At 40.0% G+C, this 72,089-nt stretch overlaps 1 protein-coding gene, 1 long non-coding RNA gene and 1 pseudogene across 4 annotated transcripts; 1 reads left to right on the top strand and 2 right to left on the bottom strand.

The window, feature by feature from the left end:
• Positions 1–11,785: 11,785 nt before the first annotated feature.
• On the bottom strand, positions 11,786–23,030 carry LOC146448392 (uncharacterized). The gene is made up of 4 exons (XR_014861090.1): positions 22,667–23,030; positions 13,437–13,638; positions 12,443–12,539; positions 11,786–12,337 (listed from the first exon to the last, which is right to left on the bottom strand). It is a non-coding gene; the product is annotated as an uncharacterized LOC146448392 (long non-coding RNA).
• A 1,855-nt stretch (positions 23,031–24,885) lies between these two features.
• Positions 24,886–53,749, top strand: LOC146448393 (proprotein convertase subtilisin/kexin type 6-like). 3 transcript variants are annotated; one of them, XM_085102619.1, is made up of 14 exons: positions 24,886–25,199; positions 30,205–30,309; positions 32,264–32,353; positions 36,028–36,165; positions 36,394–36,458; positions 38,197–38,285; positions 39,586–39,764; positions 40,415–40,630; positions 40,748–40,848; positions 41,251–41,490; positions 42,098–42,390; positions 51,400–51,525; positions 52,551–52,603; positions 52,978–53,118. In XM_085102619.1, the coding sequence occupies exons 1-13, from the start codon at positions 25,038–25,040 to the stop codon at positions 52,574–52,576; spliced, it is 1,830 nt and encodes a 609-aa protein (XP_084958745.1). In that variant the 5' UTR covers positions 24,886–25,037; the 3' UTR covers positions 52,577–52,603; positions 52,978–53,118. The 3 variants fall into 3 exon arrangements, with proteins under 3 accessions (XP_084958745.1, XP_084958744.1, XP_084958743.1); XM_085102617.1 differs by having other exon boundaries at positions 24,887–25,199; positions 52,469–52,603; positions 52,978–53,374; XM_085102618.1 differs by lacking the exon at positions 52,551–52,603 and having other exon boundaries at positions 52,978–53,749.
• A 13,052-nt stretch (positions 53,750–66,801) lies between these two features.
• LOC146448394 (uncharacterized) lies at positions 66,802–67,679 on the bottom strand (annotated as a pseudogene).
• Between the last annotated feature and the right edge of the window lie 4,410 nt (positions 67,680–72,089).

Genomic DNA, 72,089 nt, shown 5'->3' on the forward strand with positions numbered 1-72,089 from the left:
GTATTTCGCATAATTATGCCATTCCGCACGCCTTGCCACATACCATTCCGCAAACTCATTCCGCCTTTTACCCTCATTGCTGATAAAAAGATCAATTATTACAAGCAAGTACAAGAAAAGCAAAAGAAAATAAGTCCTAATTACAATGCTGATTACAAGTTTTACAAGGCAGACTAAATCTAAGGAAGCACGAAAAATACAGACAAAGAGAATAAGGCGCAAAAAATATTCACAATAGTGACATACAAAGAAGGCGCGGAAAATAAGCAAAAAACAGTCATGCAGGAAAAGGCACGAAAAATATGCAAAATACGAAACACACAAAATGCTAATGGCCAGGCAAAAGTCAATAACGAAATCAAATAGCAAAAACGAGAATTACTATATACAAAAAGTCGAAGATGGTAATTACTATTTACAAGCAGAGCAAATACACTATTGTTTACAAGCACGGTAAATTCAAAAACTACAACAACAAACTAATTACAATGCAAGCGAAAGAGGCGGCCCCGGGAGACAAGGCCACAGCCAAGCCTCTCCCGCCCCAAAAAAACAGATATGTGCACTATATACAATAATCAAGACCCAGTACAACCAATGAAGGCGACCAGGTCAAGAAAAAGGAAAAGAAATAAAACAGGAAGCGACCCAGTACAATCAATTAAGGCGACCGGGCCGAAAAAAAAAAAAAAATAGAAATAAAATTTAAACAGAAAAGAAGTCTTGTCTCCAGCACTAACTTGACAAAAAACACTATTAACAGACCAGAAATACTTATCATGATCAATAGGGTCACCGCGAATTCGAAGTTGAATGTCCTAAATAATTGTGTTAACAATAGCACGCGGAGGAAGGTAAGAATTCCCAAAAGTCGCCGAATTACGGGCATGCCAAACATGAAACAAGATGGTAGCAACGAGATAACGAAATAAAGATAAAGAAGAGAAGACTGTAAAGGAGAAAACGGAAAAAGACAAGGAAAAAGGGGACCCCAAAAGGCGGGAAAGAAAGGGCGCGAAAAAATCCCACACCTTGGCACCCTACCATTAAATTCACTAGCTCGCACTCTCACCCTACCATTAAATTTACTAGCTCGCACTCTTCTACTAACGTATCTTTCCTTGATGTTAATGTTTCTTTAACTAACGACGGGAACATCAGCACTGACCTGTACACTAAACCTACAGACAAACACCAACATCTACTGTATTCATCTTGCCATCCCCTACATACAAAAAATGCTATTCCTTTCAGTCTAGCACTCCGCTTACGACGTATTTGTTCTACTGACGAAACGTTTAATATACGCACTGCACAACTTACTACATACCCACTCAAACGAGGCTACAAACAAACTTTGTCACTAAACAAATACAACGTGCCGCCAACATCCCACGCAGACTCGCTTTACAAACTAAAAACATGAACAAACCTATGCGTGTACCTTTTATTACGACTTTTAACCCATCGCTTCCTCACATCTCCAACATCATTAAAAACCTTTATCATTTACTGCGCTCGTCTGACCGCTGCAAAAAGGTTTTTCCAAATTTGCCTGTTGTGGCCTTCAGATGATCTCCTAACCTACGCGACTTACTGGTTTCGGCTAAACTTTCTTCTAACTCGACTAATCCCCACCCACAACTCCCTTCCGGCTCCTATCGTTGCGGTAAAAATTGTGCCACTTGCCCATACATTTCCGATGGTCTCACTAACTACACCTTCTTTTCCACTGGTGAAACGTGCCCTATCAAATCTAACCTGACCTGTGAAACTAAAATATAATCTACATGATCCAATGTAACCGTTGTAATTTACAATACATAGGAGAGAGTAAACGACGCTTAAAAGACCGCTTTAATGAACACCGCCGCACCATAGATAACCCTAACACTAAATCTAAACCCACCACAGCCGCAGATCACTTCCTCTCCGCTCCTAACCACACCGCTAACGACATGCAATTAATCCCCATAGAAAAAGGCTACTCTAACCGAGACTCAATACGTAAGGCCAGGGAAGCCTTTTTAATCTCAAAAGGCAGAACACTCTCTCCACATGGCCTTAATATTCACGAAGAAATGTACTAGCTTTTTTCCTTTCTTTGTTATTATTATTTCATTTGCTTCATATTTTATACTGTCAATCAATTTAGTTTAACGTAGTTCCGCTATTGCGCAAATATTTGTCAGCTATATAAGCGTATGTCCCAATGTAAATTTTCATTATACCTGAAGAAGGCTTGTTACGCCGCAAAATGTAACAACTAACGCAAAATGTAACATTAACACGAATTGTAACAACTTTTGACGCAAGATGTAACATTAACCCGAAAGGTAACAACTTCTGACGCAAAATGTAACAATTTCTTTAACACGAATTGTAACAACTTTCTAACGCAAAATGTAACAACTTCTTTAACGCGAAATGTAACAACGCAAAATGTAACAACTCTGGTCTTGATAAATAAAGAAGGAGATTTAGCCTTCTTGTCAAGTTAAACAGCTCCTGACAGGCAAATTATACCAACCTACAGCTCACATGATCAGTTCAAGATTTTCTTTTGTTGAAATGAAAGGTTCCGTTGTTTTTGAAAAAATTGTTCCTGTTTGTAATGCCAAGTCCATGTCTGTCCGTTCGTGCTCAAGGACGGACGGCAACTCGACTTACTTAAAATCCTTCAGTCTGGTTTTCAAGTACGACGCAAGCATAAGTATAAGCACAAGCATAAGCACATGAAACCTACGTGTAAATCGGTGCGACGTAAGCATAAGCGCCTTGTGCTTGCGCTTGTGTTTATGCCTGCGTCGTTCCAATTTACACGTACGACGCAAACATAAGCACAAGCACAGGAGAATGGAACGATTCCCATTCTCTTTTGCTTGTGCTTGTGCTTGCGTCGTACGTGTAAACCGGGACGACACAAATATAAGCACAAGCACAAGGAAGAGAAACTGAAAAACAGTGACAAGTTGTCAGCGTACATTCTAGTTACTCATGCGTTGCCATTTCCCCCGTGTTGGAATCAAATCTTGCGCCAAAAAGGCAGCCCGGCCGCGCGATTGCGCCAAATTTTTATGCTTCTGCGCTAGCGTATGTCACCTTATGCTTATGCTTATCGTACTTGTAAACATCCTTGTACTTATGCTTGTGCTTATGCTTATGCTTGCGTTGTACGTGTAAACCAGGCTTTAATATCTTTGGGGAGGCGGCGTGGCCTAGTGGTTAGAGCGGAGGCCCCGGGTTCAAGTCCCGCTCTGACCACTTGGATTTGTTTTACGGTAGCCCCGTTCTCAAATCTATTTGGCCATGCTCTGTAAATACCCAACTTGTTTGCCTCCCACCAGTTGGGATTTTTAACATACGGTTATGCTCAGTTTATGTATTTATTTCACTGATTTTAGCTTCCCCAATTAGCGGTACAGTGCTAAATACTTCGACACTTAAATAAAGTTTTTTACTTTAATTTTTTTATCAACAAACAAAAACAAAATTCGCACAGCATGTCCGAAGGCACGAACAATTACCAACACCTGTCAGCCACTGTTGAAGATGTTAGTCAGAAGTAACATGGCTTTGGAAAATTGCTTATATTTCCGTTATCATACACCGTAGAATTGCTTTACTGGTAATAATCCACCAAAAAGGTTGTTACATTTTGCGTTGTTACATTTCGCGTTAAAGAAGTTGTTACATTTTGCGTTAGAAAGTTGTTACAATTCGTGTTAAAGAAATTATTACATTTTGCGTCCGAAGTTGTTACCTTTCGGGTTAATGTTACATTTTGCGTCAAAAGTTGTTACATTTCGCGTTAATGTTACATTTTGCGTTAGTTATTACATTTTGCGGCGTAAAAAGGCTGGTTTGGCCAGCCGAAATATAGTAACCTTTAAACCGTAATTCTACGTTGTATCGGTCTCTGCTTCTTTTATCATTTGTATTTGTTAAGCCGATCAGATCAACAATTGATCCAACGTATACCAGCAGGATTATCGTCCACGGTTGTTGCTTGGACTTAGCAAAACAATGTTGCATTGTGTCAACGCGAGAAAAACGGGGCACACCTGTCGGAGTCGATATAACCCCAAGACTTGAGGTTATATCGAACCCAAACGGCACAGTGAAATAACAACCAAATCAAATCATTCTTTTTATTCTCGATAATCTTTGGACGAGATTTACGCCACACCGAAGCCCACCGGTTGATGGTGCGACCGACAACGGATCCCAAAGAACCAGCGGACTTAGGCGCGGCACCGGGAAAAACAATTAAAAGTAAATAAAGATTCTTACACGAAAATACGTCAGGCAACGCATCATGTTTATCAAAGATTTGCTGGAAAAGAGAAACACAAGACCGATAAAAGTGAGAAGGCGTAGAAGAAACAGGAACAAGGTTAGAAAGAAAACTAAATCGCGTGTCAAGTTTCTGCAGATGATTTCTGAGACAATAACGAGCAAGAAAATGCCACTGTTTTGACTGCCAAAATCATCACGTAAACTACAAAAATTGCACAAACGAAGAGCAACACATATGGCGCGAAAGTCGGCAACGTTGAGGCCGCCGTAACGAAGCGGCGCGCAACTACGATGACGACTAACATTTTCCATCCTTCCCTTCCAAACGAAAGACCAGACAATTTTCGAATCAACAACCCACTGTGGGGAAATAATAACCTTGACAGTGTGCCAAAAGCGGCTAGCGCCCAAGACATTGATGATCATGGAACGACCCAAAAATGAATGCTCCCTCTGTTTCCACATTCTGTGATTTATCAAGCTTAGATTCCAAGTTGTCAGACTCGACAGAAACAAGACCATTCGAAAAATAAACCCCCAAGATTTTCATTTCAAACACCCAAGTAAGACCGAAAGGCACATAGCCACATAGCCTCGGACTTGGTAATGTTGAGCTTGGCACCTGACAGAGAGAACGCTCATTTTTCAGAAAATTCGTGCCATCATCTGCGTACTGGGAAGCTTTTAATTAAAGGCTCCCGCCCCAGGAAGCTGGAATCTGAGTTGACAAAACTTCCGAAACCAAGGGGGGACAGGAGACAACCCTGCCGAACATCCCTCTCGAGAAGAACAGGAGGGGTATCGAATGGTCTCATTCAATTTAAAAGTGCTCGCAAAATCTGGCCTCTGCTCGAATTGCTCGCAAAAATTACACGGGTGCTCGTTTGCTCGTGCTCGCAAAATTTTTGCAACTGCTCGCATGCTCGCATTTTCGTTAACATGTGCTCAATTACTCGAAATTTAATCCTCCTTTGTAGTTATTTTTTATACATATATAGACGATAAATCAGTTATGATATGGTTGAAACAAAAAGGTTGAAACATCCTTACCTTTGGCTTCAGTCTTTCTTCAACTGAGTTCAGCCTGTAACTGTTGTTCTGTCTTGGAAGTGTCAGCCAGATTATTAGCTATTACTTGGCGCAAAACAACGTATCCTATTTAAAAATAAAAGAGAGATTTCGGCTAGCGGAAAATTTACGAAGTACTCGAGGTGTTCGCTGCTCGCCATCTGTATTTTCTAAAGTGCTCGCTGCTCGCAAGAAAAAAATGTCAACTGCTCGTGCTCCCAAAAATAAACACACTGCTCGCATGCTCGCAAATGCTCGCAAAGACCATTCGATATCCCTAACAGGCATAGAAAGATTTCCATTACAAATTATGCAAGAAAATACATCATTGTAGAAAAGAGCAACCCAATTACAAAAAGAAGGACGGAAGCCGGATTTAGCTAGAGTTCCTATTAAAAATTAATGATCGACGAGATCAAAAGCTTTTTCTTGATCGAGAGTTACAAGAATACCAGGTTTTGTCAATCATGTCCAAAGTATTGCCAATCGATTGCAGATTCAAAGATATACTACGACTGCCTACGCCGCACGTCTGATCCCGGTGAACGATGGAACTCATTACCGGCTTCAGACGTTCAGTAACAGCTTTTAAAGCCAGTTTGAAATCCGTATTCAAAAGCGATATGGGGCGCTAATTTTTCTAAAAAATTAAGTGTATGAAAATTTTACCCCCCCCCCCCACCAAAAAAAATATCAAACAAAAGTTGTACCCCCCCCCCCCGCCCACTGCAATAACAGTTTGAACATTTTACCCCTCCACCCCTCATGGTTGGCCTGGTGGTTGCATTGTTGAGAAGGTGCTGGGCACAACGCTTGGTTACGTTGTATTCAATATGACGGCTACCAAAATATATGCGGAAGTCGCTGGCATTCTAAATCTGAACTGGCAAGAGAAACGATCAGAAGTGAGGCAGGGAACGTACCTTAGATCATCTCTTCAATGTCTTGATAATAACGATGTTTTGTTATTGCTAGAGTCTATTCTTCAGTCGTTAAAAGAAGGTAAGCTTACTCAGAAGGTCAACACTGCTCGGGATTTGAGAGCAGTACAGGAGCATTTGATGTATGGATGTGGATCTATAGATTTTGAAGAAGCCTACTGTAGTGTATTGATTACTATAGTAACAAGGACATGTGTTACTGTTACCTTATGTGAAACTACTGCATGCTACAGCATGATGTGAAAGTACTGTTACTGAGTTGAAGTAGAATAATGATTGTACTCCAATATAGGTAATTGCTTAGTGAATAAAGGTTATTACATAGAAAGCAATGGAAGAGTGTGTGTCTCCTCACTTAAGTAGTAAATGACGACACAACATATTGGCGACGAGGATGGACTCGTAACTGCAGAACCAGCAGACAATCCAGGACAGCCCGAACCGGTAGACAATTCCGGACAGCCAAATTCGGTACCTGACCAGCCAGAACCGGCAGAAAATCCACACGAAATGGAACGGTCTTTGCCCGCACCCAAGGCGTTCAACATTGACGCAGCCGACCTGTACAGTGAATGGAAACACTGGTTGAGTGCATTTGACATTTATGCCATTGCCTCAGACCTGAAAAAGAAGGACGATGCGGTTCAGAGAGCTACGATGCTGCACTGCCTTGGCCCCGCAGTACAACGCATCTTCAATACGCTCCCTGGAGATCACAAGACCTTTGAAGAGGTGAAAACTGCCCTGAGTGGACACTTTGCACCAAAACGAAACGTGGTGGCAGAACGCTACAAGTTCAGATCGCGAGCACAAAAGACAGACGAGTCGATCGACACGTATCTGACGAGCCTCAGAGAGCTAGTCAAATCCTGCGACTTCGGCACACTCGAGGAGGAGATGATACGGGACCAAATTGTGGAGAAATGTTCCTCTCGTACCTTGAAGCAGAAACTTCTCCAGCAGGATGACCTGGACCTCGCAAAGACCATCAAAATTGCGCGAAGTGCAGAGACGGCGGTACAAGAAACACTATTGCTGTCACAAGGAACCAAGGAAAACCCAATCCAGATTGATCACGTGCACGCCTCTCGCAGATTTCCAGCGAAGCAGTTCAGCTGTTACAGATGTGGTGGAACGGACGGACACAGTCCTGATGAATGCGGCGCCATTAAAGCCACGTGCAATTCCTGTAAAAAAGTTGGACACTTGCAAAAGGTCTGTCGCTCGAAACCTAAAGCTACGCATCCAACAAACCGGCACAAGCAGAGGTCAGCGAAAAAAGAAAAGAAAGCTCCAGCCATGAAGGTCCGCAGCTTGAGATCCAAATCTACTAACTGGCTTGAAGACAGCTCGAGTGACGAGAGCGAACCTGTACTCTCTATGAACAATGTTGACAGTTCCATTACAGTACAAATTAATGGACAAAGGACCAAAATGATCGTCGACACCGGTTGTAAGTACAACATAATATCTTCACAATTGTATAAATCACAATTTAAGAACTATGAGCTGAGTCGAACTCAAAAACGCTTTACTGCGTATGGACAGAAAGAACCGCTTAAATGTAATGGTTATTTTAACGCTACCATTAGGACAGGCGACAAAACTATTAGTACAAAGGTTTATGTAATAGAGGGTAACGCAGAAGCATTACTAGGACGAGACTCTAGTTTCAAGTTAGAAATACTTACCCAAGTAAATTCAATTGATCAAACCAGTGCTCAAGGCGAGCTAGATGCTCTACTCAAGGAGTACGATGATATTTTTCAAGGTTTAGGAAAAGTTACTCATTTTGAACATAAAATCATTATTGACCCAGAGGTCAAACCTGTCAGTCAACACCTAAGGCGAATACCCGTCAGTCAAATTGAACCAGTGAATAATGAACTTGACAGGATGTTAGAACAGGATATTATCGAAGAAGTCAATGAAGCAAGTCCCTGGGTTTCAAATTTAGTAATTGTTCCCAAGAAATCAGGCGATCTTAGGGTATGTTGTGACCTTAGAGAGGTAAATAAGGCTGTTATAAGAGAGCGTTACGTTTTACCTAAGGTTGAGGATACCTTGCATGCGATGCATGGCTCTAAGTACTTTGCAAAGATCGATGCTAAGAGCGGATTCTTTCAGCTTACGCTAGCTGAAGAGTCGCGGCACGTTACCACGTTCATTACGCCACGTGGTTGTTATCGGTTTAAGCGAACTCCCTTCGGTCTCAGTGATGCAAGCGAAGCCTTTCAAAAAATGATGGAAAAGATCTTGTTTGGCATCGAAGGTGTCCGCATTTCGGTCGATGACGTTATTATCTACGCCGAAACTATGGCTGAACTTGTCAAGCGCGTCCGCAACGTTTTCAACCGATGTCGTGAGTACAACCTTAAGCTCAATCGCAGCAAATGTGAATTTGGAGTTAAACAAATTTCAATTCTAGGCCATGTCGTATCTGAAAAAGGCATCGAGCCCGATCCAGCGAAAACGGAAGCCATTAGAGCAACGCCTCCGCCGGACAACGTGTCCGATCTTCGATCTTTTCTCGGAACGTGTGGCTATGTTGCTAAATTCATTCCAAATTATGCGAACATTGCCGAACCGCTACGAAAGCTCACTCGGAAAGAGCAGAAATGGTCATGGGGACCAGAACAAGCGAAGGCATTCAAAGCCTTAAAAGAAGCGCTGTCAGGCGCACCGGTCTTGGCTTGTTTTCGTGTAGAAGCTCCAACCTATGTGGTTACTGACGCCAGTCCAGTAGGTCTAGGCGCCATTTTATTGCAAGATCAAGGCACCGGTGAGCGCAAACCGATTGCGTACATCAGCCGATCACTTACTTCAACGGAACGGAGGTATTCACAAATTGAGCGCGAAGCGCTAGGTTGTGTTTGGGCAGTCGAACGCTTACACAATTATCTATTTGGTATAAAGTTTACTTTATTGACCGACAACAAGCCTCTTTCTAGTATGTTTGAGCCACATTCAAGCAAAGTTTTACCTCCGCGTATTCAGCGTTTAGCTTGGAGATTGCATCAATACAATTTCTGTATCCAGCATATTGCAGGGAACGCAAATACAGCAGATTCGCTGTCGCGCTTGCCATCCATGCAAGATGATCTTTCGGACACTGGTTTCGTTTGCGAAAATTATGTGCGGTTTGTTTACGCATCAAACATGTTAGACCTTCAAGCTGTCACTTTTTCTGACATAAGATCCGAGACCAGCAAAGATGTCACGCTGTCCAAATTACTTATTCAAATTCAAAGCGGAAAATGGTCGCATGACCTCAAGCCATACGATAGGGTCAAGGAAGAGTTATCTGTTTTTGAAGGAGTCATTCTTAGAGGGAACCGAATTGTTGTTCCACAGTCGTTGCAAAAGCAAATTCTGAAATTAGCGCATGAAACTCATCAAGGAATTGTTAAGACAAAACAATTTCTCAGAACGCGTTTTTTCTGGCCCGGCATGGACGAAGCAGCAGAAACAATGATCAAAAATTGTCAAGCTTGCGTGGTGAATCAGCCTTTGAATAAGTATACTCCGCTTCAGCCGATACCTTTACCTCGTGGTCCTTGGGTGAAAGGTGCAGTGGATCTCGTTGGTCCGATGGATGGCAAATTCATATTGACCTATATCGATTACTATTCGTCCTATCCGGAAGCGTATATTTTGAAAGAAATCACTTCACGCGAGGTCATCAAAGCATTGAGTGATATATTTGCTAGATTTGGGTTTCCAGAAGAAATCGTTTCTGACAACGGAAAACAGTTTGTAAGCGAAGAATTCGAAGTGTTTCTTAAATCGTGCGGGATCAAGCACATTCGTGTGTCACCGTACTATGCGCGAAGCAACGGAAAGTTAGAGAGATTTCATCGATATCTTAAGAAAAATTTCCGAGCGGCGATCTCCGAAGGTAAGTCCTGGCAAGAGGAGTTACCTAAAATTCTCATGCTCTACCGAGCAACTCCGCATCCAGTTAGCGGAAAGTCGCCTTCCATGCTGTTGTTAAATCACGAAATTCGTACGAAGGTACCGCACATTGAGTCTCTCTCAAATACAGCAGCATCGGCAATAGATCACGAGCATCGGTCCAAATGCAATTTGTATCAAGCTCGTTTGAAGGAATATCACGACGCCAAGCAACATGCAGCTCCGCACAATTTCAAGGTTGGTGACATCGTGCATTGTGCGAACATGAAGCCGAACAAATTAGACTCGAAATTCTCGTTGGCTAAGCACGTAATCATTGAGACCAAAGCGAGAGATACGTTCAGTCTAGTCAACGTAGACACGGGTACTACGCTAGTTCGTAATGCAAAGTACTTAAAGCATGCGCCTAGTGAGTATGTTACTGATCTTGTTGAACAAGAAGTTGGTACTGAAACTAAAGAGTCCAACGACTCTACTGAGTCCGGTGCGACAGCTTCTGACGCTTGTGACAACACTAAGCCTTCTGGTCATGTTGACAAGCACGAGGACGTCGTTACCACTAAGTCAGGACGAGTAGTTAAGTCAACCAAAGATCATGATAATTTCGTATATTATTGATTCCGTGATTTTGTAATTTTCTAGTTGTATTCTTTGCTCATTCCTTGAACATTGCCCGGGAAGGATGTAGTGTATTGATTACTATAGTAACAAGGACATGTGTTACTGTTACCTTATGTGAAACTACTGCATGCTACAGCATGATGTGAAAGTACTGTTACTGAGTTGAAGTAGAATAATGATTGTACTCCAATATAGGTAATTGCTTAGTGAATAAAGGTTATTACATAGAAAGCAATGGAAGAGTGTGTGTCTCCTCACTTAAGTAGTAAATGACGACACAACACCTACCATCTCTATTCGTCTTTTAGTAATAATTAGTTGTTTTTTTTCGATTGCCATTATTTCAATAATTGCTAAATTCATTTAGTTGGTACCTTTTTTTAAAATTTTGCCCCCCTCACTTTTCGTACAAGGTAAAAAATTACCCACCCTAAAAGAGCTCGTGTAAAAAATTCTCCCCCCCCACCCCCCCCAAAAAAAAATACCCAGGCGACATCTCTCATTCACAAATAGAACGAGAATATCACCCATGAGAAAAGACTGCTGCTCAGTATCCAACCGCGAGGACTGCGCCTCCTTTTGTTACCACGCATACGTTCTGCATATGTAGAGATACTTGAGTTTCCTTTGCCAATACAGGAATGTTTTTTTTTTTTATGGTTTAAAACTATGCGGAGACACCAGAACTAAGCAAGTGCTCCTAGGGGGTAGCCACGCATTTTCAGAGATAATAAAGCTTCAATTTGATAAAAAAATCAGCACTTTTATTATTATTGTATCTGTAAAAATTAGTGGTTGCCCACAGTTTTCTTTTTGGATTCCTATAGCCTTTGCTAAGAACTGTTTTTCCTGCATAGTAATAAGCTGCATAAAAAACCTCTGTATTAGTAGGCGCCGTCCTTAATGGCTACAAATTTATGAAAAGCCAGCAGCATCATCAACAACAATAAAAGTTTATTGCCATCTCACAATATTTGTTGACGAAGAGGTAAGACAGCTGCACAAGTGTTTATTTATTTAATGTATTTATTTGTCTGAATATCAAATAATGCGCAAATTAATTTAAATTTTACTGGGTAAAAGACCTTAGACAAAAATGGCTGATAATCACTTCTTTTATCTGTATTTAAATTAAACCCCAGTCAAACAGACGCAACATTACACGCAACACCATGCTACATTGTTGGAATCAGCTTAGTTTTCGCTGCCCTTTGAAATACTTGGATTAAAGCTTCATACATGTTTATATTCCAAGGCCTCTAAAATTTTAATGTTCTGTATGTTGCAAGTTCTATTGTTCTTAGGGTTCCAATTCTTGTTAGCCATCAGTATACCATCTATTGCTTGTCTTTAACATTGTGCTACTGAACCATAACTGACAACATAATATGGATTTTCCTTCTAATTAGATTTCACTGACAGGTTCCTTATTTGAACACTTCGCACAGTGCCATTCATCTGGAGTATGTCTTGCAATTACCTTTGCACATGTTCTATTTAAAGTAAATCACAGCATTAATTGTGTTACAACTGGACATTTCAAAATTCATCTTTTAGTACAACAATTACTCAAAAATGTTGTGCAGTATTGATCTCACCAATGATGCCAGCAGTAGCAGCCCTCACACATAATCATGTTTTGATAAGAGGAAGTTTGACATGTTTGACATCTCCAGGCACTGTTAAGGCTTTCCACTGCAGATATACATGTAAAATGATCCGTGTTAATAATAAAAACTCAAGGTTCTGTTATGAATAAATAAAACTTGAAAACTTAAAACTTAAAAACAAGTCTACACTGTACTTTATTTCTACTGGAGTGTTATAATTTGAGATTACTGACACTCAAGACATCATCCCGGCGGGGGGTGTGGGGGTGCTCCCAAAAAATTTTGGATAGGGGTGTGCTGCCCGCTCTCCAAAACCCTTACCCTATTTATGACCAAAATATGCGATTTTCCTTACCCTATTTATGACCTGACTAAAAATTTGATGCCCTATTTATGACCTGATAGTGTCTGGTCAACTTCAATTCAAAAACCCCTGGAGCCCAGCGCGTGACCGGAGTGCGTGATAAACCGTTGCGGCACGTACATAGTTGCCATAAACAACATGATGAAAAAGTAGCTTCTTCAAAAAAGAAAAAAAAAAAATCAAGACTAGAGTGAAAAAAATAGCTACCCTATTTATTACCAAAATGGAGGTAAAATGGCTAAAACCGATACCCTATTTATGACCAAGCTGGCTGAAAAAATACCCTTTGGCGCCGCACATACCTATATAGCCCATATAAGGGAGTACTCAAAACCAAATGAAGCCAGGAAGAAGAAGAAGTCTGTATAACAGTTATTGTTAGCAGTTATTTGAAAATTACAGGTTGAAGTATTTAAGGTGAGGAGAGCATAATAAAGGATGCATACAGTCAATATCTCAACATAATTGAATGGATTTACAAACATCACAACTTTAGTTCTTTTGGCTCAGCTGAAATATCATTACATTTTTGTTATGGGATACAAAAATTACAGATTAAAGTCCAAAATTCTCTGCACTGGTAATATTTAAAAGGTATTTATGTGATAAAACACTTACTTGACTTATTTAACATGAACCATGCATCATGAGTAAAAGGATGTTTTATTTTACTCAGGTCAGAGTCTAACGCCTCTCCTGGAGGATGGTCGTCATCAAAAGTAATGTCTTCTCCAGAGAACGCTGTGCCAATTATATGTACTCAATCTTTTCTTTGCAGTTTCATTAACTCCAAACCACTGAAGCATGCAGTCAAGGTCACCTGCATTTTAATGGTAAGAGTTTAGCTTCTTCATTACATTTATTGAATTTAAGGTCAATATTACGTTTCTGCACATTCATGATTTCAAGGTGAAGAAGATTCATTTCTTGGGCAATGAAATATCCTTTTCTGCCTAATATACTGGACCAAGATATACAGTCATAATTTGTTTGTTAGATCTGTGGTTCGATTGTTGATATTTCTTTTTGGGATTGTAAAGAATGGCAGATCTGTAATGACTAAGAAGGTGCACATGCTGAAAATTGGGGTCATTCCTGTTGTTTATGCTCAAGGGTATGCTCAATTTCAATGAAAAAATAGGCGAGCGATATTACAAAAATGTCTGTTATGTGGCTGGGGATGTGGAAGTGCAAGAAAACTTTATGTGGTGTTACCAGTAAGTACTGTAGTTGAGAGGTCATCTGCCCTTTCCAAATTCTCAAATAGCACTTCCACTTCTTCTTTTGTTGGTTTAGTGAAACGTATGTTGCTGTTGCGTTTCCTCTTTTTCTTTGCGGAATAGAATCGGGGCTGTGTCTCAATTTTCTTGTTTGCTGTAGCTTTTGAGGTGACTTTTAACTCTTTGAGAGGCTTTCTCTTTTGGAGAGATGTAAATATATTCTAGCAAAAACCACAGAACACTTTTCAAATTTGAAGACATGTTTCGACAGAAACTTATGTCATCTTCAGTTTAAATTACAAAGCACAGAGTTGAATATATCGTGTAAACCAAAATGCTAATTAACTATAAGCACAAAGGAAACATGACAATGTAAGATATTACAGAGAACGTTTTAAATCAACATGATAAAGTTGATGATTAAGTGTAGGTTTTTCCCATTGAATATGAATGGCTTCTTTTATCTTAAGTTGAAAGGTGGTAGGAGCGTGACCTAGGATTTTTTTTTTGTAATTTGTTTATTTTTATTTTACCACACGTTACAATACTTAAAGAACTTAAATTGACTAATTACAGTTTACAGCTTATCTACAACTTACCAAGAGGAAATAAAGAAAAAGTTACAATTTACAAAACACTGCTCGGAATAAGTTACTAAAAAACACGAAACAGTAGTTACAAATAACTACTTACAAGAACCTATTTACAATACACTGCTTTCAAACCTACGATTAGCAATTAGTGGGTAACACACGAAGAAGGAAAGAAGAAAAAAGACATAGATCTAAAGGTCGAAGTTGTTAAAGTTGTTAAAAAGGTTCGCAAGATTCACACCTTTAGTGCGACCTCGAGGGCTCCGGACTATTGTTTGAGAGAAAATGGAAACTATGGCGTGTAAATTGATGCATTTTAGCTTGGTGAAGTAGTTTTGTGTAAATTTTAGCGAAGTCTACACAGGCAAATACAAAGCTGACCGGAGGAACAAAAATATCTTAGTATATATTTAGTTCTTATTAACCGAGCGGGAGGTCTGTATGGGAGAATCTTGACCGAGGTCGTCCCATACAGACCGACCTAGCTCGGTTAATAAGATGTTTATTATATGGCCAAACAGGAAATCAAAAGGAAAAAAGTATATTTGTTCCCCTGCGCGGGCTCAAGCATTTAGCTGGCTTACTTCTGTCACTAGTCTCCAGTCAAAACGGGACAAAAATAACTGTTCAAAGTACAGCTTTGTACAAACTTCGTCAATGAATGAAGACAAAATAACCGTTGTTTTCCTACAGGCTCAATGAAAATTTTCTAAAATGCGACCACAAGTGCAACAAATTTTAATGCCTGTCTGTGCCGCGATCGCTCAGCGATCAGTTCTCATTCAGCCTTGCGATCTTTGACTGATCGCCACAGAAAACGTAAATGTTGAATGTGCAGCCTTCAAACTTGTCAATATGTGCTCCGGCAAAAATTTCCTGAGTTTGGATTTGTTAGACTGTGAAGACATTTTGCTGAGTTGTAGTGGAGGCACTGACTTGGTTTTCTTTGAACTGAGCGGATGTATCTGGTCCACGATTCAGGATAGTAGACATTTCTCGCTGTTGCTTGAGAGAGGCTGAATGGTAGCTGTCGAGGCTTTTCAAATTTGTATGACAGCTTAGCTGTGCAACGAAATTTGGCTGAACGTCTGCTTCGAGGAGTCATCCAACACTGGTCTCCTAACGGAGTGATTAGAAACCTTCTTCTTGTTTGTTTTCTGAAGCAAAGGCGTCTTTGAGGAACTTGCCAATTTCATTCTTTTCGAGAGGCCTATCCAGATACCATATTTTGTCACTTGGTTTTCGTTGGTGGTTTACGGCGAGATAAAAGGAGCATCTGGATCTAACATGGCTTCGGAACGATGGCTCCGAAACGCTTTGTAAAATTCAGCTGGGCATCTTGACTTGTTCTTGCTTGCGTACGCTTTCGGTTCAGAGGCTCTTTGATGGCCACCATCTTGTCCGGTGCGTGTTTTGCTACCTCTTTCTGACTTCCACACAAAGTATTCAGAATCGGTTTCTGGATCATTGGCCAAGCCTACATCGCCCCAACACAGCTTACGGCTCTCATCTCGAGCCCTCCAGCCGAAATGGAGGGAAAGAAACCACCACAAAGCCCTTTGTAATGATTTAGGATCCTGAACACCGAACTGGCCATTTTCAAAAAGTGCATCTTCTTCAGCTTCAGTTAGCTCTCTTGTGGCATTTGGACGGTTTCCTTTTCCTTGGCGAACCAGGTTCTTTCGTTTGGCAGCAAGAACCTCTTTGGACTTGGAGAACTCTTGATTAGACTTCCTTCTTCATGCAAGTGGCATTGAAAACTTCGCTGGAAGCCGCTCAATGTACACGGTTCGTACTCGGTGCCACCTTGTTTACGAACGGAGATAAAAAATTTAGGCAAAAGAAGGTCAAGCTCATTGGCAGGTATGTTTTAAATTGCTCTAGACTCTTTAATTAACTCACAAAATTTCTTCCGTACGTTTAAGTCGCTCTTAGTCTTGTATTGAGTGTTTTTTGGATTTTTGCGCTTGCAAAAACTTCTCAATTTTGCTCGTAGCTTTCTCGGCTGGACTCAAATTTGCCAACGCTCATTTTCTTTACCTGCTTCCACGTTCAGGACTACTGGTTCTTCAATTAAGTACTTTATTAACAGCAACAAGCCATTTTTTTCTTTTTTTTTTGTAACGTTTTTAGTACAAATGTTACAATAAGATCGGTCTAGATGCCGGTCTAGATGGGAAAATGTAGACCGCCGTCAACATCGATTTTAGCTAATCAAGTTCTTGAATTTGATCGTTTCCAGTCCTTTTGAGACACGACCATATAATAAATGTACATATAGATAATGATCCTTCCGCAAATAAAGAATTCAACTGACTAGCAAACTTTAAATTATTGAAAAGAAAAACCATAAGCTAATAAGCTAATAATGCTAAGACTAATAAGTTTTAGGTAAGCATGGATGTTAGCTAATCACTGACATGTTGTCTTTGCAAAAGATAGTCCGATAGGTTCCCTACTGAGTGGACAGTACTATTTTTGTAAGTTTCGTGATGTCCTCATGAAAGCCCAACCAAGTGTTGTTGATCTTATAGGCCCTGTCCACAAGCGTACGAATGAGACCCAGTTTGTAGGAATGCGATGTAAAACTCAAGTAATTGGTTAAAAGGCCCGTGAAGGTTTTCTTACGGTAAACACTAGTGAAAGGAGAATGAGTGTCATTGTTGATCAAGACATCCAAGAAAGGTGTCCTGTGATCTATTTCCTTTTTCAAAGTGAAACTGATGTTGGGGTGCCTAGAGTTAATATAGTTGAAAAATAGTAACGCTTGATTCTCCGAATGAAATAAGCAAAAGGTATCATCAACATAACGTCGGTAAAACAATATCTCGGAGTCCTGGAAATTTTCCAGCCATAATTTTTCACGATGAGCCACAAATAAATTAGAAAGAACAGGGGCGAGTGGGGAGCCCATAGCTACACCATCTATCTGGAAGTAAAAGGAACCCTTAAATAAAAAAAGTGGGTCTGAGCGGTGGCTACGGAAAAAAGGCTATTAAGTTCGGTGTTGCTTAACTCAAGATCAGGATTGCCGTCCGAAATGTATTTGACCACTAGGTCAAATACATTTCGAACAGTATTTAAACGTATCTGACAAGGTATCTTTCACCGCCAGTTCTAAAAAAAAAACATGACTATGGCCGGCGTGGAATGTTGTGGAGATCGTGGGGAAAGTTTTCATTTTTATCGTTTGTCTCGTCGGTTTGGAGCCGGATAGTTCTCAAACGTGAACAGAAAGAAGCAGTTTCTCGCCTATTAGAGAGTAAAGATGTGTTTGCAGTTCTTCCAACCGGGTTTGGAAAGAGTTTAATTTATAAAAGCTTTGCCGGTCCTCGCTAAATCTATGGAGTTTGAGAGCCGCGCAGCTTCGAGCTCGAACAGGCCTTGTCGTTTGGTGATTGTGGCGCTTCGCAGTATAATGGAGGAACAAATCAAGTCAAATGACTTCGAACTTAATGTATTTGGCTTTTCGAAGTCCAAAGATGTCTTAGATGACATAAGGAAAAACAAGTTCCAGTTGATCTACGCTTCAGCGGAGCAAGCATTGTCCAGTGAGTTCCTGAAAGTTCTTCGCGAGCCTGATGTTGCAGAATCGCTTTCTTTGATTGCAGTAGATGAAAGTCAGACAGTTGAAACATGGTAAGTCTTCAACAGAATTTCAGTCATTATCACTGATCGCTCATAAGTAAGTCTTATATGGATCTTTTCGTAAGCGGTACCTTAATACAAAAGCTAAGTACCTTGATGACTTCCTTGTTACTTTCACATTGTTTTCAGTACGCCTACTAAAATAAGGAAATATTAATTGACAGGGGAAAAGGTTCGAACAAAGGGAAAAAGGTATCTGAGCCGTTTCGGAAAGATTTCGGGGCTTTGTCAACGCTTCGCTCTTTTTGTAGTGGTAAGTTGTGATATCAAATCTTTCACAATTGATCATGATCCCTATTGATCCCTATTTTTCCTGCCGCCTCCGAATTCCACTCCCCTCCCCTTGGTAGTTTAGATACTCTCCCAAGATATATCGATCGCGCTCGCTTTTACAAACCAAGACGGCGGCAGCAAAATCGGAGCGTACCAGTCTGGAGAATCCGACAGAAAAATAGGGGGACTGTAAACAGTCTAGTGTTCTGCGGCATTTTCTAATAAGGACGCATTTTGTGATAAAAGGTGCAGCATTTTGTATTAAATCCAGCCTACGCATTTTGTAATAAGAGCTGCACTATTTTGTAATGTTTGTAAGTGTAAGAAAATTGTAATAACGTCTGATGCAAATTATTGAGGTGTTTTAAAAGACTGTTTTATGAGAGTTAATTTACGTGACATCTCATCCTCACTCCTCCTCCTCCTCCTCCTCCTCCTTCTCCTCCTCCTCCTCCTCCTCCTCCTCCTCATCATCATCATCATCAAAAATTCAATCTACAAGGTTTTCCGAAACTTTTAAATTTTCCCTAGCTAAAGAAGTAATTCGACAGGAAGTTGAAACTGGTTCAAAATAGCCATTTGGCAAGTATACGCGCTACACCTCCTCCTCCTCCTTCTCCTCACTCCTCCTCCTCCTCCTCCTCATCCTCCTCCTCCTCCTCTCATCATCATCATCATCATCATCATCATCATCATCATCATCATCATCATCATCATCATCAGCATCTTCATCATCATCATCATCAAAAATTCAGTCTACAAGGTTTTCCGAAACTTTTAAATTTTCCCTAGCTAAAGAAGCAATTCGACGGGAAGCTGAAACTGAATCAAAAAAGCCATTTGGCAAGTATACGCGTTTGTCATTTTCATCATGACGGACAAAAACAAAGTGTCTTCTGATAAGAATAGGAGTTCGAAAACTGTTGATGAGGTCCCTGCAGAGACGCCCTGCTATGACACCTGTACACCTGAGTTGTTTTCGCCGTTACCTCAGGAATGGGGGGATTGTGTTGTGCCTGAAGTTGCGTCTTAAGACGTTCTGGAAAACCTCCAATTGTACCGAAAGTTCTGTGCGATTTATTTAATAGTAGTACGAGATATGAATCGGCTCCGAGGTTTACGTGGAACATGAAGGATACTGACCGCCTTGTGCGGCTTCGCAAGGAATTATCTGTTGTTTTTTTCAATCGATACTCAAGTGAGCAGCTAAGAGATTACCATGGGATTTGATGCAGCTGGTATCGACGTAGATAAAATTTTGTCTATCCAACGACGGGTGTCAAACAACTCGTGGGTTGTAAGCTTTCGCTCTCCCGATGCGAAAAACGTTGCCCTTGGCCCTTGCCCTTGCATGGTGTCCCGTCAGTAACGATTGCCGGCTGCACTGTCTTGGGTCTGTCTTCTCAGGTGACTGCGAAAATCGTGTGATGATTGTTAAGATCTATGAAGCGCCTACCGAATTGCCGGACACTGTTTTAATCGGTCGCCTTTCGCATTACGGCAAGGTTTTTTTCTTTCCGTCGGGACAGAGTCGCTGACAATATCTACAATAGTGTGTGAACTGCCAAGATGCGTTTGAATTTACCCATCCCTCCGACTATTTTTGTTGCGGGAGAATTACTGCGAATCTGGTATCCATCTTAGCCTAAATTGTGCCGTCGTTGCGGGGATGTTAGCCACGTGGCCACAAAATGTACATCGTTTCGGTGCTTCAATTGTGAGGCGCTGGGGCATAGAATTGAAGATTGTCAGTCACCGCCCCTTTTTTCAACCTGTCTTAAGGTGGAAGACCATGATGTTTCTGTCTGTCCTTTTTTGGTATACAGTGCCAATGTGGTAAACCAGTCCCGTCTCCCCAATGTAGACTGCTTTAGGGCATTTCCGGCAAGAGATACAGTATATGATGTTTTCTGAAACGACGTGAAATGCCCTGTGATCTTTATGTGTCCACCTAGTGCTGGAATTGAGGTGGACTCAGTGATGTGACAAACAAACAAGCATAATTGGGACCGACCTTACTTCCCATTGCGACACCGCCGGAGCAAGCGGAGGCCATTAAAGCTGCTGAGGCGGCGAGGTCGGTCTCCAAGCTGCCATCTTCGAAGTCATCCAAGTACTCGAAGCAGCATTCTGCAAAACAACAGCCAAAGAAGCCAGCGAAGCCGAAAGCAGCTAGTGAGCCACCGCCTTCAAGTGTCGAGAAAACATCTACGGACCGTAAACATGCAACAAAGGGAAAGGCGGAGCGTGAACGCGAGCACTCACGGGAGCGCGGCTCGAGGCACGATCGGGACCGGGACCGCGATCGCGAGCGAACATTTGTGTGCGATCGGAACCTGGACCGTGATCGCCACCGTGACTGTGAGGGCGAGCGCCGGATCGCTCTAGCCGTCGACATCATCATCAAGATCATAAAGCAACTAAGGAAGACTCTGATGATGATTTTGTAAAGGTTAGGGCTAGGCGTCACTCTAGACGCTAATAGCACCGATGTCTTTGAAAATTTTATCTTTAAACGTTATGGGTCTAGGCACCCCTGCTAAGCGATTCACTGTTTTGTGCGAGCTTGAGCGTTTGAAATATGATTTATTTTTATTCCAAGAAACCCACGTGTCGACTAAGAAGCTCGCGGATGAATTTGCTCATTATTGGCCTGGTTAATGCTTTTGGTCCTTTGGGCAAGGTAAATCTGCTAGTGTACTCTTTATTTGTCTCGCCTAGATTTTCGGGCCATATTTCTCGTTTTTTATTTGATTCTGACAGGCGCGTTTTAAGTGCATTGGTGCTTCTTAATAGTTAGTAATGCTTAACACTGTCGCGGAGCGTAAAACCTTTTTTGAGCGTTTACATGATTATTTTATTCCTAATGGTTCTCATGCTGTTGCTGGTGACTTTAATTTAACTTTAGATCGTTTGCGTTCAGCTTATACTTTTCTACTGACTTTTTGTCTGATTTTGTTTAGTCGATGTTAAGTGAATCCGCGCGCTGTTTCTTTTACTTGGTCTAATTCTGATTACTTGCAGGCTTCTTGTATTGATAGTTTTTTTATTTATCGTTCTTTGTTTAAATTTTTTCGTTCAAACAAGGTTTTACCGTGTGTTTTTTCCGATCATGATTTTGTTGCTCTCGATTTTTCTTTTGATGGTTTTTCAAATAAGCGAGATGGTGTTTGGAGATTAAATACCACTCTTTTGGTTGATCCTGAGTTAAAGTGTGAAATTTCTTCTGTTGTTGATCGCCGAAAGAGTGTTATTGCCGATTTTGAGCCTCTGGGGGCTTGGTGGGATGATCTGAAACTTGAAATTCGTCCTACTTGCATTAATTATCGCACGCGTAAGCGTCAGTCTGTAAATCGTGAGCGCAACTTATTGACTAAGCGTTTAATTCGTGCTAAAAGTGCTTTCCACGCTGGTGATAATTCTGTCGTTTCCGAATTACGAAATGTTGAAAGCGCTCTTTCGTCTCTTATTACTCGTGGGGCGGAGGGCGCTAAAATTCCAAGTGGATAGAGGAGGGAGGAAAGCCCACGCGGTATTTCTTTCGCCTCGAGCAACAGCGTGGGGAGAAAAACTCGTCTGTTTCTGTTGTTGATACTGACGGTAGTGAAGAAACTTCACAGGCTGATATTGAGTGCGCTTTTGCGAATTTTTATCGAGATCTGTATGCTAAGGAGATCCAAACCAATTTGATCGATATCTTAGAATTTTCTTTAAATGATCATTGAGCGTGCTAGCTGTGAGGGCTTATTTACTAAAGACGAGCTTTTCTCCGCTTTGAAGGGCCATCAGACCGGCAAATCGCCTGGCTCTGACGGCCTGCCCAGGTGCAATTCCTCGATTTAATTAAGTGTCGACTGCTCTGCTAAAGAAAGGAAACGCACCGAGTCATACGAGTCCTCAGCGATATTTCTCTTTTTACAAAATATTGACGGCAGACTGATCCCAACGGCGGTGGTGACGAGCCAGATAAAACACAGGGCGCCCACACAAACTATGTGACCGTTTGTATTTTGAATTTATAGAGGCAATGTATGGGAATATCGAAAATCCTCGTATTATCGTACTAGATTGCGATGGATATTCTCATTTAACATCAAAATAAACGTAGTTTTACCTTAAATGTTGTGTGTTGTCGTTCCTGAGGTTGAAGACGGCGATTTTAGCCATTTGAAGGGTTCGGCGTTGAACGTTCACTCGAGCGTAATAGAAGAGTGACAAGGGAGGAAAACTTGTTTTGAAAGGGTTCCAGCGCCGGAGCAATTTTTCCCCCAAAAAACGCATCGCTCCGATTTCAAACTTCCCAGCATAAAGGTCAAAAGATTTTCGATTCTTCTCGTACCTTCCAATCGAAAATCCATCCAAACGGCCCGGAGCTAGTCCTCGAAGAAAATCAAAATCCCACAGTATTCGAGCGACTGGAATGCGTAGCAAAATTCATAAGTGCCATTGTCTAACGTCGTCCAATCAGAAAGGGGCAATCAGCGGAACGGTCTGTTGGCTGGCACGTATGAATTTTGCTACAAACGGTCACATAGTTTGTGTGGGCGCCCTGTGGATAAAATAAACAACAAAGCGACTAAATATGTTTTGGACTTCGTTGTGAAGCTAATGATATTTCCTCGCCAGCTGAAAAGGAAACTAAAACGAGTTCAAGGTCAGCAATAACATGACAGAAATGCCGGTTTGCCTTGTGAAGAATCGTGATCGAGGCTTACATAGCCTTGTGTAACTGAATGCAAAGCTTCAAGAAAAAACGAGCAATAACTCTGTCAATTAACTCCCCTAGATTGGCAGCTGTTGGACAGGCTTTCAACTTTTAGTTAACAACCTTGATTGACAGTTTGTTCCGCTTTGCTCTGTGTACAGTCACTGACATCAAAAGTATTTTCTCCAAATCTATAAGCGCCAATTAGAGATAAAAAAAATGATGATCAAAGTTGAAGCAATTAAGCGGGGAAGAGGAAATCCATGGTCATGACTAATTTGAAAATTTAAACGTGTCGTTGAAATACTCGTTGTCTTTTATCAATAAAATTATAAGAACGAATAAAAATGCAGTGTGTGAAGAAATAAATACTTGTTCCTCGCCAGCTGAAAAGGAAACTAAAACGAGTTCAAGGTCAGCAATAACATGACACAGAAATCTTGAACGGGAAAAGAGCAACCTAGAAACTGATTATAAGAAACTAACGGATGTCTTTTAAAATTATCATTCAACAATGCCAGCTATCTTATAAAAGCTTGCAAAGAGACGAACAAATATACTGAAAGAGAAGGCGCCGCGAGAGAAGTACAGTTCTGTTTTCGAGTCATCTTTCGACATATACCAGACTTGACAATCAACTCCTGTTTCGCTCACGGAAGATGTTCGGCACCGGAAAACTGAAGCTACTAATTAATTTCCTTATAAGTCATAAATTGTTTTGTTGAAAAAATAATCGTTGTTATAAAGTGACATTCAGCAGGCTAATTCCTTCCTTGCTGAAACTGAGCTATTAATACAAGTTGCTGTAATCTGTGAACACCGCTGAGATTGAGGTATTTCCTTCATTCATGAATGTACTTCCGATCTGTATCGGTAACACAAAGCCGCTGTTATTACCCTGAGCAGTGTAATAGCAAAAGCCACACCAGGCCAGCTCAATCATAAAAGACAATTGCAGTAATGTAAACACTGAATAAAAAGAACTCAGACATGAACAGGAATCCCGAAAATTATTGGAAATAGCGTGAAAAACCTTGAAAACAGGAAGTCTGATTTAGGATGAGGTGACTGTCTGGCGCCGTCTTAACTCCGCCGGTGGTTTAATTGAAATGGGATGTTTAACGGAATGCTAGCTGGTCTTACATCGTACTTTAAAAGACATATTTGCGGTACCAAAAAGAAAGGGAGTAAGTGTTCCATTGCTCAAAAATTAAACCAAAGAAAATTAGTTTAAGACTAAAATTTGCGGTCTTTGAAACAGCTATTCAGCCGAAAAAGTCCGTTGGTGCTCCATGTATAATACAAAGCCGTGTTTGAAAGTTAAAAAGTGGTAACGATTCAGTCTTGATTTAATATTAAAATATAACTCTAATTTTTACATCGGCCTACAATATTTAATTTTGAACAAATGCTGTGTCACTAGCAGGTCGTGCGCTGTCCATATGAAATGTAAATAAACGTTTTGAAAATGACAGATCCTTGTTGACAAGACTCTGGAGTAGATTAATTCAAATCACGTCTCTCGGATCGCTATTTTTAAAAGCAGACAAAACGTTGTACTCAGTTTCACCAAGGCCATTTTTCATTTTATTTTATCGCCATTTATTTGCAAATCCTTGACTGAGAACTAAAGAATATTCCGAGGTGATACGAATCGATATTAGGGAAATAAATAGTTTCCTCGTTACCAGGGCCTTAGCGACTTAAAAACCAGGTCACTCAGCGGCAGGCAGAAAAACAAGCAACAAACAGGAAGTCGTATAGTGAGACAGAAGTGGCCATGGCTGCGTTTGTGTGTTCTATGCTGTTTCTTATGTTCTTCTGTGGAACGGACAGTTATGCCAAGGAGAGTTACACTAACGTTTGGGCTGTGAAGGTTCTTGGTAGTCAGAGAGAAGCAGAGGAGTTAGCCATTAAATATGGTTTCTCATACGACAGACATGTGAGTCAAATCTCTTTTGCCTTGTTATAATTTGCTGTTGTTGTTGTGTTTTTTGAAAGCGTTACAGCCTCTAACAATATGCGATGTGAAGGTGGTTGAGCACTCAAGAAGAAGGGAGAAACACTCGACTACGTGTCGTGTTCCCCCCTACACTTCTTTCGTGCTCTAGCCGCTTCCTGCGTGCTTTACAACAGACCAGAGCACAGTCGAGGCTTCTTTATTTGTCAATTATACCATGATAGATAGAGTCCTGAGCTCACACTTTGAATTATCCAGTCAAATGAGGTTCCAAGAAACGTTAAAATATCAATTTAGCATGAAAATAAAGACCGTAAAGAGTGTAAGGATCCCGTGTAACTGAGTATTCGAAATTCGATCAGTGGCAGTTTTCGTTCATCTGTGAATGCGTGACGGAACAATATGCTTGCATCAAAATTCTAACCATCGTGTTTACTAAACAAGGCTCATTTACTTTCACACGTGAAACATTTGGAGTCTTTCGAGTTTGCATGACTGCAAAAGCGAGATCTAGTACGCGACAGACTTCTGAAATCCAGTTCGCGTGCTTTAGATAATCACTTGCTTACACCAGACATGTCGCTGGCCTAGTGACACGAGACAGGAAGAAACGAGTGTTCTGTGGATGTAATGTGAAGTACTGTAGTTTGAAAATTGAAGGTCGCACATGTGTACTCAAATCTGAAGCAGTCCAGTATCGCAATTTATAACTGGTAACTAGTATATGGTAGAGGGATACTCTAGACCCCAACAGCTTTCGCTTAAAAGGTAGTATTTGGGCCATAATAAAGGGTAAACGGCACAAAAAGTACAAAAGAAAAAAGGAAAAGGCCGAAAATTGCCGTATAAAAGCGAAATTTTCCCCGTTTTGAAGACCGGAAGTAAAAATCGCATTTAGTAGTGCACGTGATCGATGACGTAGAAAGAAGAACCGAAGACAATATGGATTCTGGGGATTAGCCCAGTTCTTTTGCTTGTTTTTCTTCTGAACAAAATAGTACAATCGAAACCGTCAACGGAGCTACGTTAGCAGGGCTATGAGGGTGCTCTGTCGTTTGTGTTTAGCCGTGCAACAGCGAAGTGAACTCGGTTATGGAGTCTACAAATGGAGTGCGAAGAGGTGTTTGAGAGCGGATTGGTAAGCAAACAGTTATGCATTCTATCGCAAATTTGGTGCATTTCACATCCGCAATGTGATTTCATTAGCGATGGAATAAGATTTGAGCAGCATTAAAGTTTCCTTTTTATGGTACCGTGTTGTTATTTGAAATCTACTTTAGTTACCTTTTTAAAAAAAATCCACGTGAATTATTCTTGGGAAATGGCCTGTTTGTTAGAGACACAGCGTACAAAGCTTGGAGATGTGAGCAACTTTCATAATAGCGATGAACACTTAACAGGAGCGGTACCTGTACAAAGAGCAATACTACCACGAACACTACCCACATAAGTAAATTCGGAAGTCATTGTGTTGTGATGGGCCTTTTGGAATGTAACACGAGTTACCTTTCATGCCATATTATTGCGTTGTTAATGTGACTGGCAATATTTCATTTTTTTCCATTTTAAAGCAAAATAAGGCATTTAACCTTTGATGTAACGCTGATTTAGAAAACGGTATTGTTGGTCACTTTGCCCCGTCGCGTATACAGATGACAGTCGCGTTCTGAACTGAACAAGGTTAATGAAATAACTGCGATACTACGCGTGTTTGAAAGGTAAGCAGTATCATTATCGGCTAATGCTAGTTTTCTTCAGGCTGCACTGCAATAACAATTTTTTTTAATTATTATTTTTCAAACATACAGTAAACCTTAGTTCTGATGAAGGAGCTTGTTTTGTGATCTATCTGGCACGAGCGGCTTCATTAATTAGACGTGCTGTCCTTCATCGGGTCTATGCTCTTATTTTCTGATAGTCCTTCATTAAAACAAGGTTGAAATGGCGTTTTTTGATCTTTCTGCAGACACAGCTATGAGAATTTCTGATTGAGAACAGTCTTCAGAATAGTGAGCAGAAGTCGCACGATTAGCAAACAAATCGAATCGCGTGTGTCCCGTACAAAACCCGAAAGAAATGCCAATTATGTAGACCTTCACCGTTGTTACTAGAATTAAGCATCAAGCGACCATAAATCGATACGTTATTATTGAATTTTCCACAAAACACGGACTATACATTTTCGTTTTGGAATTTTAAAATCAAGCCATTTACAGAATCTTGCTGAAGAAATCCAGGAGAATCTAACCGGAAAAGGTTTGGTGAGTTCTTCTTTCTACGTCATTTCCGGTTTTCGGCCTAAGTGCGGATTCGAATCCCATGCATGACGAGAAACTTATCGTTTTCCGAGGCAAAATAGCGGACACCGAATTTTGGTAAATATCTTTAAGTTGGGTCATATGCTTTCTGAATTTGGAAAGTTGTTTTGGGGTTTAAGACCAAAGGGCCTTGGTTTTATTACCCTGTTAGTTGTGTATTTTTACTGCAAATAGGGTTGTTTATACTACCACTTTGCACTTTGCTGAATGTCTGGAGAAGCTCCGGTCAATGGTTGGTCATCAAAGGGATAAAAATAACAGATGCCAAAAATTTTATTCTCGATTGTGTAAGGATAAGGACGGGTCTGAACTGTGGTACAAATTGGTTTGAAAAAGAATGTTGAACTTAGGTGATATTTGGATCAGAATTTGACCTAATTTACCACTTTCTCAAATCTTTCGTGACATGGCACCTGTCACTCTAAATGACTTGAAAGTGGTACTGTAAGGTAACACAGGTCCAGTCTTTATTCGCATGCAACAACAGTAAAATTCATTATATTTTGTAAACAGGAGCCACATTTATTTTTGAAAATAAACTAATTTAAGGGGAAGTTTTTGGGATTTGAACAAAAAAAAGTGGGGTAAGGGGGTGGTGTATTTCCCAAGGGAAAAGTTGCAAAGGCAGCCTATTCAATGAATTAGAGTTCTTGGGTGGGTACGTTCATCTGGCCAAGTTTCATCCAAATCGGAGACGTGGCATGTATCCCCCTCCTAGTCCAGTCTCCCTGACTCAGTCTTAATCATTGTTTCTATAAAAACAGCAAAACAACTTCCAGACACCCCTATAATACGCAAATGAGCTCTGAACATCCTTAAATGTTTCTCCATCGTATTTTCTCCTTCTATTTTGCGTGTAATCTCTGTCAACTTTGACCACAATCTTGACCTATTCGAGGCTTTCAACAAGGCTTTCTGGTCACTAAAATAAAAAATGTGCAAAGTCTATACAACGATTTTTTTTACACGCTATATATCGAACAGTAAACCTCTGTGTCGCAGATTTCATGCCAAATTTTGTCTGCATTCCTAGAAGCTCAGATATCAAATAGGTTCTCTGCAAAAATATAGTTTTCTTGGCTTAGCATTGAGGCGGTAGATATTCAAGTTAGTGGTTGTGCATATACAACTAAAATATAACTCTTGCCTCTGAAGTTCATAGCTATAACACCAGATTTGTATCAAACCTTAATTTTCATCGGCCGAGGATAATGAATAACTACGGAGCTGCCACTTTAGCATTTGCTGGGTCAAAAATTTGGGAAAAAATTCCGACTAAATTAAAAAAGCTCTCATATAATAGCTTCTACAAGCAGTACAAATTGTACTTTTTAAATGCCCAATGAATATTTGGTATTTAAAAGGTATTGCCCTCACTATTAATTATCATTCCTATTGTTTTTTATGTAAAAATTGTAGTATGTTTCTATTATTGCACTTTTATTATTCTTTAATTTTTTTGCTGTTTAGTTGCACGTTATAAGCCAGTTAATTGCACGTGGCAGTGACCAACTCGAAAGCCTAAGCTCCTTTGGTCACTGCGCACCTTTTACTTTCACATTTATGCAATTTAATGCTATCTTTATATTACTTTTCTTATATATTGTAATTTCCTTTTGTTGTGAGCCATCGAAATAGTGCACAATAATAAAAACCTTAAAACCTTAATCTTATAACGTTTGAAACGTAATGCAGAAGCATTCAAAGTCAATGTCGACAATTTTGCGTTGATTTTCACTCGTCTGAATTTTAATAACTGTGAAACTGCTGTTAAAACGTGCTTACATGTTCGCTTGAGTTCTGTTACGGCAGTAATCAAATAAAAAGAACTTGTCACAAACAATTTTAACCTTCACTTATTTCTCCACTCATATATACACTAGTTGGTTGTTTTCCCTGCTGCCGGCACACCCATCCCCCTCACCCCACACCCGCGACATAGCGGATGAATTAACAAATAAAGAGTAGTAATTTCAATGAATTCCCCCACCCTGTAGGGCTAACTGGTGAATCAAGACTCCACTTCCCAGGGGTGTCCTTCTTTTGTGACATTCTCAGCTGGTAGACTGGAGACAGTAAAGTTAACATTGATTTATTCTCGAGGTTATAGGAAACATTAAATCGTTTGCAGAAAGGGCAAAGCCATTCCTTTGCTCTCTAACAAACAAGATCATTAGTTCAAAGTCAGCATAAAAATAACTTTACATTAATAACAAGACGGTAAGCATGACTACTGTACAAATAATTTTAAATGCTGCAATTAAATAATTAGTAGTTATTAGGTCAGCACATGTAGGTCGATGCAAATGCTTTTATATCATTAATTAAAAGTAAACGACCAAAAGAGTGCTTTAAAAGCACCTAGTTGCTAAATTGATTACTGAACACAGAATGCATAATTAATGTATTAACAGCATAAATAACATTTTATTAGCTGTACCACTATAATGTTGGATGATTGAAGTCTCCAACAGTTTTTCTGGCTTATGGAAAACAGTCAGCCAACGCTAAATTTAACCCTAACCTGAAACTGTTGGTCATTTGTCAGTTGACTGTGGGGTGTTTGTCCACCTTCAGTGTTGGTGACAGCTAATTTTATCGACAGTCTACCAAGAAACTCTCAACTGATATGTTACCATTGAAAAACTAAATTTAAAATGAATTCTCAGCTCTTCCAGGACTATCATGTCTTTAAAAGACCTGAAATGAAGAAAAGTTCAGAAAAGACTCAAGTATCGTCTGAAATTGACAGAAGGCTGAATTTGGAGCCAAAGGTGAGACTAGTTACATCACATATATATAATTCTTGTAAGTGAAAGTCAGTAAATTGTTAACTAAAATGCAATTACTGATTCTAAACAGGGCTTCTTTAAACTTACAGTAGCTAACTTGCCACAGACTGGTAAAAATTCAGTTTTAGCTATTCTCACAGGTTTTTGTGCTTGCACTAGCCATATTTGATGGACAAAAGATAAATTGAAGGGCTTTGGGCAAGAACGTCCTCCTGGATTTTTGGTCATTTTTTTGGTTTGCTCAAAAGCAACTAAAATTTGGCATGTAAACTTTATTTTTAGTCAAGAAACATTGCTCTGTATTTTATTTCGCTGGTTACCGCTTCGTTTTTAAGAAATAACATGCGCAAAAACCCAAGTTAAACTCTTTTCTCGAGACAATAAAACCAGCAAACCGAAGCATTAGCCACTGGTTATTTGTTCTGATAGAGTGGTTTGCTGATTAGATCACGTTTTCTGCATTTATTAGAGTTAAGGAATATTTACGCGGTTTATAGTATTTTTTTGCTGAAAAGAGCTGATCATTTCAATGGGGTGCCGTAAGAAATGAGTTCTTAGAACTTATGGCTGGTCTTTCGTAATGCAAAGCCATCAAAATTACGAAACAACAGAACGAAATCAGGCGAGCACAAGGCGGTGGACGGTAATATCATAATCTAATCACAAATAAAGCAAATCAAGAGAGGCTCTCGTTTTCAACTTTCGTTGCTCGTTTCCAGGCTACCACAATGGAAAAATTACATCTATTCTAGCCATGAAGGAGTCCGAATGGGAGGAAATCGTCGATGCCAATAGCAAGGGTAGACATCCAAACCTCACATATGAGTTTGCTTTTATTCTTATAATGCTTTGAACAGGAGACATTCAACGGATTTGTATGAGCAGATCTCCTGTTAATTTTTTAAGGAAAAAATAATTATAGTATTTGGCAGGAAGTCTGCTAATGTGCGTTCGATACCAGTGCTTGTTTTGTCTGATTTTCGATGATTTAGTACGATAACATGGCTCTTCTTTATCGAAGGTGGATAGTTTGAAATCATAACCTCGCAGCAACGGCTTGTTGAACGCGAAATCCAAACATCTATAAATCCCGGGGAACTGAAATTCACAGAAACAGCTTGCCAAACACGAAAAGACAAACGTGACTCTTTGAAACTCACAACAGAACAAGGTGACTCTTTGCACGAGCGAATAGGAAGCCGTTAGAAGTCCATATGTAGTTTCTCGGCTGAGACCGGGGTTAGAACCGAGCGATGTCCCTGAAAAAGTTTAGCGGGGATGACATTTTGGTGTCCTTACAGGAATTTCTGGAATGTCAAATCGTCCTGGCCATTAGGAATTGCGTTCTCCTACGTCGAAAGCAATTATATATTACTTACATTTATTAATATGTCTTTTAGAACCCACTTTGAATATTGGGTAAACATGACACTAGATAAATTTTACTTGTAATATAACTACATCCCCTTTGATGAAGGTAAAAACCACTGACGTAAGTTAAATTATGGACTTTCTACATGTAGGTGCCAAATGCTTCTAGGTATCAATAATTAAGAAACTGCACGGTATGATTGATGATGGATTGATTGATTGATTGATTGATTGATTGATTGATTGATTGATTGACTGGTTGATTGACCGATCGATCCGGGTGGTTGGTTGGTTGATTGGGTGACTGACGGACAGACCGTCAGACAGACGACTAGACAGATAAACGGTTGATTTATTGATTGAAAAGCACCAAAGACAGGGTCTTGCCCAAGGATACAAGATAGTGAATCTAAAACAAGCACTAAACTTGGACCACTCAGCCATAAGAAGTCCATTGCGCTCTAACTTAATTTCTAGGCCACCATATGCCACCCAAACCGTCCTCGTATTCTTGAGTCTTATGTGAATTTATTCTTAAATTTTTATTTTTTATGTTTGCTTTCAGATTAAATGGTTCATGCATCAGAAGGAGAGAAAGTATAAACTCCTGTCCACCCATTTTGAAGACCCTATGCTTAAAGACCAGTGGTACATTGTAAGTCATTCTCCGTAACATCCTTTTCTAAATATCTTTACCCCTTTTTCCGTGTTATGTCAATGTTAATCGCTGTCTGCATATATGTTATCCAATAAGAGGATTTTTTAAAGACATGTCATTTTAATTAGGAAAGACTGACTCATCATCATTAATTAAGCAGCCTAAATTGTAACACTCGGATATCGCTTATTGTCTAACAAATTAAACAAATTGCCAAAATATACCTCTAATAAATTGAGTTTGAGTTCCATGCTATAAGATATCTTGGACTGAGAATTTTTATGTTCGACTTCTGACCAAAATGAGAATACAAGTGCATGAACTAATTAGCCATGAATGGAAGACAGAAAAACCAAAGTATATGGTACATAAATCGTAGAACAGAACAGAACGCAATAGACCTCTGAAGAGGGCAAAGGTAACACAACTCGCTTGGAGATACATGGAACTTGTATCTCAAGTTTCTAGCTGCAATTATAACCCCAGTGATCTCTCTCAAATTGATACAACGATGGTCTGAATTCTGTGAAGTTTTTGAGCAGAACAAGGCAGTCGTGTGATAATCTGGAACAATCATTGACATTCGAATGAACAAGTACATTAGCCATTGTTCTATAAATTAAGCTACTGTGTGTTTGGAATTCAAATTCTTACCCACAGTTATATTTAAACGTACAAATAAATGGAAATGCAAATGTGAACAAGAAGCTGTTACCAGCTTAAACTCGGGCCATATTTGACCGCGTGGTGCGTAAGCCTACGATCTTTTAGCAGTGATAACCTCAAGCATCGCTAACTCCCCAAAATCGATAGATACAGAGATATAGTGAGGCAATAAGTAACCACCAGATAGTATTGCATTATTTGCACATTTGTTAAGTAGAATACCTTGTGCTTCATACGGATGATTAAATTCCCGGGCTTTAATCCTTACCTTTTCACCTTTGATTTGGAGACAGAAACCATTTGTACATTGAATATTTTTCATTAGTGTATACCACACAAGTGAATAGTACTTTTCGCGCGCGCTGATTGGCTAGCTCGGAGGCGACTGGTCAAGTACTATTCAACTCCGAGCAGCCGAAGAGAAACAAGATGACTTCCCATTTCGCCACGGTTACTTCAAGTTAAGTCAAGTTAAGAGGAAACTATTTCGATAAACGAGGCGGCTGTTAAAAAAAATACATAAATGGCAGCAAAGTTTGGTTTGACGGCATTAAATGGTAAGTTATTTAATCTTTCCAACCTCATATTCTAAGGCGAACAATAAAAATACAATCCCTTGTTTACGAAAACTGCCGAGCACTAAAATTACAATGAAAACAATGAAACGTCTTCTATTTTTCAGCATGGTTTCAAAAACAAGGCGAATTTCCAGAAAAATCGAAGAAATGACACTGTAGGAAGTAAAGAATAATATTGTCTCCAAAAGTTTTATTTGTTTGCGAGAAAGCAAGACGGGACTTTCTACAATAAGAAATCGCCTACCGCGTGGCGCGCAACGTTTCAAAATTCCATACCATTTGTGGGTACATTGTCAGAAATAAAATAATTGTTTGGTCCACTAGTTATTCAGCTTGTGTGGTATATACTAAAACAATTATTCCCCTCAGTGTCGGTGAAAGCGATGGATATCTATATCGGTTCCTGTCTCTAGATCAAAGGTGATAATGTAAGGATTATAAAACTATCTCCGTGTGAAGCATGAGGTATTCTTCTTCAGTAACAAATGTATTCCCTATATTTATAAATACAAGAAAGCCATAAAGGCTTAATAAGCGGCCTATTTTGCTCCATAGTACGCATCGCAGATTTTCTAAACATTTTTCCCGGCGCGATTAAGGAAATTGAATAGTTTTAGTCCGAAAGATAACGTGATTAATTGTTCTACAGCACTTCTATTACGTTACTCGACGTCATTCCGTTATCATAACATTAACGTGATGAACGAGCCACACAGATACAGACTTGGTTCACGTTTTCTATGAATCATTCCTTTATAGTGTCAAACCATCCAGTGTCCATGGCGCAATGATATTTGCAGCCAAACGACTTTGCACGTCAAAAACAACATACACATACACCCTCAGACGTTTCTCCATCGTATCTTCTACTTCTATTTGGCCAGAAATCCCTGCTAACTAATGAACCACAATTTCGTCCTATTCGATCTTTTCAACACCGTCGGCTTAATCTCACCAAAACCAAAACGTACGAGGTCTAAACATCGATTTCATGTTCGATAGAATAGAGAAATTTTATCTCGGTCGTGGCCGGGACTCGAATAATTAAGCTTATTATCGATGACCTTTCGGGTTCGCAATCTGTCCCACAAAGCGTAATTTCTTCTCCGTGAACTCTACAATTTCCACCGTTTAAACTGTCGAATACTTCTTAGCCGAGATATTCGATCTACCGCTTCAGAAATTTGAAAACGACGTGGCTGCAATTTTAAAAGATATTTTTGCGCATAGGACAAAAACTTTCCTTTCTAGGCCCCACTAACACGCATAAATATACCGGTGCACATAAAAGATTACTTTCATGTCTTGCCTTCGAAAAGTGTCAGCCTGGACTTAAATGCATGTTAAGTGCCTTTCGGAATTGTATTTTCTTCCATGATATCTTTCCTTTCCTCGGAAGCATCAAGAAACCGCGAAACGGCCATCTTACAAATTAATACTCTCACAATAATCAACTCGCGCGAGGTGATTATAGCAGGATATGACGCAATCCTCGACCAATGAGATCGATAGAATTGGGGGCTTCACACTAGAGCTTGTAAGTATAATCTAAGTGCACTTGAAACCTACTTTGAGTGTGAAGGGGTAAAACCTACCAACTTGAACTTTACTTAGTGACCATGGAAACGTTCGTAGTTCAAAGAAGCCGAAGTACGCCGCCAAGTATGGCCAACACCACACTTGAGAACGTACTTGACCAATAGGAAAAGGGAAACCAACTGAAAACCACGTGCTGCGGTGCCAGGACAGATAAACATTTTGCCGTGAACTAAAATCAATCCAAAAAAAATCAAAATGGATGGCTGGAGATACGCCTCGCAGTTTGAGGACTCCGCGCACCAAATCACACAAAGCGTTGGACGAGTCACGCGAAAATGCATTTTCCAAAGCGGATCCATGTCGCAGTTAGCTAAAAGCAGTCTAAACTAATTTTGTGGACGAAGCCATGCCGAAAACCACGTTGCTGAACCATTCTCGACAAATACAAAACATGTCGCTTGTTCTTTTGTGTTGTCGCCAAGTACTCGTAAACAATGAAGTACCTATGCATTTCCTGTAATGTTAAAACTCTCTGAGTTAAAATTAAAGACAAAATAAAGAGTAAACAACATAAAACGTTTTTCCGTTGCAAAGGCTCCATGATTTTCCGGCGAGCAATCGCATTTCTGATTTTACCGCGAAAGATGATTGACAGCTTGTGCTTCAAGTGTATACTTTGTCACCAGGTATGAAGCCAAGTTTTCTAAAGTGAGACATGAGATTTTCAAGTGCACTTGAATCAAGTGCTTGCTTGAAACTAACTTAGCTTGTAGTGTAAAGCCAACAAATATCTATAATCACCTGAGTAATTATACTAAACTATTATTAACATTAGTTTCACTATTACTTCATAAGGCATTTCTGAGTTTTAGTTTTGTTATTCCTTAGGAAAGACCTGTTGGATCTAGCAAACCAACATATAATGTAGCTTCTGTGTGGGAAGCTGGCTACACAGGGAAAGGAATTCTGGTGGCAGTAGTTGATGATGGAGTTGATGGCAGCCATCCTGAACTACGTGCAAACTATGTAATTGTCATCTTACATGTATATCTCTTTTACAGTACTAGTGTTAAAATTTCTAAGTGATTCAGTAATGCTTGAGGTGAACTGCGGGCTTGGTATTCACCTCCTAACATAAAAGAAAGCTGGTCAAAGACAAGCCCATTTCTTTTTGGAATGATAATTTTGTAGTATTGTTGACAAAAGCTAAGTATTTAGTCACATTTTTTTAATTTACTTGTACTTCTTTTTCAGAATTTTAGGGCTAGCTATGATTATGTGGATGGAACGAACGTTTCTTTTGGGAAACCAGTGCCAGGGTGAGTGGCCACGTAGTCTAAAGGCCCGTTTGAACGGTTTCAATATTGTTCCAACAACAAAAGTTGGAAGGATGTTGGGTAAATGTTGGATGAAAGAAGTGTTCAAACGATTTCAATGTCATTCAACATTTTCAAGAACAATAGAAATGTTGAAGCGATGTTGAATGAAAGTTTAAGCCAATTTAAATTTGATTCAACACACTTTCAACAAGCTTGTTGATGATTATGAATGATGGTGATCATGGTGATGATTGGTGTTGTTGTTGTTGTCATCATCATCATCATCATCATCATCATCATCATCATCATCATCATTGCTAGGACCAATTTTAGGAATGAGGCAGTAAATTTAGACATTACTGGACAGGCTCGGAGATTGGTTAAATGAGCATTAATTTAATTTTTAATTAACTTAGTGTGCACTTTGTTGTATTACGATCGTATACACTCGATTGAAATAACGGTGTTCCGTGCAAAGTGGAACAATGCGACCTGATGGAATTATGGGTTGATCTAATAAAAATGGCATATTTCGTGTTTTTAGCCCACCGCAAGAAGTATGTAAAGTTTAAGCCTTAAAATCCGTACGCGTTTCTTTGTTCTATCAGGGCAGCATATGTCAAACGTTTCCCAAACAGCTCTTTGCTCTTATATTTCATGGTTTACACCTTTTATCGGACAACCATTCTTCAATCGAGTGTATACTCAACAGAATATTCAGTTTCTGATTTGCTAGTACGAGTTTTAGACAAGAGGGCATTGAATATAAAAACAAAATGGCTGACTGTCAGTTTGCTTTCTCGGGCCAAAACAAAATATGTTGATCAACTCAAGCCAAGTCATCTATATTGTAGCAACGTGGTCCTTTCAGCACTTTGCTGGTGTCGACAGGGGCCCTGCAAATAAAAAAAGAGAAGAATTTCTGACAATAATGAGCGAATGAAAATAAACTGAAGTTAACTTCAACCCTAAGCTGGGGGGTCGACAAAGTCCCCAAGTCAGTATGAGATCTCTCAAGGCTGACTGTGAGAAACTTTTTATTGTCTAAATTACATGACCTGGAGAAAGGAAATATGTAATATATATTTAAATAAATCTTTATAATTTGTTTGTGTATAAACAAGTATTTAACATTCAAGTTTTTAACATTCCATGTCATGAATTGCAAATACGTCATTCCACATGGCCTCTATGTTAACGTGAATGGAAAGTTAAAGAGAAGGAAATGAACGGAAAATTGTATTCATTGCCATCTAATGGCTTAATCTTGGGGTACTGACAGTATTTCCCTAAAAAGAACAAAGAAAACCAACCAACTTATTAGCTATCAAGTTTAAGCTTAAATTTAAAAACTTTTCAAGTTTGGTTTGCCTGTGTAAGGATTGTAATTGATTGGTGAGAAAAGAATTGAAAGGGATTTGGGAGGGCTTGGCGTGAGAGTCACAGCAAATATATTTATATATATATTTTTTGCATTTTGTTGGCCCAGTTGTGATGCTTCGACAGTTCTCAAATTTCACAACCGTATGTGAGAACTTTCAAAACTTGTGCTCATAATATATAATCGCATTCCTACGATTTTCTATACACATGGTCTGTTTTTTTAATAGGTTTAGAGAGTTCTGAATTCTAGAAACGTTATTAGCATACTGTTCTGTTGAAACTTATTTGAATTGATACCTTTTTAAAGGTTTTAATAAGCATGGATGTTTCCTCAGTATTTTTTGTCTCTTTCCAGCCACGGCAATAGTTGTGCTGGTGTCATAGCTGGTGTTGCCAATAATAGTAGGTGCGGTGTGGGATTGGCATACAATGCGAAAATTGCAGGTAATTGTTTACTTGTTTTTATATCAATTTACAAACTTTGTATTATCAGGTAAAGGCCCACTTTCACCCATGAGGCATTGCGCACCGAGCTGAATTTCGGACAGTAGAAAATTCAGAAAATAACCAGCGAGCACTAAATAGCGAAAAAATCCACATTCATCGAGCTCATTTCCTGGAATATCACTATTTTTCGTGTCATTAGCTTTGCATGATATCATTTCGCTTTATTTATGTGGATATTTTCAAGAACAGTCTTCTTGTGGAAAGGAAAATCGGAAAATCGTCTGTCGCCTCAGTCAAAGTAACATCTCGTCGTTGACTCTTCGCATAGCTTTTATTGTGAAACAAAGAAGCGGGAGGATTTGTTTTCTCCATGCATGCATCTGTTGAAGGGATGTTTCTGATTTTTACGGATGTCTAACCTTAACACGTAAGTTTTTTTTAGCTTTATTTGATTTTATTCTCCCGATTCACGTAAACAACGTTGCGAAGAGACGTAATAAACTGTATAGTTTTCTAGGCGGCGTTCCTTCGTTTTTTACTATTAGCACAGGCAAATAAATTAAAATCTTCATTTGCTTAGTAAGCTGCAGATTCATTCGTAGCATCATTGCTATATCATCAAAGGTAGAAATAATTTCATGGTAATAATGTAGACTGGATCGGCGCAGCGCGCTATAATTTGAAAGCGATATTAACTAAGCTAACATTGAGTCCAGCACTGTAATTTCTTTCCATGTCAACTTCAATAATAATCGAAACGACCCTTTAAGATTACTGTTTATCTTATACAACATTAGAATAAAAATCTTCTGCCGACTGTAACTGTTCGACTTTTCCGCCGCGTCGCTCAAAGGAACGAATGCAGAAAAACGAACCAAACCCTTGACTTTCGTTCGCCCAGAATTTTACACAAAGGAGTACAAAGAACTCGAACGCTTTGGAGAGTAAATTTTTCTTATAGGTGCAAAGATTAAAATAAATCGGAGCGACTGAAACGAAATCATTCCGTCCGATTTGCCTGGTCCGATTTATTTTGAATACGCCAGGACTTTCATCCCAGTTGCAATACTCTTAGTCACTTTATTCCGCGGAAACCACAGTAAAGAGCTAGCTATGTAGGTTACCTGTGACCTAAGTGTGATACTTTGTCTCTACCTTTTCTTCTCGTCTAAATCTGTAGTTAAGGTTGCAACCTTGATGTTGAAAGCAGTTAATCCTAATAACTGTTTCCAGACCCCTGTTTAGTTTGGACAAATTTGCTTGTCATCTGGCTATTTTATATCTCCTCTTGCCCCAGGTATTCGCATTTTTGATGATGAGGGCATGTCTACTGATGTAACGGAGTCGAAGGCCTTAATCCATGAAATAGAAAGTGTTGACATCTATTCCAACAGCTGGGGGCCTGGGGACATGGGCTTGGAAATTGAGGGTCCTGGACGACTGACGAGTGAAGCTATAAGACATGGCATAGAAAAGGTTTGGTATGAAGTAGTGTTTACTGTATATGGGTGTACCTGTATTCAGTGTGTGAATTCTTAACTCAAAACGAGTCCAAATGTATTTGGAGGCTTTAAGACTAAATTGTTAAGTTCGAGTTCATACTAATCAGGAGGTTTACATTTATATCAGGTATACGTTGGATGTAAATATTTGATTGGAGTAGATCTGCAAAATATTTTTGGTCTTTACTTGTGGTACAGATATATGAAGGACTTAACATGCAATTGATAAAACGTGATGCTTGTCTTTAACAAGGTCTAACGTACGGTTCATAGTACGTGGCAAAGGCGTTTGTCTCTTGGGTTTTTTGAATTATTGTAGTGGCCAGTTAAATTCGTAGCGTTTTATTCCTTTTTCTTATTAACTTGAGGATATATTACCAAAAGGAAGATTCTTACCTGCCCGCCTAAACCACGTACCCTTTGTCCGTTATACGTTTCCCGCTTATTTTCTTGAGTAACGTGCTGATCCCTGAATAAACGCTGGGTTCAAGTAAAGCATGACGTGAAGAGGTCGAGTTCTAAAGAATTCACTCGACAAAATATGGACTGTAACTCTTGGAAAAGCCAAGAAATTTTTCCCTTTCGAGAGGCTATCTTGTTTTGCCTGTTGTTTTTATTTTACAGGGTCGCGGTGGCCTGGGTGCTATCTACACCTTTGCAGCTGGAAATGGTGGCTTCACAGGAGACAGTTGTTCGTATAACGGTTATGTTAGCAGTATTTACACTATTGCTATTAATGGTGTGAACTCTGATGGCTCCAAACCGAGCTACGCAGAGGAATGCCCTGGCATCTTGGCCACGGCGTACAGTAGGGATTCATTAAATCGGATTGGAAAAGTCGTAAGTATAAACAAAAGTGAAAACGCTTGTGCGCTTGCAGTTAATATTTAATTTTGTTGGCTTTTGTTTGTTTTTTGGGGGTGTCGTTTTTGGTAACGATTGTTCCTTGATATACAGGTAACTGCTGATAATAAGGCAGGATGTATCGATGATTTTGGAGCAACGTCAGCAGCTACTGCCATGGCATCAGGTCTAATTGCTTTGACCTTGCAAGCTAAGTACGGCTGCCTGTTTTGTTTACTTACTTGAATAGGCGAGGACGGCTGGCCGAACAGACCAATTACGCGTAATTTACTCCTCGCCCGTGAGAGTGTATTTATGACCCGCTGTTTGCTTCACAACAGAGAGTTTAGAATTCATTTTGCACCTTTCCATTTTTGCCAAGGCTAGAGACGGGGAATTGTTATCTTCTCACTATCTAAAAAAAATTTAGTTTAAGTCTGAAGGAGGCCAAGGACCTTAGTTTAGTCGTCCGTCTCTATTACCTAAATAGACAAGTAATTATTGTTGGTTTTTACAGAAGCGCAGGAGAATTACTATGTAACTTAGAGGCGGTCTAAACTGGAAAACTTTATCAGTTACCACATCACGTGCTCAGCAACGTACCTCTTCTTTTTCAGCCCCTACTTAACATGGCGTGACGTACAACATATCATAGTTTACAGCGCAAGACGAGCTCCAGGAATCGCAGGAATCCCACTTAAACGAGGACACTGGATGCAAAACGAAGCTGGTTTATACGTCAGCAAGTATTATGGCTTTGGGCTCATGGATGCTGGCAAGATGGTGCGTCTGGCACAGAACTGGACAAGAGTGCCTCCTCAGTTGAGATGCGAGATTAAAGGCGACGATATCAACAAGTAACTGCGTCACTGTGTTGTGTTGTTGTTAGTGCACTATTTGATCCAAGGATTATTTAAGCTTTTGAGAAAATCTAATAATTAAGCCGAGACGCCCCTTTTCTATTAATGCCCATTATTTTTTTTTTAATTTTGCTTTTCTAATTTTCGTGTCGGTTACATACCTCACACCTGAGTGTCTCGCTCTTTCTTTAATACCTATTCGCAATGATGCATAGAAAATAAACCGAAGGTTTGATGGTCTTCTAAACAACTTGTGCTGCCAACGAGAATGCACGTTCGTTAATGGTAAGACCCTATGTCATGCTTATGGTGGCAACTTGATAGTACTGTATGGAAATTTGACTATGCCCGTCCCATTGACTTCCCTTGCGTTTTTCACCTCTTATAACTAAATGACGAAGCCATACTACAAGCCGACGTATTTTTACCATTAGAAGGAATATAAATAGAATTTGTTCCGTGGGTGCTGTGTTTTTCTCCAATGTTCATGGCCTTGTTTATCATAATCCCTTTGGTTTTCTTTCTCTGTATATTTTTTTCTCGCCTCTTGTGAAGGATAGACAGGTTGTCGTCAGGATTACAAATGACTGCTTTTCAATTTCAGGCCAATCCCAGGTACAGCCTCAATAACATTTAGGAATTGCCTGATAAATCACCTTGAACACGTTCAAATTAAAGTGAATCTCGATTTCTCTCGCCGTGGAGACTTGTCGCTACAGTTGACGGCGCCTAGTGGCACAACTTCTCCAATGACCCGAAAGCGTAATTTTGACAATCTCCTGAGAATAAAAAATCTGACAGACTGGGTCATGACAACTTTGTTTCATTGGGGAGAAAGTCCCATAGGACAATGGGAGCTTAGTATTGCTGATCTGGATACAAGATACCCAAGTACAGGTAAAGGCCGACATATCATTATCACCATAGTTTTTCCTCTGGCTCTCTTCGGGGAAGTAAAAGATATTCCTCTGGGCTGAGTTGCTCGAAGTATGGTTAGCACTAACCATTTGTTAAGAGTCTTTAAAACCTATAGGTTGTTATGGTATTTAACCCGGGTTAGCGCTAATCATGCTTCGAGAAACTGGGCCCTGAATTGTATTTCACTCGTCCGGTAAATCATCAATATACACCCTGGCCCTGGGGCCAGATTCACGAAGCCCTATTGCATGCCTAACAATTGACTATTGTCAAGAAATAATTTTTTAGACATGTCTTAAGGAGGTTCGCGGCAGTTTTTCTGGACATAGGGAGGAGGTTTTGAAATTACAATCTCGCATACAAGATAAACTTCGATCTCCTTCATACTGCATCATCATTTCAACATATGATCAAAGTTAATTTTCTCATCGGTTTCCAAGCAACAGTTATTACCATAGCAACGGAAGCGCATAGCCTCTCATTTTAAACATTGTCGATTGTCTCGAGATCTAGCTGTGAAGATTTATGATTACGTGAAGTCGTGCAAAAGATAAAATTTACATAAATGTATGCTCCTGCTTCTCAAGTCTTCCATTGTAAATTTTACCTTTTGCACGACTTCACGTTATGATAAATATCCAAAGCACGTGAATAGCAGTGAAATATACTGAGACAAACAAAATTAAATTCTTGTTCGGAGAAAGCGAATAACGACTCAAAACTTAACCAAGATTCAGCCTTCTTATCTAACACCAATTTCGGTTCCTGAGCCTAAAACTTGCTTGGATATGGAAAAGAATTCTTACTTTAACCGCTTGTAACTTAACAGAAAAATACGTGGAGGCATTTTAAAGATATCTCGATTTATGGAAAATAGGACCTTTTTTTTCATGTGCGCTTTATTTTAACTGTTTTTAAATATAAATATCTTAAAATCGGAGACACCCATGAAGCTCAATATAAATTTAGAATGTTTTGCTAAGAGGAAAGACCCTTTTACAGAAAAGACAAAGTGTCTGTTCCCGCGGCTCCCAAATCCAAATCTCTTACCTCGGGTAACATTTTGATGACTTTTTAATGACTACAAGCATTTTTACACCAGCTGTAAAAAACTTACAATCCGTAATACATTTCTCCAAAAACCATGCCATGTGCTCTCATCCGGGTACAAAAAACAAAAAAACAACGTCATATCCGATTACACGAAATGTCATTAAGATGTTAACAATCAAAATAAAGTCTGACGATTTTATGGCGGTAACATCCTCCTCCCGTGTTCGGCTGAGTTTAATGGGCGAACACTCTTCTAGGAGGGCTAGTTTCACAACAGGACGCTTCATCAAACCAAACTTGGTCTTCCCCTCAGCTGATCTCACGACATTGTCATGGCCAGGGAAAACTCTCACAATTCTGCCAAGAGGCCAGGAGCCTCTCGGGGTTCCATAGTCTACCACAAGCACCAAATCACCAATCTTAGCATTCGCCATAGGTTGAAACCACTTCTTGCGAACAGCTAAACCAGGCAGATACTCTCGCAACCAACGATTCCAGACGTGGGCGGTGATAACTTGTGCCTGACGCCAACGCTTCTGAGACGATATCTCTTTTTCAGCAAAAATACCAGGTGGCAGATTAGGAGATGCTCTACCAATAATAAAATGATTTGGAGTCAGCGCTTCAAGATCCTCCACATCAGAGCTGACTTCAGTCAAAGGACGACTGTTGACTAGCCACTCAACTTCAGTAATGGCGGTCACTAATACTTCATCCGTGAGGACTTGATTCCGCAGGACAGCATCAAGGGCTTTCTTACAAGACCTCACCAAACGCTCCCATATTCCCCCCATATGGGGTGCGGCGAGTGGATTAAATACCCACTGAATTCCTTCTTGGCTCAGCGTATTTGCAATTCGATCTTGATTCCACTCACAAAGGCATTCTTTTAACTCGCGGTTGGCTCCCACGAAGTTTTTTCCATTGTCAGAGTAGATGACAGTTGGTTTACCTCGTCTTGCTATAAACCGTCGAAGACACATGATGAAAGAGTCAGTAGACAAAGAGTGCGCAACTTTCAAATGCACACCTCTTGTCACAAGACAAGTAAAGAGGCAACCATATCTCTTTTCTTCCCTCCTGAGATGCTTCACTTTTAGTGGACCAAAGAAATCTACTCCAACTTTCGAGAATGCCGGTGCAACTTGTAGACGATCAGAGGGAAGGCCAGCCATCAATGGTGCTTCTGGTTTTGCCCTTCGCCTTCTGCAATAAGAGCACTGATACAGAATCTTTTGTACTGTTGCACGGCAGCGCAGAATCCAGTACTGTTGTCTTAATTCGTTTCGGACATGTCCAACGCCTTCATGTTTAAGCTTCTCATGGCAGTTTATGATGATAAGACGGTCAGCTCATGCTCAGGTGACAACACCAAAGGGTGGCGGCCAGAATATGGTATATTGGCTCTCTCAATCCGACCACCAACACGAACCATTCCTTCTTCGTCCAAGAAGGGTGAAAGAGAAACCAATTTGCTCTCGCTTGAAATGGGTAGAATTTTCTTAAGAGTGGCAACTTCTTGGGGAAAGGACTCTGCTTGAGCCTTGCGGATCCAGAATTTCCGAGCTTGCTCCAACTCTTCAACTGACAACAGACCAATTCGACGTTCAGCCACTGCGCGTCTGCAGTTGTAAATAAACCGAAAACTGAAGGCAGTTACTCTGAGGAGTCGCGTCAAGGATGAGTACTTATCCAAAGAAATGAATTTACGCCTTGAATCTTGCACTGCACCAGTCCAATTTACTGCCATTTCTTGGGTTTGCAGGTCATTCATAGGTTGGTTGGAGGCTTCAAGTTTTGAATTCCCCTTTGGCCACTTCTCTTCAGGGAGATGTAGGAAGGCAGGACCATTTAGCCACCTGCTCTCTGACCCGATCGATCCCAGTCCCCTGCTTCCATCATCTGCAGGGTTTAATGGACCAGGACAGTGGTTCCATTGACTGGGTTCCGTCATGTCCAGAATCTCACCAATTCGATTAGCGATAAATGCGGGGTGGCGCTTTGACTCTCCACGAATCCACTGAAATACAATGCTACTGTCAGTCCAAAGGTATTTAGAATCAATGTTGTAATCATGCTCCTTGATTACTACAGCAGATAACCTCGCACTCAATACTGCGGCCTGCAGTTCAAGCTTAGGAATGCTCAACGGCTTCTTGGGTGCTACTCGCGTCTTAGCTGTAACAAAGGCACACCTCACAGCTCCACTGGCATAGCTGAATCTAAAGTAAGCTACGGAGCAGAATGCCAGTTCACTGGCATCTCCAAATACATGCAGCTCAATAACAGATGGATTGTCCACAACATGACGATAAAAACGGGGAACAAAGAATTCTGAAAGCCCCTCCAGTTCCTCCTGCCATTTGGACCACTCTATGAGGAATTCTGGTGGTGGTGCATCATCCCAGCCAATACCAAACTGCCACACTTGTTGAAGAAGGATTTTTGCTCGCACCAGGAATGGAGCCAGGAACCCAATTGGATCGAACAATGATGCTATCAGACTCAGAATTTTGCGTCGCGTGTCTGCCAAGTCCCTTTTAACCACCTTGTAGACAAAACAGTCAATTAGTGTCCCAAATGACACCAAGGGCACGTTCCACGGGCATGACAATTTCTTCTTCAACCACCTTTACAGAGGGAGCTCTCTCTGATACTGGTATACGCTCGATCACTTCCTTCTCATTTGAGATCCATTTGGTCAAGTTAAATTCTGCAAGCTTCAGCATTGCAACCAGTTGCTGTTGCAGCTCCAGAGCTTTGCTGCTCGATTCCACGGACTTGAAGAAGTCATCCATGTAGAAGTTTCGCTTTACTGCAAGGGCAGCAGTTGGAAACTGCAGTTTATTTTCTTCTGCACTTCTAAGAAGGGCATAGTTAGAACAAGTTGGTGCACACTTGGCTCCAAAGATGTGACGCTGGTATTGATAGACTTCTGCTTCAGATCCAGGTGATTGACGCCACAGAAAACGAAGGGCAACTTGATCCTCTGGCGGGACAGCAACTTGATTAAACATCGCTTGGATGTCTCCAGAAATTGCAATCCGATCCTCTCGAAATCGCATGAAAATTCCCACAAAATTGTTCATTAAGTCTGGACCACTCAGAAGATGACTGTTTAGTGATGAGCCTTGAAACTTAGCAGCAGCATCACATACTCGTCTAACCTTTCCAGGTTTGCTGGGATTTAGAACAGGGTGATGAGGCAGGTACCATTTGTGCTTCACGGGTGCATTTGCTTCTTCCTTAGTCAGCTTCTTGATGTACCCTTTCTCTAAGTCTGAGCTGATGGTTTTCTCATAGGCAGCTGCTAACTCAGGATCTCGTTGGAGTCTCCTTTCCAGAACATTAAGACGATGGACTGCCACAATGCGGCTGTCAGGGAGTCTGATGTTCTGATCTTTCCAAATCAACGGAACCTCATATCGACCATCCACCTTTCGGGTTTTCTCATTCAGAAACTTCATGACATTTGCATCCTCAACTGAATGTTGGGTATCATAGTCATAGCGGCAACCAAAGTTCTCAATCCGCCACCAAGATTTCACTGTTTCATGGAGCTCTTCATCCGCAGTCACCACATGAACTTTACAAACTGACTCACTGTCTTGAATATAACCAGGTAGGCGGCCAGTAATAGCCCACCCAAGTTCAGTACGAATTCCAATTGGTGACCCTTTCGGTCCACTTCGGGTTTCCAGTGGCACAATAAGCTCTGGGACATCACTGCCTAGAAGTAGAGTGACCTGTGTTCCAGCAACTTCAGTCAACTCTAAGTCCAACAGGTGTGGCCATTTCTCCTGTATTTCCTTGAGTTCCACCTTTCTTTCAGGTACATTCAGGCGATCAACTACCAGGACTCCATCCACATCAAATCGATTACCAAGGTCGTTCAATGGACTGACTTGTAAACTTACACGCCTTGTCAACAGTTCTGATGTTTTCTGAATTCCATTTAACAACACGCTTTCTAACGGACCATCCAAACCAAGGTTACGGGCAACATCTGCTAACAGCAAACTGCATGTGCTTCCAGTGTCTAACATTGCATACGTGTTGAAGTATCCCTTTGGACCATAAAGTGTTACAGGTACCACTTGTAACAAAACTGAGTCTCTGTTTCTATGAGATGCGCGAGAATGTTCATTGGATGAGGTTGCTGCTACGGAATCACTGCTTTCCAAGGGGGTGACGCTCCTTATAGAGTGCAATAATGCATTGTGAGGTCGCGTACATCCATTGACACCACACTGCTTCCTATTAGGACAGTTGTTGAGCCAATGCCCAGATTGAAGGCAACGAAAACACAACTTATGTTTCTGAACTTCACTGAGACGTTCCTCAACACTCATAGCTTTGAATTTGGAACAATCAGACAAGTTATGTTGCTGTCCGTCTCCCAAAAGGCACAATTTTGTAGGCTTCTGATGAGATGAATAATTACCAGAGAAAGTGCTCTGCCTTTCAGTTCCTCCACTGGGAATACCTAACCGAAATTTGTTCTTAAAGGGCTGAAATGGGAACTTAAGGCTTGATATCCTTGTATAGCAATCATCATAGATCTCTGCCTGCCCTTTCAACCAGTTGCACAAGTCAACCAGGGTCGGTAGCTGCTGGTTTGCAGCCTTGATGTAGTCTTTCCATTTGACTCTGAATTCTGGGGACAGCTTATCCACCGCAAGAGAAAGGTTAGCTTCAGCTGCTAGATCATTCTCGTATCCAAACCTCTTGAAAGTCCACACAGTGGTTGACACCACATCTGATAGATTCCTCACTTCATGGGGTTTGTCATTCTGTAGTCGTGCAGTTTTTCTCAATCTGTCCTGCGTGACTTTTACAACAAGAGAAGGTTTTCCAAACCTGCTTTCCAATTCCTTCAGTGCCTCGTAGTAAGAATCTCCACTGTAACCATACCCTTCAATTGCAGACTTAGCTTTACCGACCACAGAGTTCTGAAGATGTTGCATCTTTCCATTAAGGGAGAGATTAGCATCATGAACAATTGATTTAAACATTGATGACCAGTCAGACCAATGCAAGGGATCTCCATCAAACTTGCTAAGCTGTAGCTTGGGAAGACAATCACGGGTAGAATAGCCATAAATCACTTGTTTTTGGTCAGCTATAACTGGTGTAATGTCAGGCTGAGAACATGAATTAGGCAAATCTCCAATCCATGACTGTAGCACTTTTACAGGCCTTGACTTACTCAAAGGACCAACAAATGGGATACTAAACTTTGGTTGTTGAAACGATGGGGATGATGTAACAGTACACGAGGTGTTATTAGTTGACAACACAGTTTCACAACTTGTTTGTGCTTGTTTCACAAGACCAGGGGGTGGTTGAGAGACCACACACTGTTCAGCAGTAGAAGAAGGAATTATTTCCAAAGAATCATCCTCAAAATCAAGCAATCGATTAGATAAAGACTCGTGATCATACCTAACAGTGTTTGCTGCCTTTTCAAGGATTTCAGCTTTGGCTGCAAGGCGTGCAGCCTCGTCTTCGGCTTCTTGAGTTTTTCTCCTTTCTTCGGCTTCAAATCTAACTCTCTCAGCTTCGTATTGGACCAGTTCAAGTTTCCTTTTTAGCTCCAATTGTTGCTCAAACTCTTGCTTTCGTCGCTGTTCCTCCATAGCAAGTTGTTTTGCTTTGATTTCCGCCGAAGTCACCTTTGCTCGGATTTCATGAGCACTTCTACTCGAAATTTTACTCGCCTTTAGCGAGCTCAATCCACTAACGCTTTCGTCTGCTCTTTGCTCAAGATGGGCTTCAGCCTCTAATTTCACTTCCTGAACTCTCTCCAGTTCCACTTCGTACCAAGTGAGGGCTTTTTCGTGCTCGTTTTCCGGAATAACAGCCACCAGTCGATCATTTAGAACACGTGCTTCGTTTATACATTCTTCCAGAATATGAACATATCCGCGGATAATGGCCTTTCTTCCAAATTGCTCGATAGAACTGTTCAATTTCTTTATGGTATTCGTAATTCGTCGCTTTACAGACGCTCGCTTGTTTCTCAGGATAACAATTTGTGTATTCATAGCTCCACGCACTTCCAAATGCAGACCGCCATCGGTCGGATCGGTCGATTCCATAACAAATTCTTCGATTCACTCGTCGTATCCGGTTCGTTTAGGACCAGAAAAATGTTCCCGCGGCTCCCAAATTCAAATCTCTTACCTCGGGTAACATTTTGATGACTTTTTAATGACTACAAGCATTTTTACACTAGCTGTAAAAAACTTACAATCTGTAATACATTTCTCCAAAAACCATGCCATGTGCTCTCATCCGGGTACAAAAAAAACAAAAAAACAACGTCATATCCGATTACACGAAATGTCATTAAGATGTAAACAATCAAAATAAAGTCTGACGATTTTATGGCGGTAACAGTGTCAAGTTTTATTTTGCAAGAGATATCGGCGAAAAATTATTATGGGGGAATAAACAAAACTCACCCCGTAAAAATTGATTCATTATTTACTTGAAAACGCTCTTACAGATTTTTTTTAATTTCGCCTACAAGTTGTCTAGATTGAGTAGTTTAAATCCTTAAAGTTTCGTCATAAAGTGTCTGACTAGATTTCGAGATAATCGACAATGTTTAAAATGAGAGGCTATGCTCTTCCGTTGCTATGGTAATAGCTGTTTCTTGGAAACCGATGAGAAAATTAACTTTGATCATATGTTGAAATGATACGTAGTATAAAGGAGATCGAAGTTTATCTTGTATGCGAGATTGTAATTTCAAAACTCCCACCCTCAGAAAAACTGCCGCAAGCCTCCTTAATTTGGGAGGTCTTCACGAATTTGGTCTCGGGAGCCCAGATTGATTGGTGCGAGTTCGAGTTTCAGTAATGGAGTCACTGTAATTGTGTTGATGGGCAAGCCACTACACTCTCAGTTTCCTTTCTTCGCACAAGAGTACAAATGGATGTTTTTCAGTTTATAAACAGGCTAGCCCGGAAGGGTGAAAGGTGGATACCTTTCGATAGACAAGTGAAATTTCCCTGCATTTTGAACTTGCAACGTTGTCGTGTCGTTTTTGCTCGCCATTATATAAACCATGAAGCAAATTAAGTGCAGTAACTCTATGTGCTTCGGCTATTTGAATTGCTTTTGTGTGAAGTAGGACAAGTGAAATTTCCCTGCATTTTGAACTTGCAACGTTGTCGTGTCGTTTTTGCTCGCCATTATATAAACCATGAAGCAAATTAAGTGCAGTAACTCTATGTGCTTCGGCTATTTGAATTGCTTTTGTGTGAAGTAGGACTTGAACTATGCACTCATGCAGTCAAAAATGTTGAAAGGGTCACCTTTCTTTCTCCCTCTCCCCTTTTTAAGAAGCGGAGTGAAAGGAAAGTTGAGAACGTTAGTGGGGTGAGGGAGAGTACGTCCTTTACAGCCGGGTTATAGTGTGATTTATATGGTGTCTTGGTGAAGTGTTACCACAAACTGCGACTGAGCGTGTTGGTGTAACTGCATTGTAATCATTGAAGTTTGAATGGGATTCGAACCCGTGACCTTTGCGATATCGGTGCTGCGGTTTCAATCCATCTGCGAACTGGTCACTTTGTAACAGATTATTACAAACCCGGAAAATGAGCAACACTTGTATTGCAGGCGACACTGTTTCGAGTCAAGTTCAAGCCTGAAATGTTTTCAGGCCTTCTTTTCGCCACTGCTTTAGTTTTGCATAAACATTACTGTGATTGTCTATTACCTTTGAAGTCTCCCATTCGACATTCACAAAATCAATACGATTCTTCATGCATTCCACTCTCATTTATGTTGATGATCAACCAAGTATTTCACTTGTCCGCCGATGCAGCACTGTTGGTTTTATGTACTATAGCCTGGTGGCATGTTTTTCATCTTTTTGTTTCTCCTTGTGTTTACATGGCAAGGTGTCTTTTTGTGTTCTAGGTACGCTTTACGGCTGGTCCTTGATTTTGTATGGAACGGCAAATATCTCTTATGTTTCTCCAACCCCGTCAATCCAGCCAACAGAAACGTCCACTCCAAGTAAGAAGCCTACAACGACGAAACCAGGTAGGCTACCTTTCTTTCTCTTTTACTTGAAGCATTTTATGAAACGAACGAGGTAAGAGTTGATTTTTGATTGTAAACTACCCTAACTAAATACAGTCGAACCTCCCTTTGCGACTACCTCTCGTAGGCGACCACCTCTCGTTAGCGACCACTTTTCCAAAATACCCAAATTTTTTAAGTCAAATCACTACAGATGGAACCTCTCCTCGTCAGCGACCACCTCTCGTAAGCGACCACTTTTAGAGATGATTGTTGAAAATTTTCAATTGTTTTTAACCGCCCGTAGGCGACCGCTTGACAAACAATCTGCTGTTTCTCTCACGGGCCGAAATTGAAAATGTGTCGCTGTATCATATTGGCTCACAGAATTACAGCGGACGCCGTACCAAAATCTCCAGCCGGAGCTACCGGAAGTGTCTCCCGAAATAGTTTTGAACCAATTAATAACATACACATGCACTATAGTGTACACTGAAATAAACTTTAATCAGGTTGAATCCCTTGTAGGAAAGAAAGTGTCTCAGTTATCTTGTAAATAGCATGTACATGCATGACAAGTTATGACCCTCTCTCAACCTTGTATTACTTAACAGAAACATAGTGGCGATACGGAACGTCAATTGGATTATGTAACAAGCAAACAAAGGCGAAAGTTGTAGTTGTTAGCTTGAAATGCAACTTTGCAAAATGCCGTTTACTGTTTGCTTCTAAATCAGGCAGTCTAAAGAAAAGTTATTACTTTGGGTTTCGATAAGCACTGGCAAAAGGGCTAGGCCTCCGCAATTACCATATGTAAATTACCCGAAATTTAGACCCCTTGTGGTCTGACCTCTGGTGAACGACCACCTCGAGGAGGGGAGAGCACACGTCCTTAACATTATGGGTGGTCACTTACGGAAGGTTCGACTGTATACACCTTTTGTCGTTCGCCTTTGTGTTCCAGGTACAGTTTACAGCAGTTCGTTGATTTCTTATGGAACGTCTAATACTTCCTTTGTTTTTACAACCCCCAAACGCCCGCCAAGTCAGCCAAAGAGGACGCTCACTATAACTAAGAAGACTTCATCGACGAGACTCGGTAGACTAATTTGTTTCTTACGAATGCTAGCTTTTTACAGCTAAGTTAATAAGGTAAATCAGTCACTATAAAGAGATACAAAAGTATTAGCCCTTTATCAGGGGCATAACAAGAAATTGTGCTTGTGTGTCATGTTTATATGTTGGCCAGTGGAGGTACGCGTTTTCAGTTTCACTTGAAACATTTTAATAAGCATTATTAATGCAGATTTTGCACAGGAGTGTAAACAGACATGTTTGTTTTGCGCTCAATTCCACCTTTTCTGATTAGCTCCATCCGCGCTAAGTTATTTACATAAGCACAAAAGAAACAAATTGTTTTATATTGTTTATTTCAGGTTTTAACTCTATTACATTTCATTTTTGTGTTTGTAGGTTCTTCAACCTCCTTGAAGAATTCCTTGCTCATAACTGGCGTAACGCTGTCTGTTGTTGTGGTGGGGTCAATCTGTGTGTGGTGCTGGTGTCGTTGTCATAGGAAACGTCTGAAAGAAGTAAAAACAGCAGGCGAAAGAAGAGAGCAGGAGCAGAAAGAAAAAGAGCAAGGGGAAAACGACGAAAAACGCAACTACACGATGCTTGTACCTGTTAGTGTGGATAACAGCGGATACAGCGGAATACTGTAGAGGTTGAGTTATGGCTTAGTTCTGAAACAGGACATGCAAAACTTATGAACTAACGATGCGGCACCTACTATAGACACGCCAAAAAAATTATGTATGAGACCGGCTTTTTTGTTTGTTTACTTTTTTGCAAATGATGAGGTCCTTATTTCTCGATTCTAGCTTTAGTGGATTTGTTGTAGAAAAGGTTAAGAGAATCTGAGAAATTATCCCTTTATTGATGCTTTTTAGATTTGGTAACTTTCATTTTGAGGAACGCTTATAACTTAAGAAATGTATTTTTGGATACTAAACTAAGTACAATATTTTCGGTACTGATTTTACAAGGAGAACTTTATTAAGTATTGACTAACGTATACAATTTATGAAGTAATAAATAATTTCGTAGATACATTTTATCTATTTAACATTTTTATGAGCCATTTCTTGGTCAGTGTTAAAGTTATTTGACAGAAAGATGCCTGTCCCAAAACCGTGAATTCTGTAATTTATTAGTCAAGATTGAATAAAATTCATTGTATTTATACTGTTCTGATCAGTAGAACTTGATATTGTGCCTCCACTTTGTGGAGGACGAAGTGGCTTAATGGTCATTGAATTTCGAAAGTATGGACAGAATATAGAAATTTCACCCGAGAAACGGAGTTTAGAAGAATAGTTTAAGGTTTAAGATCTGTTTTAAAAGCCGTTATGGCGTGTACCGAAAAGAACAATTCTAACAGAACCGTAAAACTGACCATCAAATTAACTTTTTGCATTGAAATTACACGAACACTTGCCTTTGTGGAGAACTGTCAAGACCTTCATTCCACTTCTGAATTTTCTCTTACTTTACGGCAGTAAAGAACGATCCATCCATCCCACAGCTTTGAGTTTCTCATTTCGCGCACTCGCGGCCTGGCTGCAGCACGCTTTATTAGCCAATCAGGTTCAGGGTTTTAAGGCAGGAGCCCATAGCTTCGAATTAAAGTTGTTGCCTGGGAAATTTTTCTCAAACTTTCTGTGATTGTTTACTAGCATGCATTATTTCAAAATATACAATAAAAAGTATTTATAGGTCACCGTGTCCAAAAAACATCCGCGATTCACCCAAATTATCCCATAATTGCTTGCAATATTCGCTTTCAAATATAAGAGTATTTGATCAGTTCTTGCCATGTCGGGTGGCTCACCCTGTCAGCACTTCGAAAAACGTTATACATCGAATGTATGAACCATAAGTAGGTAATTTTAAATAAAGATAATTTTTGGAAGGAGGGAAGCACAATATGAAGCGGTGTTCAGCCAATACGTCTCTTGTGTTCGTGTTCTTCGTCGGTTCACTATTTAATGCCCGCGAGCAGTGGGAAAGTTCCAACCTCATTCGAATGATTTTTCCCTTGTAAAATTGATGGAATGGGGGGGCGGGATTTTCCCGCCTCTCCACATTTTACAGTAGGAAAGCTCTGGGAGCGAGGTTGGGAAAATTCGCATTTCTAGCGACAAGCCCCCAATTTTGCAGTCAACTTTTTTCTAAAAATCTGTTGTTTTTTTTTTCATAAAGAGGATAATAGCTCATTTCAAATGAAAGCGCTCTGTTAGCAAACTCGTGAATTGAACAGGTAAATGAAATGATATTTCGAAAAATGACTAAAGTTATTTGCTTTGGTTTTTATATCTAGAGTATGATAGTTCGCTCATGTAGCAAAGAAGCACTATTATGGCCGTCTTAATCAGTGGTTCAAGGGGCGGGGAGGGGTGGGGGGGGGGGGGGGTGCCAGCAGCGAGGCCTGGATCTGAGTTTACATGATCGCCCCAGTTAAGAAATTTGGCCGAGCAAGACTAAGTACCGGGTTTTTTTATAAGCATGGCGGCGATGTTATGTGAAAGCGCGTCTGTGCGGATTCCCAAACAATTTGGCTATTTGACGGCCAAACATCATAGGAAGGTTTCGGTCGTTTTTTTCTTTTTTTTTTTTTTTTTGATCTGAAGTTTGAAAAGGGATCACGGATGCAAATTCTGCAGCGAAAAACGAAAATATTGCAACCAACGACTAGCTGACTCCAGAGAGGATCAGTATCTATCTGACACATAGTTCACAGGGCTTGTCCTTCTCCTGTAGAAATTGACACTCGTAAGAGGTAGTAAGACTTCCTCCATCCCACTTTATCGTTACCTTCCCTATTTTTTCATTCATGTACACTGCAGAATTTCCTTCCTTTACAGAAACTACCTACTGAGAGTCAACAAACTGTGGAGGTCCTGGTGATCTAATTTTCTGTTTCGCTTAAGTTAAAATGCTACTATCATACTCTCAACAACAGATTTTTCTTTTTAATTCTTTTCTAAACGTTAAAAAATTGCGAGGTAGTGTTAGCAGCACTTTGCTCTTCAACTTTGCCAAGTGAGGCACAAATACTGACTTTTGAATTCAGTATTATGCTTGGTAATAAATCTCATCATTTTGAAGAAAGAAGTGAAGTAATCTTTTATTTTTTTAGATTTTGTCTGACATACCTCTGGGGTGAGAACTGAAACATAAAAGAGACAGGGTGCTAAACAGCAATACCCCAGCCAGTCATTACACTGTACAAGTGTGTGAAAATGTGCAGTGATTACATAATTTTCAATATGCTAATTACACTTGATTGTGTTACACAATATGTACCAATTAACAATATTGCTATATGTTACAGTTCTGATGTATATTGTCATGTACTGATGACATAATTATACTGCAGAGTAATGCGGTCACCTGGGTTAATCCTTGAGTTGCTAGAAACACTTCAGTAATCAAGGGGTGATAATTTAGATTGTCTTCTTCGAAATGGCTGTTGCATACATAGAGAAACCATGGTTTATTTGCCATCCTGGGATCTATTTCGTACTGTATCTCCCTTGCAGTTGGGTTATTGGGTGTATTCCTGGTAGCTCCATTTTGACATCCACCAATGGGGGAAAACCACCATACCGATACAGGTGGTCATGGACATCTGTAACGGTGGCAGGTGAGACAATGATATTTACATGTACCTTCCAAGGTTTCGGCACATGGTTTCTGCAGGATCTCAGTGTATTAGTACATTGTTCACCCGGTGCTACTGAACTCAACTTCCCAATATTTTGCCATGAGAATAAGGACCTGAATGTCTTTTCACGTAAGTTGTTCTCCCTGTACAGGCAAGAGACAAACACCCTTGCAACCGCTCATACAAGCCTGGTAGCTCTATTCACAATAATGTTAAACAATCTTCCTCTGAGATCTTTATTAGCTATCCTTTTCAGTTGCAACATTTTCTAATCTAAAAATTTCTTAAGGACTCAAGCCGCTTTGTTTGTGTATGCATTTAAACCATTTATGGATTAAAAATTTAACTTACAGCAATAACTGTTAAACAGAGGGAGAATTCAATAAAATAAACATGCTGTTTCATTCGTAGCTACTCTTTCAACAGTTAATACCCATAAAATGTGGGACAAATACTTTTAATAAGCTTACATGAACGTTCCAAGTCGATCTTGAGAAATAAACTTACATTCTGGATGGGCTAGCTCCGCGATGACAGTCGTGAAACACTTCATGGCTTCTAGTTTCTTCAGAACTGAACAAGAATCGAAATTGAAATCTCCTCTTTTGTCGACGTACAATATCACGTACACTTGCTGGTAAAATCTCAGCTCAGCTGAAAACATGTCGCTCGCAATTACAATGCTGTCGGCTCTACTTACCTAAAACAAAGCTGACACCTCATTCCAGCGGTCTTGATTACCACCGATTTCATTGATACGCGAACCTCGAATAAAACCTACGGGGAGCATTTGGCGATTCGCTTCCGTCAATCATGCGCTCCTTATATGGTGTTACATGAATGCCGCTCTTATTTTCAAAAAATATGGCGGCCACTGTGTAGCCTGTTCGGTCGACGTGGTTGCTTCTTATTCTTCAAGTTTAAGTTGGAGAGTGGTGCATTTGCTCGTGCAGGGGTTGAGCATCGATTGATGGAAGCCACACTGACTGTCTTTCCTCATGCGTACTGAAATGAGCCATCCCTGTATTTCATCTTCGTACACTCCTGGATATTGCTCAATTACTCTCCTTATAAACAATACGTCATGTGCTGTAAATGATAAAAGGCGATCAATGTCATCTACTGCATGCTCGTTTATTTATGCCGATTTATGCGATTCTTTTTTCGCCTACCGTCCATTTGTCTTGCTTTCCCGTCCGGACTGGGTAATCAACCGTAGAGGTATTTCTGTATTTTTTCCGAATTTTCTTCACAAATGTCAACCCCAGTTTCAGAAGTCTTGCTATAACGATAGTGCTCAACCCCTGCACGAGCAAAAACACCAGACGCCAACGTATATAAACTTGAAGAATAAGAAGCAACCATGTCGACCAAACAGGCTACACAGCTGCCACCATATTTTTGAAAACAAGAGCGGCATTCCTATAACACCATATAAGGAGCATATGATTCACAGAAGCGAAACGCCAAATGCTCGCCTGAGTTTTTTATTCGAGGGTCGCGTGTCAATGAATCGGTGGTAACCGTAGTGTTCAAACTTCATAGCGGAGCCTGTTGATAAGAGATTTTGGTAAACCCATGAATGCGAAAAATTTTGGTTAGGTTATGACGTCACTGTCTGTTCGGCGTACGTACGTCCGTACGTCCTTCCGCCCCTCTATGTAAGCCATTGTGAAATGCCACATTCATCCTGTGTGGCAACCCGCGGTTTTTTTTTTCGGCGGGCAGTTCATCGCGAACTATTTTTTATAGAAAAAATAGTAATAATAATACATAATTTTGAAGGAGACAAAATACAAAGTCAATTTATATGACCAACAACGGGGGAAAGAGCAAGGCGACTAGCCGCGGGAGAAACAAATCGACTGCCACATCATGAGAATCTTGAAGTGAAATCATTTTACTCCGATCCGGCGCGACGAAACGTTGGATTTTTCCTCTTGAAGTGAAACTTTTTGCTCACTTAACGTTGTAAAACGAACGAAAAAAATCAGCAATGGAATAAAAGGACTGGTTATTCTCCAAAGAGGCGTTGATTTTGTTGACTAAACTTTACTGACTTTTGCAAGATATTGGTTTTTTTGGAGTGTTGACACTGCAACTTGTTTAACTTAAGCTACTGCCAAATTTAGAGCAGTCTCTTGAGCTCATTTTTTCGGTCCATGCTCGTTATTTCCCTTGGCGTTTTATTTTCTAATCTCATTCCTTTTTGCTTCATTTAAGAAAATTTGATTCACAGGTAAAATAGTCAGTCAAACAAACGACTCTCGTAACACTTTATCGTCAGCATAAACTACTGACAAATTTTTCTCGCTTTTTGCATTTATTTCTGAATCTTCACAGAGAACAAACACAAATACTTAGAAGGGTAGTATATGTCTTTTTAAAGAACGTTAAAAGCGAATGTAAAATTACTAAAATTGGTCAATAGTGTGGCCTCATTTTCATCAAAACATCAGGCCTGTTTCTCTGAGGTTTACGTGCGCCTTTTACTTGATAAAAAAACTTACCCAAGACAGTGACAGTTCGCCTCGATCATCTTTAAAACTAAAAAGGATAATAAAAGCAGAAAAAATACTTTGAGCGTGAAGAAAACTATCAAAACTCGATAAATAGCCGATCCCGTCATGAATATTAACCTACAGTGTACATAATATTTTGATATTTTTTTGGACCTCCCACTCACATCCATGTAGCGTAGAATGTCAGTTCTGCTGAAATGGGTTTTTCGGGTTCAAGAGGATACCTTACAACCTTAATGTATTTTAATATATAACAGTATTTTTATTTGCTTGAGGCCGAGCAGAATTAAGGTTTAATTTTCAAGCGGCAGGAGCATTTTGCAGAATGCCAAACACTAAATCCATAGAAGTCCTAATTTATTCAATGGCTTCCATACCAACAAATTAAAGCTAACCGTCTGTATAATCACTCCTTAGCCCCAAACAGAAAAGAAAACTGCTTAAACCTTGATAACTTTGTTTGTTGCTTAATGCTAAACTGTTATAGGTGGCGTAGAATGTGACATTCGGTATTCAGCATCCTGCAAAATACCCCTTCCAGTAAAGCAACGAACAATATTATTTAGGTCTTAACACTTTTCTATACTATTTAGGGTTAAGCGATTCACCAATTAAATGTGAAGTGTGTACACTTCTTAAGTGCTGTACCTTTTTTTTCGCCGGCCATAGTACAAGTTCACACTCACTACCATCATTCTCACTCTCATTCAGCATCCCCTCAGTTTCACTGCACCATGTTTCACCAACAACAACTGAGTCGTCTCAATCTTTTTTATCATTATCATCAGAGGTGGGTTTGTTAGCCTGTAAAAGACGCTGGCCTGGGACTTTCATTGTCGCTAATGTCTGTCCCCTTTGATTCTTGTAGATGACTGGTTATTAGCACAATCTTTTCATTTTTCAATTTTCTTCTCGTATGGAAGGGAGTGTTTTTTCAAGCGAGTGTCAAGTTCAAAAACATTAAGAGATTTTAACCTTCCAGATAGTAGTAACTCTTCCCAATTGTTATCCCCGTTCTCGGTTTCATTGCTTCTCGACGGTTGCTTGACTTCGCAAATCTTTGGTAAAAATGGAGATGTTTTTTGAATGGTCTAGTTCCTCAGAAACCACAAAGCTTTGTTTTGTTCAGCTTTCCTTCATTGAAGGAATTAGGCATAAAGTCATTAACAGTACTGGTCATGCTGTTCCATCTAAAGAAGTAGCCGGAAATTCAAAGACGTTTTAATTAGGACCTTTACTTCTCTTTATCCGGGAAAGGGCATGGAATTCTGCCCATCCTGGAGCCAGCCGACCATTTTCACATGCAAAGCGCTCTGCTGCTCTTTCTTAACCTTGCAGGTGTCTTTGACAAATTCCCTGTATAACTCTAGCCACAAATTTTAGCTAAATAATTATAGCCGGTTACATGTTTTTCTGAACTTTCAGATGCATTCATGTAATCATGATTAGCTGCGTCCTGTTGAAAAAAAAAACCGCCGCTTCCTCCTCTCCCTCTGTTACAAGTGCCTTTATGGAATCTGACAACAGGAGCATCGTCAAGGTGCAACGCTATGTCACTAAGCAACCCTCCATGCATTTCTTTCCATTCTTTATCTTCGTAATTTCATCGTGAGCTAGTCACAGTAATCTTCTAAATTTTGTCGTCTGATTGTCATGAAATATTCGAAAATATTCCATTTAATAAAACCACCATCGACAATGGCATCTCGGCCGACTGCAGGATTAGTCCTTTCCAGCCAGCTTTCCCCTAGCCACTGCTTTCGTGTGCTCAATGAATCCTGATGCAGTAATCAGACTTGCAAATTCTGGACAATTCGGCATCTCGGAACCTGACCTCATCAAACAATAGCACTATCCAAAACGTGAAAGGGAAAAAATTAAAAATCATCATAGGCCCTCATCTGGATAAGTTATGAACCCTCACTCAGGAGTGTTTTAAGATTTGCCACTGCCTGGGCACAAAAGCCATGCACAGAGGGTGTAACCTTTTCTGGTAGGTCTAGATCTAAAGATAAATTGATGTAAGCTTTTAATTTACCATCACAGATCATGACAGATGTGATGGAAACACAGTATGGCTCATGAATCACTTTGTTAATGGAAGTTCTTATTGAGGCAGTTCATAAACTTGTAAATTATGCATTCTTGTGTGAATGTTTCTGTGCGCTTTCCCCATCAAGGGATAGATCCAGTTGTGTATTAAAATTCTTACCAGAAACCAAATTAAATGGGCACTCGCTGAGCATAGAAAAATTTTTTTTTCAGCAGTAAAGATTTGATTAGTTGGCCAGGTAGGGCTATTGCTCTAGCGTGGTGTGTACAACAGGGATTGGCCACTGGATGTCTGGGCCTACAATAACTGTGTTTATAAGCCAAAGTCAGCACTGTCACTCAATAATTCTTATAATTATAACTATTCAATTGATGAAGAGGCTACAAAAATATGCTGAACAAGGGGCATTCCTTGTATACAGACAAAACCTCACCGTACCTTAAGTTATATATATACAGCTATTTCAATTAACGTTGTCGGATTAAAATCAAGCTAAAAGACAAGACCGCAATGTTTTGTGGGATTTTTTTTTATGAATAATTTCATCAAAATCATTCCTGCACGTGCAGGTCATTGTACTGCTAATTACAACCTATTGTTTTCTCCAGGCATGACTAATTTTGATTAATTCATTCATAAAAATTTCACGTAAACTTTCGGTCTTGTCTTTTAGCTTTATGCTTTGACAACGTTAACTGAAATAGCTGTATATATTTTTTTCACAAAGCCTAAATATCAGCTGTTTTGCATCTCTCACCAATCATCTAGAGAGAGGATGGCTGAAATTCAGGCCATGTTTAATGCAACCAGACTCTGGCTTCTGTTGATAACTGTGATTACAGACAAAAGGTCAAACTTCTTATCAGCCATCTCTTTTAATTGAAAGAAAAATTTAAAAATTGGTAGTGGGTAATGAATTATGAAATATGTACAGTTATTTATTTTTACAGTGCAATCTCAGTTATTTGAACTCTCAATTTTTCTCTTGGATTTGCTTCAGTCAGATTTTTGCCTCCTATGTTTTGAATAAAATTCAGTTTCCCCAGGAAGTTAAAAAAATTGGTACTTCCACTGCAGTCATTGTCACATAACATTATTATACCAAGTAAATTGTTTTCTTTTACTTACTTTTGATTATCCAACAAATAACTGTTGATTTTTTATGGGTTTTGTGACGCCAATAACGGTGTATGACATTTGCAGACTGCAGACTGTAAATTGTTTGCACCAGTTGTAATTTCTCTGTGGTAAGTGTATACATAACACTGTATACTTTCGAAAATTCTCAGACCACCGCAATAATTTACTTAGGGGCGAGATATTATAAGCTTAATAAATCTGTAAGATTTTGGTTCTGACACTGAATACGCGCATTACTCATTAAATAACCAGCATCACTTTAAGTATCATACTAAAACTACCCACTAGAGCCTTTACATGATGTTATTTCCTTCTCAAAAAAACATTGGTTCGGTGCGTGTTAACACGAAATGGTTCTGCGAGCGGTGTTCATATTATTAATTGCGGATCGAGCGGATAGCATCTATTACACATGGTTTCTCATTCACAGTATTTAGATTCCTTCCACATCACAAATACGGCCGACGATTTATTTGTATTCCTGGGTTTAGTTCATTGCTGGTATATTCTAACATTCCACAGACAAATTGCTCAAACAAATCGGATGTTTATATAACAATTATTCCATGAGACCGCGTTGGATATGAAGTGATAAATAACCAACGAGCGCGTAGCGCGAGTTGGTTATGATCACTTCATATCCAACAAGGTCGAATGGAATAATTGTTTTAGTATATTCTCAAATCAAGTTTTTGCCACTGATTTTTATTTCAACAATTTTACAAAGTGGTCAAAAGAGCATACAACTTCCGGTCACATGCGCGCCCTGATCACCTGATTATTACATCACTGGATGAGCTGAATGAAATTTGACAGCTACGACAAACTGTGGTCAACTGTTAAGGAAAATCAACCTTGAAATATTCAACCGTTCAAATGCAAGGAAAAAAGACAGTTTCGGAAGCTTTCAAGTGTTCAAATAGTGTTCAAAGTTCAGGAAGATTTTCCTGATTCTCCGCCTCCGTAATAGTTGTGAACTTGGACATTGCAGTTGAAGAAAACCTGCGGAAAGCTTCTTCGCTCGCTTTGCCGAAACTCGGTATTTACGAACTGATTTTGGACTAAAACTGTCCCTTCACTTTGAGGTTGCCGTTCTTGCTGGCCATGGCATTCGTTTTCTTTCTCAGCTGCAGAGATACCAGTGCGTGGGGAAGCTTCAGAGGCTCTGGCTGAGACAAAATCACTGAGAACGTGTGACATCTTCTTCTGCTGTTCTATGGATGGGCGATCATTGTACGATTCGACCGCCTGGTCTGATCTGTGTCCCGTAACAGATTTTATGTGTCTGGTTTCACAGTTGTGGTCAGACAGAACTGTAACTGCTGTCGACCTGAGGCAGTGGTTGGTTAGATGGGGCTCTATGCCAGCTCGCCTGCTCATATTTTTCAACATGTTGTCCAGCATGCTCGAACCATACGGCGAGTTGCGATACCAGATTTTGTCATCTGCTGGACTGAATTTCTGACTTTGGCCGTCTCTTGGCTTTTGGAAAAGAGCGTCGGAACTCGGGTTCAGGTGATCTAGGTAGTTCTTGATTGTTTTCACTGGGCACCTCTGAGAACCAGCAACGGCAAAGATCTTCGCGTCGCTTTCGTCCTCAGAGTCTCCAAGGCCGCCTTGATGATTTTTTGTGCTGAGCAGCGAACCTGGCTGTCGTCTGTTTAACTCAAAATACTCGACACCTTGTGGCGTTGTTCTTAGGGAGAGCATTTCAGGGTTCAACTGTCGCTGATTTTCTCTTCCTCGTCGTCCGAAGAAAAGGGTGAGATAGAGCCATGCGGTTCTCTGCAGTTGGGCTGGATTTTGACTGTCGGCCGGCCCAAGTTCACCGCTTTCAAAGAGCCTCTGGATTTGATCTTTTGACACTGTTTTCTTGTGGACAATTCCAGCTATTTTACCCGTTTTTCTGAGATCCTTTACAAACGCATCCAAAATTTTATTGGCTTGGGTAAACACAGCTCCTCTTTGGACATGTCTTCAATTCGTTTCGGAAATTTTGTGGCAACAGGACTTGACAGCCATTCTGTAAATAACAAGGTGAGAATTTTTGTCGTTGTTACGCAGTTGTAAAATTATCAAAATATCGACAGTGAACGTACGTAACAATTGTTGCTTGTTTTTGAGTAAAACTCCCAGATACGTACCATTAAATATGTTCATGCCGAACTTTGTGGCTTTCTTCGTTTTTTCTGGAACAGCATTGTCTAGTATCTCTTGAAGTTTAGTGGGAGACAGCTCCTGAAACCTGCCAGTATCGGTCATTATGGAGAGCTGAAGTAAAAAACTTCGTGCGGAAAATTTTTAAACTTGGCGCACTATTTTCCATATTAGGTAAAACTCCGACTATTGGCTCATAGTCGGAGTTTTTGAGCCAATTAGAGAGCTAGAAATGCAATAGTCGGGGCTGAGAATATACTAAGTTTCAATATTCGCTTTCCGCGCGCCGTACAAACAATGGGTTAGACATTCTTGTGCAATATCCCACCGCATTCCGAACTTTATTTGCTGAAGAATTACTTAATAGACAAGTATTAGTCGGCTACTTGTTATTATCGTACAACGATAACCTTTACAGCCAAAGACAACTTGAGAACGAGGCTGTTGTAACTTTACGCAGGAAAAATCAACCTCGTACCCAGGGCCCCAGGCCAAGGCTGATGTCCAATTTCTTTTTACTTTGCTTTATTGATGATGACGTCACCTTTATTTTTATGTTTTAATGTGTATTGTTTCACAATTAACAGTCTGCATGTCTGCAGTCTGCGGTCTGCAGTCTGCAGTCTGCAAATGTCATACACCGCGCCAATAACCAGTGCTACAGTTTTTACACCTTATCACATAGTCTGGTATAACGTTTTCAGTAACATAAGAAAAAACGCTAAAAGTTATCATTTTTCTTTTCCACTCTGTCCAGGGTTTATGTAAAGTCTTTATTTATATAAGAATAGTTTAATCCACTGATTGTCAGTTTTGGAGAATAAAGTGATGAAATGATTTTAATCATCATTTTGTGAATTCAGGAGAGGACTATTACTGTATAATTATGCACACTCAACTCTCTTCAGGCACTCTTGTTCCTTCTATTTTTTTTCTCGGAAAAAAAACAGGATGATGAAAATTAAAGTAAGGAATATTTTTTTAGAGAATGCTTATTAAAATTAATGATACATGGTGCACGATTCAAGTCTGTGCCAATCTAGTGTAATGAATTGCTTTACTCTTGACAGCTCTAGTTGAATTTTCCAATGGAAAATCATGTTAATGTTCTAGTTTAAGTCCAATGTATATCGCTCCAGTGGCATAAATTTATTAAAAGCGGAGTTTTAAATTTGACTGAAGGGAGTTAATTTTTGCGGCGTTTTTGATAAAAAGGTAGAGGTTTAAAATGGGCTCGGTCCGTAGAGTTTTTTATATGTAAATTTAGGTTTTCACTGATTCGGATCACTGCAGCTTTTTGCATAATTAGTGGCTAACGGACTGTGAAGAGAGGTTACACAAGAACTTTAGTCTCTTATCTCGAAGCCAAAAGCCATTGACCCTTGTTAACGTAAGTAAAGGTGGACAGCCATTAACATTGATTTTATTGTGATATACATATTGTGAAATCTCTTTGTACGTATTTTAACATACACAATTTAGCAGCCAGGAATCAATGAACTGTAATAAACAAAGACAACAAACCTCGACTGAGTTAACATAATCAGGCTGTGTAACGGTGCGTGAAATGGAACACGCGTCACATTTCTCCTTCAAAATAGTATGTATCTTTCAAAAAATCTCATCTTTTTATAACCAGCAAAACCACATAATCTTACGAAAAATTATTTCTTTCCATTATTCTAATTACTTTTAGATCCCACCCGAGCGGATGTAAAAAAGAGAGCGAACTGAGAAACATTCTATCTGTTTTCACAAAATCATATGAAGCCCTTCCATCCCGATGATGCAATTATTCTATTTTTAGATACTGATGATAGTCGTTACCGTTGACAGCGCACTGTAATAAACGAAGACAAGTAAAGACTGTTTTAATTGTTTAATTCCCAACAAAGCTCAACTTGAAACGAAACTTTTTAGTGATTAGGCGGGAAAGGTGCTTAGTAAATTGAGGCGAGAAACGCTCACGATAAATATTTTTTCATTATTTCTGAGTTTTCGGGAAAATATAGAAAACATCGAATAGAACAATGACAAGTGCCGTTATCCAAAACCAATCAATACACCTTACATGAACAGTGTTTTGTATTAATCTCCGGAAAATTAAGTTCCCAGAAGACTCCTGAATGCAGATTCTTTAGCTAAGAAATTGCAGATCCTGGAGCTTGCGACTGGCCAAAGGGATTTCGCCTTCCGTGGAGCAAAAATCTACAATAATTTATCGAAGCATATCAGAGACACGGGAAAACTTAGCGTTTTTAAAAAGAGACTTTTAAGAATTGTTTTAATTCATAGGTTTTTTTTATTATCGTATTTTTTCTATCTCTCTAAAATATTCCTTAAAATGTTCTCGTTTATTATAAAAAATCTGTAGACCGCTGTGGTTAAAAATAAGTCTATGACATCATTTTAATCTATTTTAAACTATGATGTTATCGTGAGGTTAATACCCGAGCTATTGTCACATCACTATGTCTCTGTGTCCCCTCCTCAGAACTCTAACTCTATTTTTAGATGATGATGTCATCAGTTTTTAATGACGTTAATCCCGGGGCTATTGTGATGGCACTGTGTCCCTGTGTCCCTGTGCCAGAACATTCATTCTATTTTTAGATGATGATGTCATCAATTTTGATGATGTTAATCCCCTGGCTATTGTGTTGGCACTGTGTCCCTGTGTCCCTGAGTCAGAACGCTCATTTCTCTACTACTAGCAGCTGTTGTTGGCTCTGTTGTTGTTGCTCTTGCATGACTTTAAACATTTCTGTTTGTTGTTGTTGTGTTTGTTGCTGATGTTTGGCCATTGCTTCTTGCTGTTCTTTCACCATTTTAAACTCTTATTGTTTAAGTTCATAATTCATCTTAGCCCTATCTGCTAAAAATTCCATAGCATCACTTCGATACTTCTTCGCTGTCGTTTAGGTTTTCCCTCTTCGCCCTCACTTAATCTTTTCCAAGTCTCAGACAGCTTTTCCATCGCCTTTAATCTCGCAGCTTCTGCCTTTGTTCGGTCGTTTTCACATTTTTCATTTTTGTCTGCTCTTAATACCTGTGATTCGGCTTCTGAACTTTCTTCTTAAGCGATAATAGTGTCTTAAAGATTTTTCTAGTTCGCTTGGCTCGTCGGGCGCTATACCGGATGCATTCTCCTCGGCTCTGACTTTCCTTTTATGCTTGTTTACGAGAATCCCCATGTGGTTGCGTACCGGTCGCTTGTCAACGCTGAATCTCAGTACGGTACATTCGTTCAAAATTTGAGCTATCTTTTCCCACATCCCGCTTCTTTGAGTGGATCCTTTCTTGGACGTAAAAGGGTTTAAATTTACCATTTCTCGGCACAACAACACGTCATGTTCGTTTGACCAAAACATCACCGGGCTAAAAATAAAATAACAAGAGTATAAGCTTACCTTCAAAACTTCGACTGAAAGAAAACACGTTTAGTGTCCGCGAAATATTCCTATATCCTTTTCCAAACATAACAATTTAAAAGTACGACGATTTATTCAACCAACTCAAATTGAGATAAATAAAGCTGACATTTTTACCTGGGAGGTTTAGGCTTGAATGACATACTTCGATCCAGGAATTCAACTTGCTGTTTACTTGTGAATATATGATGAAAAATATCTAACTGTCGCATCTTTGCCTTCCAAATTGACTGCAATCTAGCACCGAGATTTTAAGTAAGTCTCTACTGAGACCCTGAGAGGTTTAAGGGAAACGAAGTATTACTTTCATGGACAAAAAAAAGGATTCTATACTCACGTTCTGTGCACAACGCCAAACTTTGCCAAATGACGTTCTCGACGCGACTTGGCGCCACTGATACATCCTCGTTCCCAGAGCCTACGATCTTTTGGTCAGCGGTTGGATCGTAGGCCCAGGTAACAGCCGTTACTGGATGTCGTGAATTTCACGACATCCGGTAGCGCACGCTCAGTGTGATAAATTACCATTGCGCTTGCTCAGTATTATTATTGCTCAATACTGCTCAGTATTAGGAAGTAAAGACAAATGCGCAGAAGCGTAGCATTTTTCACCTTATAGCGCATTAGGTTTTCGATGAAAAAAAAATATTTTGAAAAAAAAAATTAAAAAAGATATTTTTGGATGGACCCAGAGCCACTTGTTCATTAATTAAAAAAAAAAAAAACATTGGGGCTCTGGGGACGAGAATGCCACTGATATAACGCCTTGGGCATGCGCACTATGTACCATGCCTGGATTTTTTACTTCCGGTGGCGTCTTAGAGCCTTCGCCAATCTCGTACCCAGAGTCTTCAGGCTTTTTGGTCAGCGGGGCAACGCCGGGAAGACTCTGGGGACATCGAAAAAATTCATTTTTTTTGATTGGCTGTTCCGTAACGGTTTCCATTGTTTTACCGCAGAAATCCTGTGGTGATAAAATTCGTTGTCCCCAGAGTCTTCTCGGCGTTGCCCCGCTGACCAAAAAGCCTGAGGACTCTGGGTACGAGATTGAGCCTTCGCGTCCTGGATCTTAAAGTCCCTATTTTGTCCCTGGCGAGTCGATGGTGTTACAGTCAATCCAGGTCACGGGTGAACAGTATTTCCAAGAATGAAATGAACATTCGAATTTCTCTTTGTAATTTCCGACGTGTGAATGGAATGTTGGACATTTCTCTGGAAATCGTTCCGAAAAAGACGCATTGACTGAAAAAAAGATTTAAAATACTTGGGAAACAATTGTTATTCTTGAAATATTCAATTTTGCAATGTAAAGGGAAATGAGGGAAATTTATACGGGAACTCTGAAATCTCGTTGGCGATTTTCAAAACTGACATGTAAATTTCAAAACTCCGTTCAAATTTCAAAAATTACGTTCACGCGTGACATGGGTTGACTGTAAAACGCAGTCGTATTTAGTTATTGTTTATTTATTGTTGTTGTTGTTGTTGTTTGTGGTAGTAATATCGCATGGACGTAGTAACCTTACCAGTTCCTCGTCCTTTCTAAAGTTATATATATTTTTAGTGCATATGCAGCAAACTCCCCATCAACAACAACAATGTAATACAGAGGGCATAATTATTATTTAAGGCTCATTTGTTGTAACAGAGGGCATTTTTTCTTAATTTTCCTTTTCCCGAACTAGGGTTGGTGATCGGTTGATCTTTGCGTTTGTACCCCAAATCTCGTCCCCAAAGCCCTCGCGCGTTTTTGAATGAGAATGATTACCCAGATTCTTTATTTAAAAATTTCATAAACAAATATGGCGGCAACCTCGTTCCCAGAGCCCGCGTTACCCTTTTCCAGCGGAACGCCAGTGAATAAGGGTAACGCGAGCTCTGCGAACGAGCGAAGAGGCGAATTTTAATTATCTTTGCTTCGTTCTGGAAATTTGGATAATACAGGATAAAAATAGCAGCGTTCAGACATCTTGTATTAGACCACTAGCGACTTCGTCGTTCGCGCGCGGTCTAAAAAAGCTCATAAAAAAAAAAAATTCGTTCTGCTCGCCAAACTCGCGATGTCGACTTGTAGCAAGTCTGGTATTAGGATGGTGGATAAAAAAGAAAGGATCTTTTTTAGGCTCTAGTAAACTTTGCATAAGTTTTCAAGTTTGGAAGCGATCGAATTTTTCCTACGCCTCGTCTTATTTTTCCTGCTCGACTGTGTGGAAATGTTCCGTTCTAACAGCAGATTTGTTCGGTTAAAGGAAAACTTTTAGTGTGATAAATGTCAAAAGTAGAAGGAGTTTTGCTGTGTCAGTGGAAGACGAAAAGTCCCACAGCTCTGTCAATCAAGGAGGAAAGATAACTTCAAATCTTCAAGTCTTCTCTGGTTTCTCAATTAAGAAACAGGCCTTGCTTCAGCCCATTAACCGGTTGCCCTTACAAGAAAGAGCAACAGAGCGCTTTGCATGTGAAAATGGTCGGCTGGCTCCAGGATGGGCAGAATTCCATGCCCTTTCCCGGATAAAGAGAAGTAAAGGTCCTAATTAAAACGTCTTTGAATTTCCGGTTACTTCTTTAGATGGAACAGCATGACCAGTACTGTTAATGACTTTATGCCTAATTCCTTCAATGAAGGAAAGCTGAACAAAACAAAGCTTTGTGGTTTCTGAGGAACTAGTAAAAATATACCTAGACCATTCAAAAAACATCTCCATTTTTACCAAAGATTTGCGAAGTCAAGCAACCGTCGAGAAGCAATGAAACCGAGAACGAGGATAACAATTGGGAAGAGTTACTACTATCTGGAAGGTTAAAATCTCTTAATGTTTTTGAACTTGACACTCACTTGAAAAAACACTCCCTTCCATACGAGAAGAAAATTGAAAAATGAAAAGATTGTGCTAATAACCAGTCATCTACAAGAATCAAAGGGGACAGACATTAGCGACAATGAAATTGCCAGGCTAGTGTTTTTTACAACTAACAAACCCACATCTGATGATAATGATAAAAAAGATTGAGACGACTCAGTTGTTGTTGGTGAAACATGGTGCAGTGAAACTGAGGGGATGCTGAATGAGAGTGAGAATGATGGTAGTGAGTGTGAACTTGTACTATGGCCGGCGAAAAAAAAGGTACAGCACTTAAGAAGTGTACACACTTTGCATTTAATTGGTGAATCGCTTAACCCTAAATAGTATAGAAAAGTGTTAAGACCTAAATAATATTGTTCGTTGCTTTACCGGAAGGGGTATTTTGCAGGATGCTGAACACCGAATGTCACATTCTACGCCACCTATAACAGTTTAGCATTAAGCAACAAACAAAGTTATCAAGGTTTAAGAGCCGTCCTCTGTAAATATCGACTATCGTCGTTTGGACGAGAAAAAATGAAATCCCTCAAACTTTCTCAGAAGAATGGTCTATATAAGTGATTCACATAAATATAACTTTCAGCTCGCTTCGATTCGTATTTTAGCTGTAGTGCGACCATCTTGGTTTTACCGCTCTGAGAGGGCTTTCGGCGGCCATTTTAGGCCACACTTTTAAAAATTTGCCTTTCAAAGAAAGCGTTACAAATCCGAACAAAATCTCATTATCCGAGACAAGCAAATGTTTGTTGTTGTGTTGAGAAGCTTTTTTGGGAATTTGATCGAAATCTGATTTTTTTACAAAATTTTTAATTTCTTCCCTATTGAACTACTCTTCAAGTGCCAAAAAAATGGCCGACTTTAAAGGAAAATATCGCTAAAGATACATCAGTTGGCATCCTAAAACAGCATCCTGGTTAAAGAGCAATGTCTCGTCTGTAAGAATATGCAATAAAATTTTTGGGCAGTTAAAAACAGAAAATTATAGAAGAAGAAGTTTTAACTGTACTTTTGTCAACAAACACCGCCTTCGTAATTAGCATAACAACATGAAAATAACGATTTCCTAAGAAACTAATGATAGATTCCACTTACCTCGTGAAATATCGAGAACTGGATATTTCAAAATATATCGAATTGTAGTTTCAGTCGGATGCAGCCGCATTTTCGATGATTTGTTGGGCGAAATCACTGTAATACACCGCAGCCGTTAAACTGAGTTCAATTCTTCAAAGTCGATCCGTCACGACCGTCAAGACAACCATCGGCCGAAAAAATTGCCATCCACCTCATAAGCTGCCGTGTGCAGGGTGTCAAATATTTCTTTGTTATCCTTAATGACCAAAAATTCCTTCAACAACCATTTCAATCCTGCTTTGAACTGGAGATTCTCGTCAAGAAATCGTTTATGTTCCGTTGACCTAATCCGCCGTGATTAAACAATGAGATTGCGTTACAGAAACGCGCGCACATCCAGACGGGCTGGGGTGGGGGCGTGGAGGAAACAAAAATGAAACAGCTTCTTAATTAGAAAAAAAAGGGCCATTCAAGATTACTGTCAAAGCTATGTTGTGCATTCCGGGTATTAAATAGGAAACTGCTGTCCCAGAATAATGTGAAATATGATAAGCCCTTGTGCTCTATTTCTTTGGTTGGGGCGTGGGAGGGGGGATGGCAAGTAAAACACTAATTTAC

The sequence above is a fragment of the Pavona decussata genome, unplaced genomic scaffold (assembly GCF_977016875.1).
Source record: "Pavona decussata unplaced genomic scaffold, jaPavDecu1.1 SCAFFOLD_944, whole genome shotgun sequence".
NCBI classification, from domain to species: domain Eukaryota; kingdom Metazoa; phylum Cnidaria; class Anthozoa; order Scleractinia; family Agariciidae; genus Pavona; species Pavona decussata.

Bases quoted from the DNA above. Each gene is read 5' to 3' on its own strand.
- LOC146448393 (XM_085102617.1), top strand. From the start codon at position 25,038: ATGGCTGCGTTTGTGTGTTCTATGCTGTTTCTTATGTTCTTCTGTGGA. The intron at 32,354-36,027 runs GTAAGTCATTCT...GTTATTCCTTAG, and splicing joins TTAAAGACCAGTGGTACATT to GAAAGACCTGTTGGATCTAG. The intron at 52,604-52,977 runs GTAGACTAATTT...TTGTGTTTGTAG, and splicing joins GACTTCATCGACGAGACTCG to GTTCTTCAACCTCCTTGAAG.